The following is a 72,089-nucleotide window of genomic DNA, read 5'->3' as shown; positions in this document are numbered from 1 at the left end:
TGTTCTTCGAAAGCGTTGGCAAAAAGATAGGAGGAACAATTCCCTTAAGTATTCTTATATTACACTTGCAAATGAAATCAAAAGGGAAATTAAAAAGATAAGGAATCAAGCCTGGTCAATAAATTTAGAAAAGATGAATAATGATCGTAGTAACAAAAGAATTTGGAAGTTTGTAAAAATAATGAAGCCTAATGCCACAGCTAGTCTCCCTCTATCTATCGACAGAGTTCCATTATTAACTGACAAAGACAAATGTGAGGCACTAAAAAATAACTTCGAGAAGGCAAACAGGATAACTTTCAACCAAATCAGTAGCCTAGATAGCCATGTTAATTAAACAGTCCAAAAATTCTTAAATTATCACAATAATCACATTAATTGCGTAACACCGCTTTTCACTAAACCCAAACAAATCCAATCGATACTACATAAACTAAAGGCAAAAAAATCCACTGGGCCTGACCTAATCAACAACCGCTCACTAAAACACCTCTCAAAGAAGGCAATAATATACCTGACCTTCATCTTCAACTCTTGTTACAAGCTAAATTATTTCCCAACGATATGGAAACAAGCTAAGGTAATTCCAATCGCCAAACCAAACAAAGCCAACATAACCCATGTAACTACCGCCCAATCAGTTTACTGAGTTGCCTGGGTAAAGTATTTGAAAAGCTGATAGGAAAACTATTATCCAAACATCTTTCCAATCACGAGATTATACCACCTTTTCAGTATGGTTTTCGTCAAGGCATATCAACTACGGACCAACTCAACAGGTTGTCAAATACTATAAAAAAACAACGTCGCCTAAAAAAATCTACCGGATTAGTCCTGCTTGACCTAGAGAAAGCCTTCGACACTGTGTGGCATCACGGTCTTATTTTCAAACTCATCTGCTCGAAGTTCCATCCAAAAGATATCTTATTAATTCATTCCTTCCTATCAAATCGTAGTTGTCAAATTCATTTAAAATCTACCAAATCTGACCCTTATGTTCTACCCGTCGGCTTACCCCAAGGAAGCGTTTTGTCTCCAGCTCTATTCAACATCTTTACATCAGACATTCCTAAATCAAAGTCAACTAAATATTTTGCGTTTGCCGATGACTTTGCGATGAGCTCCTCAGCTAAACTCCCTGGTCCAATCATAAGGAACCTTAATCAAGGCATTAAAAAATATGTTTCCTATTGCAAAAAGTGGAAGCTGAAAATTAACGATGATAAAACCGAGGCTATGTTTTTTACACGCTGTACCAGTTCTACTAGAAAGCCAAACCGATGTATAAAGATAAACTGCTCGAATATTGCATGGAAAAATAATATTACGTACCTAGGAATTACCTTTGACAAAAGACTAACATTCAAAGATCATTTGGACAAAAAAATAATCAGTGGAGAAAAAGCTATCAAGTCCCTTTATTGTTTTGTAAATAGAAACACCAAATTGAACTTAAAAAATCAACTGCTACTCTATAAAACTATAACAAGACCAATTATACTCTATGCCTGCCCGATCTGGGCCAAATGTGCGAAAACCCACATCAAGAGATTACAAATAACACAAAACAAGTGCCTTAAACGAATTTTGAATCTACCACCATGGCACAGTACAATTGATATCCATAGGAAATCTAATATACAATATTTATCGGAATATATTAGAACACTAAGCAAGAAATATACAGCGAAATGCCTCACTCGCAATAATATTAGATAAAATCAGGCATATTTACATGAATTCTAGTACACATATAAGTTCTAGGTAGGATAGAATAGGTTAATTTAAGTAAGGTCTAAATTTTAAGGAAATAAAAAAGTACCAGGGTTTTTGTTATTTTTCCCACCGGTGTAACAAATCGTCATAACAAAAAAATCTGATACACTCTCCCAAAATGCCGTCGTGCAATCTAGCTAGACTAATATTGTGTTAAGGTCTCAATAGTTCGAATACCAGTACCAATGTAATAATCAAATGTCACGTCACATGTAAATGAATTATCAATAAAATAATAACTAACTAACTAACTAATCCAAATAATATTCCCAATCAAAGCATTTTTTTTCTTCTTTTTTCTGGCTCTCCTTCTTTTCTGCTACTTCAAGATGCATTTCTGACTTTCCTTGTCGATTGGGATTTAACACCAGGTCCTTCCGTGGAAGCCACCATTTCACATGTACCACCGAGCCGCAAATCACTAAATAGCATTTTTAATTATTCACACACTTGCTTTTTATTTATTTATCACTCACTTTACGCTTTAATGAATAAAATTGCACAAATAAATCGTCATGTGTACCTACTTTGATTGATTTATTCCTTAGAACTTTTTTGTTTCAGTAGTGTTCAACATTATTCGTGTTGAAAAAATGGCTATGCGTACTTGATAACTCCCGTATGAAAATAAGAAAAGAACTTATAATATTGGTCAGAGGCCACCTAGCGAAACGAAAAGTAGCGGTAAACCTATTCTCATACCTAACGAACGTTCAGTGAAAATTTCATACAAATCGGTTCAGCCGTTAAGAGGAGTTTGCACACTAACACCGCGACACGAGAATTTTATATATACTTATATATAGCGCATACTGTAAAGAACGGCTGTATTAACGCTGGGATTGTCTTCTCGCTCGCCACATTCTTTGTATTTGTATTCCGGACAGCTGGTTTTAACGCTACAATTGAAATTAATAACAAATATCATTGATGCTCAAGTTGGAAAGTTAATTTAACTTGCATGTTACCTTTTAATTGACACGTTTTCAACGTATGTGTCGAAAGATTGTTGTCAAACGATTAGCTTCAAGCTGAATTATATTCCGTTTCAAGCCAAATCATGCCGAGTCCAGAGTAGAGATGTGCAAAGTGAGTAAGAGTGAGATAGTGAGTTGAAACGTTGTAGTGAACGAGTTTCGTTCACTCATCACGATGAGTTTTAGCGACTCTTTTTTCACTTACTCACTCATGAGTGTAAACATGTAGCCGTGGTGAGTCGAGTTGCTAAAAGAGTAAATATGTGAGTTGAAACGAAAATGAGTTGAAACAAAAATGAGTTGAAACAAAAATGAGTTGAAACGAAAATGAGTTGAAACAAAAATGAGTTGAAACAAAAATGAGTTGAAACAAAAGCGAGTTGAAACGAAACGTTTGATACACATGAGTTGAAACGCAATACATGTGTACAATACCCAAACTAGCCAAATTAATATATTTCTCGCTCTGCCTAACTATCAAACATGCATAAGCGAACAAGCGGGCTAGACTGATCGGCATTGACATGAAACGGGATACTTATTCGGATATTTATTATCCTACTCACTCATGAGTATATTCATTTGGCTAGTTTGGGTATGGTACACATGTTTTCCGTTTCAACTCATGTATATCAAACGGTTGGTTTCAACTCATTTTTGTTTCAACTCAATTTTGTTTCAACTCATTTTCGTTTCAACTCATTTTTGTTTCAACTCATTTTCGTTTCAACTCACGTATTTACTCTTTTAGCAACTCGACTCACCATGGCTACATGCTTACACTCATGAGTGAGTAAAATGACCGAACCGGGTTTTTTATGACTCCGAAATGAGTCGATAAACGAGCTGACTCCTTATACCGACTCATTCACTCTGAGTTGACTCACTGAAAAGAGTCGTTATTCTCATCTCTAGTCCAGAGTACGAAAAGTAGGTTACGCAGCCTCCTTATACCTCGATAGACATTTCACTATTATTATTGTTTAATTATCTAGTTTGTCATACGTTTAACAATACGAAATTGCCTTTGGAATTGTTCCTCTCGTTGAAACTTTCTGCTGATGTTTATGCATCTAGGGTAAGTGCGCCAGTTTTCGGCAGGTGTGAAATAAAACCTAAATTATACACAAATGCCTTATAGAATGCGGTCAAACACTATTTTAAAACGTAAATACCAATAGATATTCTTCAAATACAAAGTTTCGCTGCATTTAGCCCAATATTTACTGAGATATCGCAATTTTCATAAAGTGTTAACACATTTTCGTAAAATTTGCTGTCAGTCGATAACTCGGCAGGTACTGGAAATAAAAAACCACTGCATAAAAAAAATGAATGAAGCACTTTTCTGAATGATAAAATGATTCTAAAATTTATGCTATTTAAAAAATATTAAAATTCGATAAATAATTTAATTTTCACTTTAAAGGCTGCCGAAAGTGGGTACATGCCGAAAGATGATGTTTGACTGCACAAAACTGTGTTATTTTGTATGCAATGACGGCGTGGTCTACTAGATTAAGCATGAAAACTGCAAAATCTGACAGCAAAATTGTCGAATCGGGCAGTATAAAATTACATTTTTAACCACTTTGCGGCCACAAAATTAGCAAACTAAGAATAGAAAATTGTTTAAAATTCAATTTTCTAATCATTTCAATCGTTTAACACGTTGTGTGCCATGTCTATCATTTTTGATAGACAGTGAAGTTTCCTGGGGGGCCATGTCTATCATTTTTGATAGACAGTAGTCGTCATTTTCAAACTGTTATTTTTCCGCGGTGGCTGCACTTTTCTACTTACAACCTTCGGCAAATATTAAGATAAGACTTTTATGAAACAAATTACATTGTTGGTTTTCGCAAATCTTCAGTCCATCAATTTATAAAAGTATATTTTTGGGATGCCTTTTTTCGAAAAATCTTAACGTTTTGTTCATATTGTTATCTCTTATGTCGCGCCGTTTGATCGGCTGCAGCGCGAGTGAGACAAATATATGCTTGAACAACAGACGATGGAACGGCGCTTCAGAAGAGATAGCAATATGAACAAAACGTCAGATTTTTCGAAAAAAGGCATCCCAAAAATATACTTTTATAAATTAATTTACTAAGGGTTTCCGAAAACCAACTATATAATTAGGTTCATTAAAGTCTAATCTGCATATTTGCTGAAGGTTTTTTGTAAAAATGTGGTATCTCCGCGGAGAAATAACAGTTTGAAATTTACATTTCCTGGGGGGCCATGTCTATCAAAAATGATAGACAGTCAATTTGTAAACAAAAACGCCGTGGCCTGCTAGGAAACATTACCAAAATAAGCGTGGCGCACAACGTGTTAAAACGTTTAAAGGTCCTTATGTATTTACGCTGCCGAAATTGGGAACACAGCCTGCCGAAAATAGGAACATTTCTGCCGAAAACAGGAACAAAACCAATGTTTACATTTTTATAAATATTGCACATAAAACGCATTAGAACGCATTTCACGAAAATGAAAATGCAGAATGATACTACGAAAGTTTATCAACCGAAATAACATCACTTTCAATCGCAAATATTGCAAATAATAAGTGTTTTTTTTTAGTTTTTTGCAAAACAGCTGCACTAATCTGCCGAAAACTGGAGCACTTACCCTATTGCCGGTATTACAGTTGACACATCGGAAGCCGTCCAGAAGAACATTTACCACGATATTTGGTTGCCATCGCGCCGGTGCTGGTAGTTGATTCCGTTGTCGATATTGCCGGCGATACTAGCTGTTTCCAAAAAGAAAACAATCACATCCAATTAGATGGAACACTTCGCTAATCCAATCACAATGTAACCTTATGTACAATGTATCTCGGTGACACGGCAATGAAGGTGCACTCCGGAACTATTGTTGTTTGGCTGGATCATTCTGGTGCTACGGCATCGTGTAGTATCCGGACAGAGGAAGCCGAAAAGACATGCTCGGCAGCCGCACGTTACATTTTAGCTACCAGTTCGTGCAGAAAACACTTCAATGATGAAAAACAACCAACAATACTTACCTGAAGTAAACACATAAACAACCAAAACAACAAACACTACCACGTTTGCAAACGATAAGTTGCAGTGCATACTGCATTTATTAACTGCACTACAATATTTTTCACTAAAATAAACGACATAAACTACACTTTTCTTGATTAAAATCGCAACCTTAAATGATGCGATGTGGAAGCGACGCAAAAACCAAAACAATCAAAATGGCTGACAGCAGCGATCCTTGACAGCGACAAAGACGAAGAATGAAAAAAACGACGTGTGTGCGATCATGGCCGCACACACGTTCAACCCCACCCGTGGTTCGCCCAACACAATCACTCATGGCACGCATTTGCACCGTCGTCATGTCGCCGGCGACACCTGGTACCAGATCTAATCGGGCGAGATCCCTAAATTCACTCGTAAACTGCTCGAAATGCTTGTTGAGAGATAAGAAATCCTTCAATAACTGGTTGAAAAATTTCATAACTGATTTGTTCGATTCCCTTATTTGATAACGAACCCTGTAATGCATAATTTTTCCCCTGCGTTTGTGCAACGCGCAATGTGCTTCGCTCGCAAACCGAAATGGCCAACAGATGGCATAATAATAAGCTCACAATAGGGCTTTGAATCTTTTTAGCCTCACACATAGATGCCACTGCATAAAATTGCGCTTTTAGTTTTCACTCACAGATGTCGCTGCAACCAAAATTGCTCCCTGTATTTGCTCATAGATGGCGCTACCACTGTTCTAAGCTTGCTTTTTTCGCCTGTAGATGTCGTTGCTGTAACGAAAGGGAAACAATTTCCCAGGTGACATTTTTTGCGGAATTCCAATGCGACCAGTTTCATTAATTTTTAAATGCAGTACTGTGGTAATCAAGAGACTCTTAAGGTTCATTGCATTTTTGGAGTAATTTACACAACTCAATCGCTAGCGAAAAAGAAGAACAATTATAATAAATTTTTCTACACTCAAAGGCTTCATGAATTGAATGTGACCCCGTGCCTACATGCTCAGCAACTGTCGCGTTTGCGAACGCGACAAATGTAGCACAGTTTTCCCAAAAAAATTTGCGACTTCGGCGCTACTTCAAGGTTGTTTAACTTTTCTCATGCAACCCAAGTGGCCAAATTAATAAAATTGCAACCAAAACGCTGCTTGCAGGCTGCTAAACGAAAAAACGAACCTTGCCCGAACCTTGGGGTTGTTTAAACTGCACACGGTACTCGATGGAACTATGGGGCTTGTTATTGGTCGGTTAGTGGTTCGCAATGGAACTACAAGCTTCCACAAGAAGCACACGGTACTCGATGGCATTTTGTTTACAATCCCATCGCTAATCTGTCAAATGTCGGCATCGCAAAACGACGAAGTGGAATTTGATAATACAATGTATTCCCAAAGTATAAAAAATCGGTGGAAATTTAACGTAAACGCGATCAAATGAATCTGCTGTCGTCTTCTGTGCGTTAATGTAAACGTTTCTTGTGTCGTTTATTTTACCTCCAATGATCAGTTTTGCCTTAACTGCTAACTGCTAACAGTTCCTTATGACCTCAAGCGTCCACAGTTTCAACGATGGTAAACGGCATCTTTCGACATCCAAAGAAAATATTGTGATTGTGACTGATGTCTGGAGGATGTACAAATGCAACTCCAAGCTGAAATGAGTCATTTTATCACATTTCATTTAGTTTTTTATAATATAATAATATAAATAATAATAATATTAACATCTTGCTTGAAAATTTAACTTGCATAAAAACTTTCTTTTACGTTTTGACGTTCAGGGTGCTTAAGGGTCGGTTAAAAGTACGGCGAACTTTGAAGCTGTTTATCTACTGCAAAAGTGGTATTAGAGAAGCGATCTTTAGCGTGCTCAAATTAGCTGCTTAAGATAATTTGGCTATTTGGGAAGGTTTGTTTATGTTTTTAATCTGGCCGGTAGCGGGAAATTAATTTTAAATTAAATTCAATTAATTTAAGCAAAGCAAAATATGGTTAAAATGAAAATTATCTTTTAAAATTTTTTTTTATTGTATTTTTTATTTATTTTTTTTATTTATAATTCATGATGACGGCTTTGGCCGTATTGTCAGCCTCTGGAGCTGAAGCAGTACAATGAACATAATTATCACAAGGCATTTCCTCCTTGTCCTTTGCCTTATCCCGGGCATACTCGGTTGTGTTTCTGGGGTTTGTGGATATTGCTGGTTTTGTTACTATTGTTGTTGTGGATTGGTTCGGAGTCCTATTGATTTTTGTGCGTCTTGTTGTTGAATAGATGTGGGTAATTGTCTGTTGTGATGTATGCATAAAGAAAGGCGACCCGTACCAGTCGATGGTTCTAACACAACTGACAACTTTATTTCATATGATCTATAAGTTCAATACATTGTCAAGGTTTCCATAAGTAAGGTGATACTTTGATATATATTTCAACACCCCTGCTCAAAGAATCGTCCTTTACTTCAATCCTATTTTAAGCGCTAATCTTTGAAATTCAGATGCTGACAATCCCTTCGTCATAATGTCTGCCAATTGCGATTTTGAAGGCACATATACTGCCCTTATCTTGCCTTGATGGATTTGCTCTTGAATGTAATTGTATTTAATGTCTATATGTTTCATGCGTTTGCTTTCTATCTTTCCTTCTGTTAGATGTAAGCAAGATTGATTGTCTTCGTATATGGTTACTGTGGAAACATTTATACCAATATCGTTCAATAATCTTCTCATCCATACTGCTTGAGTTGTTGCCGTACAAAATGCTATTAATTCAGCTTCTGTGGATGATAAAGCTACTGTTGACTGTTTTCTAGTCATCCAACAAACAGTTGCCCCATAAACACGCACTATGTATCCACTAATTGATTTCCTATCATTAATGTTGTTTCCCCAATCTGCATCACAAAATATTTCTAATGCATTATTATTATCAGTTGCAGTGAATTCTAATCCTCTATTTACAGTTCCTTTTAAATATCTTAAAATTCTTTTTAAATATTTCCAATGCTCTTCTGTAGGACAACTTTGTAACTGACTAAAGAAATTAATCGCAGCGCATAAATCTGGTCGCGATGTATGAGCCAAATATGCAATACATCCCACTAATTCTCTATACGGCTTGTCCGTTCGTTCTTTCTCTGTACCCTTATATAATTTCAAATTACACTCAATTGGAGTTTGAACCGGTTTGCAGTCTTCCATTCCAAACCTGCATAGTAATTTATGTATATAATCCTTCTGTGTAATTCTCATTGTTCGCTGTTCAATATCTCTTTCCACAAACATTCCTAGAAAGCTCTTTATCTCTCCCATATCTGAAACGGAAAATTCCTTTTTAAGACAATTCTTTAATATTTCAATTTTATCTAATCTGCTTCCAATTATCAATATGTCGTCGACGTAAAGGAGCAAATGAAATAAGTCTCCTTGATCTGTTTTGCTATATAAACAGTGATCGTTCTCGCTTCTTTTGAAATTCAGTTTTGTTATAAATTCATCAAATCTTTTGTTCCAAGCTCTTGATGCCTGCTTTAAACCATATAGCGATTTTTTTAAAATACAGACTTGATTTGTTTCGGATAAATTAAGTCCTTCTGGAGGGTACATATAAATTTCTTCTTCTAAATTTCCATTCAGAAATGCAGTCTTTACGTCTAATTGATGAATTAATAAACCTTCCTTGTTAGCTATGGCTAATAAAGTTCGTATTGTATCCAGTTTTGCAACTGGTGCATAAGTCTCCTCATAATCATAGCCATATTTTTGAGAACAGCCTCTGGCAACCAATCTCGCTTTATATCTATCTGGTTCGTTATCAATTCCTTTCTTGATCTTAAATACCCATTTACAAGTAATAATTCTTTTATTCAAAGGTTTTTTACATAGTTCCCAAGTATGATTATCTTCATGCGATTTAAGTTCACTCTTTATAGCTTCATTCCACATCTTCCAATCTTCACGCAATTTCATTGATTCTAATGAAATTGGATAGTTGTCCACATAATTCATAGCTGATAAAGCCCATGCATTGTAGCTTCCTTCGTAGTCTTTCATCCATACCGGTGGCCGTCGTTCTCTGACGTTCCTCATCTCGTTCTCATCAGTTGTTAGATCTTCATCCCCTGCTGAATTAAATGAATCGTTACCCGAGAAATATTCTGATTCACTAGTGCAAATATCATAGTTCGCTTGCAAAATTTCCTCATCATTTTCTCTCATTGCTGGTGTATGAATTTCTTCAATCTTTTGATTTTCGTCACTTATAAAGTCATGTTTATAATCACTAGGTATATGTTCTAATAAGTCACTTTGTGATGGATTTTCTTCATTGAATTTCACTACACGAGCTATTTGAATTTTATTATTTTTCCAAACCCGATAGCCATTTGGGGCATATCCTACGAAAATCGCACGTTCGTCTTTTTCATCTAACTTCTTTCTTAATTGTTTTGGTTTTTCTATGAAACATTCACTTCCAAATATACGCATATTCGACACGTCAGGTTTTTTACCATGCCATTTCTCATATGGAGTTACATTCTTGTTCAATGCGCGAGTAGGACTTCGATTTATTTGATAAATGGCCGTGTAAACTGCCTCACCCCACATAACTTTAGAAATGTTTTTGTAAATGAGCATTGCACGCACCTTCTCGATGATCTTTCGATTGAGTCGCTCACTAACACCGTTTTGCTCTGGCGTATAAGGTACTGATGGTTGTAAAATTATTCCTTTGTCTTTACAAAACGATTTGAAGTCCCTATTTATATATTCTGTACCATTGTCACAAATAAATTTTTCGATTTTGGTACTGAAATGTGCTGTGCACATTGCTTCATATTCTTTGAAACAGTTTAACACTTCACTTTTTGATTTTATTAGATACGCAGCAGATAGGTGGGTATAATCATCCGTAAAGGTCACAAAATAATTATTTCCATCCCATGTTGAGGGTGTAATAGGACCACAAACATCACTATGAATTACTTCGATGGGTCTATTTGCACGTTTTTCTTCTCGAGACTTAATCGTTTTTCGCGGTTCTTTTCCAAGTATACAGGATTCGCATAATTTGTTTGCACTATCACTATTTGGTTTTGCACTTTTGATGTTTATTCCATTGACCATTTGTTTTGCAATTAATAATTCTAAGTTTTTCTGACCAATGTGCCCATATCTACAGTGCCATAACTCATAGTCTTTTATAACCGTTGTTGCTCGTGCACAATTTGATGGTACATTTAAGTTTACTTTGTACAATTTGTCGATTTTATTACCGGTCATCACTATGTCACCTTTTTTGTTACGCACTTTCAGTTCACCATTTCTAAAAATCACTTCGAGTCCTGATAAGTCCAATTTTTGCAATGACATCAAATTGATAGAAAGTTCTGGAACGTATAGCACATCGTTAATTTCAAACTTCGTGTTTTCACTGTATCCTATTATCGTTCCTTTTTGTCTGGCCATTAAATTAGAACCGAACTTTGCTGTTCCAATAATTATCGGATTGTTCAAATCATAAAGTGCAACAAAAAGGTTTTTGTTCCTTACCATGTGATCCGTAGCCCCACTGTCCATATACCAATCGTCATTGTTATAGCCACTAACAAGCGCTACATTGTTTGCATTTGCTTTGTTTTCCGGTTCCTTAGAACTTTTCTCCTGTAGCAAGCGACAATTTCGCTTTATATGTCCGGGCTTCTTGCAATAGTTGCAATTTATTGGTCTTCTGTTGAATTGAGCTTGTAGTGCTCTGTCCATGTTGCTGTATGTGTCGTCCCGTTCTTTTAGCCTGTTGTGCTCATCCATTATTCTTGTTTTGACCGATTCCAGAGAAATTGAATTTTCTGGAGCACTATCCAGGGCTGTAACCAATCCGTCAAATGATTGAGGTAGGCTTCGCAGAATCATGCAGATTTTAAGCTCCTCATCAAGCTTGGTACCAGAAGCGTCTAGTTTCTCAAAGTATTCTTCGAATTGCTTGATGTGTTCAGCAATGTCGCCGTTAGAAAAATTAGTAGCACATACTTTTTTTAGATATGATACTCGCATCGATCGTGTTGTTTTCTCGTGATGGGCTTTGAGTGTATCATATACCTCTTTGGCATAATGACAATTTTTTATTATAGGTAATTGGTCATCATCCACCAAAAGTATTAGCGTGGCCTTCGCTTTGCTATCGGCCTTAACCCACGCTTCTGTTTTCTTCTCTTTTTCCGGAACAGCATTTTCCACTGCACTCCACAAATCCTCCTTTAGGAGCACCATTTGGGCACGAATTTTCCATGCTAACCAATTATTATTGTTTAGTTTCTTTACACCATATTTTTCTTCCATTTTTTTATGGTATTAACTGCACACGTTTGAAAACGAATTATTGCGAATTGATCTGTTCACTTTCTGTGTTGGGTAACTGGGCCCATAACCTGTTGTGATGTATGCATAAAGAAAGGCGACCCGTACCAGTCGATGGTTCTAACACAACTGACAACTTTATTTCATATGATCTATAAGTTCAATACATTGTCAAGGTTTCCATAAGTAAGGTGATACTTTGATATATATTTCAACATTGTCCATACTGGTTCTATTGTTTGATGGTGGTGCTGCCCGACCAGCAATGTCAGCACTTTTTACAAGCAAACCTTGGGGAAATGCTGCAAAACTCGTGTACAAACACGAATCCTTTGATTGTATGTGTAGGCTGACATCCAGCCATCATTGATAATGACGCAGTTTGTTGTGTGCTAAGTGCGGAGTGGACGTGTTGTGGGAGTTAGAAAGTATTATATTCTTTTGTGCGTGAGTAATGCGCGAAAATTTGCAAATATGCGCGTTGTTTTGTGCAGTGGGATGTTAAAGTGAGTGTTGTGCTTGTCTTTCCGTGCCATAAATGTGTGGTGTTAGTTTTTCTCCTTCACTACGTGCTTGCTTCGGCAAGCACATTGAGTTTGTAGTGAGGATAAAAACTTTCGTTACATGTTGTGGAAATTGCTTCGTTTATTACACACCGATAAATATATGGTGCTGTGTGTTGCGTGTGAAATAGTGATTAATTTTCTTGTTGATCTTGTGTCGTAAAATCAACAAGTCGCAATTAGTTTGTGAATTGATTTTTGTGTTCGTTTATTTATGCATCTTGGGTGCAGACTGCTATCTGCTGCATGTTGAATTTTTTGACACTGCTGTCTGCTGCATGCTGAATTTTTTGACGCATCCTACAAGGTGTCTGTGGGACGTGCTGTTGGATGTCACGTATTGGTGTTGGTGTCCATACAAAAAAAACGGCTGTTTGTTACCCGGGTGGTGAAAATGGTGAGTACACCAATAGCGGTCTTGTCCCTCGTTGCTTGGGGGCTGCACAGGACTGTAAAAAACAAACAACAATTACAATATTGTGGACAGCACAAAACACCCTGTCTGCCTCCCTTTTGCGGCTCTGGTATTTTCCTCGAAGACGACTGTTTCCTCAACGGCTTGGCTAAGGCACTACCAAAAAAAAAACATGTAAGGACGAATACAACACAACGGATAACGAAAGGTATAGGAGGAAGGGGACGGAGGGAAATAGGGATAGGATTCAAAGGAGAAGACCGTTGTCCCTGGCGAAGCGGAAGACAAGCCTCATGTATTCCAAGTCCCTACAAGCCAAAACATCTCTGATCGGTGTATCCGGCTGTCTGCCGATGGCCTCAATTGCGCTTATCAAGCTGGGTCTCGCAGCTTCGAATTCCACGCAGGACCACAGAAGGTGATCCACATCGTGGAATCCAATGCCGCAGCTACAGACTTTCGTCTGAGCCAGATTAATACGCTGTAGATGTGCATCCAGAGCGAAATGATTCGACATGAGTCGAGACATCATCCGAATGAATGCACGATCTACAGAGAGCCCACCGAACCAAGGCCGCAGGGACACTTGCGGAGAGACCGAGAAAAGGAACCGCCCGAGTTCGTCCGCTTCCCACATCGTTCGTCGCTCTGCCAGCGAGACAGGAAAAGTTGCTGTGGGGAACGAATTTTTTTTTATTGTAATTAATTAATTAATAGAATTAATTTTAATTAATTAATAAAAATTAACAATGGCAAACAGATTCAACTTTGTGCCGCTGTCATACGGCGATATTGTCAATGTATACAGCGTCAACCGTTTATTTACGTTTTTAACCAAGCCGGTAGCAAGAACCACCAAAGTTCCGATAACGAAAAAAAAAAGATTTTTTCAACAAATTTAAATCAAAACTATGGACAATAACACCGCTTTTGTGTCTGGCGAACAGGTATCAAGTAAGCGAGAAAGTATGGTGGTAAAGCAATGCGTTGTTAATGCCTGCGTAGATGTAACCCACACGTTACATGTATAGCCAATTTATTTGCGGTATAATGTTTATTGGACTATTTCACACGTATATTCTTTTCTGTTCACTTTGCTTATCGCGTTCCCCGGGTAACAAACAGCCGTTTTTTTTGTATGGACACCAACACCAATACGTGACGTCCAACAGCCCGTTCCACAGACACCTTGTAGGATGCGTCAAAAAATTCAGCATGCAGCAGACAGCAGTGTCAAAAAATTCAGCATGCAGCAGACAGCAGTCTGCACCCAAGATGCATAAATATACGAACATAAAATCAATTCACAAACTAATTGCGACTTGTTGATTTTACGACACAAGATCAACAAGAAAATTAATCACTATTTCACACGCAACACACAGCACCAATTATATTTATCGGTGTGTAATAAACGAAGCAATTTCCACAACATGTAACGAAAGTTTTTATCCTCACTACAAACTCAATGTGCTTGCCGAAGCAAGCACGTAGTGAAGGAGAAAAACTAACACCACACATTTATGGCACGGAAAGACAAGCACAACACTCACTTAAACATCGCACTGCACAAAACAACGCGCATATTTGCAAATTTCGGCGCATTACTCACGCACAAAAGAATATAATATTTTCTAACTCCCACAACACGTCCACTCCGCACTTAGCACACAACAAACTGCGTCATTATCAATGATGGCTGGATGTCAGCCTACACATACAATCAAAGGATTCGTGTTTGTACACGAGTTTTGCAGCATTTCCCCAAGGTTTGCATGTAAAAAGTGCTGACATTGCTGGTCGGGTCGTTCGTTCTGGTGAGCGGGTGATCATCGACTGTGTGTCGTATCCTGACACGGGCACGTGTGTACGGACGTTGCTCAGCGCTGCCAAATTTCCCCGGAACCGAGCATTGTCTGCAGCGCTTCTGGTGAAAACTTGTTGAGCACTATTGTATGGTGTGTCGACTATTGCAGCTAATATTCTGAAGAAATGTTGTGTTGTTGTTGTTGCCTGGTGCCTGTTGTGTTGTGTTTCGCCACACATGTTTACTTTTTTTAGACTATCAGCATGAATCAGGAGGATACCTTGCTATTTATACAAAGTATCCAAAATAACGAATGCCTGTGGAACAGGAGATGTATGGAGTGTAGAAGTAAAGTGGCCCAAGTTGATGCTTAGAGACAGTTGGAGTTAAAATTCTCCCTACCCGCTGAGGAGCTTCGTCAAAAGTGGACGTCGCTCCAAAGCAGTTACAGGCACTACAAAAAAAAATCGAGAGTAGCATGGTCACCGGTCCCGGTAAGTTGTTTAAAAAAATATATGTTGTTTTTTTTTGTTTCTTTAATGCTTAAATTCATTTTTAGGAACGAGACTTGTATGCAGACCGAGCTGGTTTGCTTATGAAGCAATGGGTTTTCTACAATCAGTGACGAATTGTGGAAATACTGTTAACAGGGTATGTTGCAAAGCCATATATGTACATTGTTTTAATTGTTTGCTTGCGATTGTGTGTTTTGCGGTTGTTGTAATTGTTGGTGATATTGTTGTTGTGGGTGATACATGTTCTATTGCTATTATGTGCTTTGGTTTATTCAGATTATTGTTATATTTTTCCGTGTGGGTCCGTGTCCGTGTTCATACTATCAACCCGTTGTTGGTGATAAACTGTTGTAATCAAGTTGATCGGACCTGCACGGGACTGTAATCACAGTCAATATATGTACCACAGTCAATGTATTTGTTATGATTATAAATTGTCATGAACTATTAAATAGTTGGCTAAATGCAAACGGATTTGTAACAGTTGGTTACGCGTTCTCGTTGATGTTCCACGAAGCTCTGTCAGAACATGCGATCTTCTCTCTCCAATATTTATACTCCTAACACCTCGATCGAATGAGAGGACGGACTCGTGTCGACGAAAAAAATTGTGCAAGTACACTGTAGCAAGAACAATTTTGGTCGCAATCGTTGGTTCAAGCTCGATTACCTTTTTCAGCACTCGAAACCTGCTGGTAAGGATTCCGAATGCCATCTCGACAGTTCTTCGACCTCGCGAGTGTCTTTCGTTGAAATTTCGTTCTAACGAACCTGCTTCATTTATACCAGCGAACGGTCGAATACAATATTGGGTGAAAGCGAATGCTTTATCACCCAACAGAAAATAAGGGATTGGCACTGAATGTGGATCCGAAGGCAATACCGCAGCCTCTGGAATATTCAGCAAACTACTTTCCAAAAGGCTAAATAACGGAGTGTGGCGTAAAACACCACCATCCGAAATTCGTCCATTCGCTCCAACGTCAACGAGCATGAAATTGCAATTACTATCAAAAACTGCCAGCAATACAATACTGAAAAATTGTTTGTAGTTATAGTATTCCGTAGTTATTTCTAACCAATCCTCTGTCAATGATGGGAACTGCGAAAAATAATGAAAAGTAGTTAAACGAATAAGAAACATACATTATTTGCTTCGTAGTAAATATGAGTACTAAATTTGTTAATGGATATGTAACGAGTCTTATTTCTTATTTCTTATTTATTCTAGCTGCAAATGGTACAGACACAACCGTCTGCACGTGGAACAACACCACCACCAGGACCGTTCACGCAACGCGATGCTCCAACGGTTTCGGCATGCTTGGTTAGGCTTATACGTCATATTACTCATTAAACTCAGATGCTAACGACACTTTTGTTTTTATTTTAGTCTCAAGTGGTGAACAAGTGGTAAACTTCGTATCACCATCTTCGGGACTATCTAGCGCCCATGCGAATCCCCCACCAGAGCTACCATCGCACTACTAACCTGTGACACATTCGCCTAGACGTTTGCTAACTCCACCGCCACACGTTGATCATCCTCGTCAACAAGCGCGTGTCCTAAAACGTCGTTGTGAAGAAGCCACCTCGCCTACAACGAGCAAGTGTTGAAGGTGTTGGAAAAGGTTTCTTCCGCGACGGAAAGGCTCACCAGCCAGACGGAGGGAGATCGATTTGGGCGATGGGTTGGCGATCTGTTGAACGAAACCGAAAGGTGGTCACCCGACGGATTGCGACGGTAGCTATCCGAAATTTACTGGCGGGGATGGATGCAGCGCAATTGCGGGAAAGCTGCGGCTTGGATGTCACCAATATATTTGACGATAACGATTAATTCGTTTTATGTTTTGCTTGACGATAACGATTAATTCGTTTTATGTTTTTTGACGATTGCATTGTATTGTATTGTAGTAATATTGTAATATTGTATTATTTATGTTCTAGTATTGTGATCAATAAAATGTGCAATATAAAAATGAAATTTACCCTTTTCCTTTCTTTAACGTTATTTTTGTTATACTTAGAACTTTCTTCTTCTTATCTGGCCTGCTCAAGGACGAGCGCGTCGCGTAGACATGGCCTGGTCGCCCATCCGTTTTTTAGTACACCAGGGGCGGCCCGGTGGTGCATGTGATAAACGGCGCCCGTCCACACGGCAGTACCGGGTTCAAATCCCATCCGATCCGTTCCCCCGCAGCAAGGACTGACTTCTCGGCTACGTGGTAAAATAAGTCTAGTAACCCAGAAATGGCCGGCTTGACCTGTAAGGTCGTAAAAGCCAAGAAGAGAGAGAGAGTCTCCGCTGTCATGTTTGGTAAGGGAACTACCTCCGGCCATCTGGTGAATTTGTCGATCATCGTAAGACAATAAACATTGCCTCCCGAAGGAGGTAGAGGTCCGATCAGATTCATGTTTACGTGTTGGAAACGTTCGTGTGGTACGATGATCTGCTCCGGTTTGGTGAAGTTATGCCTCATTACTTTGTTTCTTTGACACTGAATGAAAATAGTGACAAAGTTCTTGCAGTCTTCCCTGATAGATGGCCAAACGTATCGCTTAGTGACTAAATGTGTTGTTCCTCTGATGCCGGGGTGCGAAATGTTACGCATTTTGCTGATGATTTGCTTTCGAAGAGTTTTCGGGACTAAAGGGCGTATTTCAGGGGTTGACACATCGCAATACAATGTGGCTTTTTTCGACGGAAGTACGAAAGGTTTCACGCGGATCGTACTGCCTGCAGGAGGGTATTGAATGAACTCGGTGATATCGGCATCCGTTCGTTGCAATTCAGCCATTTGATCGTAGTCGATAGGCTCGGAAATAATTGTTTCAATCCGGCTTAACATGTCTGCAACGTTGTTACCATCCCCTGCGATATGACGAATATATGTCGTATATTCGCTTATGAAGCATAATCGACGCTGTTGTGTAGGGTTAGCACGTTCGGGTCGTTGAAGGAAAGCTGTTACGAGTGGCTTATGGTCGGTGTAAATGCAAAAAACACGTGCCTCGAGCAGGTCCTTAAAATATCGCAATGACTCGTACATCGCGTATAGCTCGCGATCGTATGTGCTAGCCTTCTGCATCGTTGGTGTCAGCTTCTTCGAAAAAAACGCTAGAGGTTCAAGGCTATGGTTGGTTACCTGCTCCTCCAACTGCAACATTCAAAGCGTCAACATGTATGTGGTATACTGGGTATACCTAGGCGATGGTGTGGGTAACTGGTGCAGTCTTGCGGTAAGCGTAATAAAGAGTAGACGTGTCACAATCGTGTGTAATGGTGTTTCTATGAGATATCACATTGGCGATCCTGCCATGAAAATAGATATGTTTGTGTGACGTAAAAGTGTAAATTCGAGTTGGTAACCGAGTTTAGCTCATGGTCCCGCGATAAAAAAAATAAATATAAAAACATAAATAATAATAATAATCATAATAATAATAATGATAATGAAAAAAAAATAATTCGAGTTGGTAACCGAGTTTAGCTCATGGTCCCTCGAGAAAAGTGTGATTTCGAGTTGGTAACCGAGTTTAGCTCATGGTCCCTCGAAAAAAAAGTGCGAATTCGAGTTGGTAACCGAGTTTAGCTCATGGTCCCCCAAAAAAAAGTGCGAATTCGAGTTGGTAACCGAGTTTAGCTCATGGTCCCTCGATAAAAGTGCGAATTCGAGTTGGTAACCGAGTTTAGCTCATGTTCCCTCGTGAAAAAAAGGAAAAAAGGCACAAAACCAACTGCTGGTTGGTCGCCGAGTGCGGTCCAGGATTCTCAGAAATAAAGGAGTATGATTTGGTAACCAGTTGAGTACGGGCTTCCGAAATAAAGGGAGTGTTTTGGGGAAAGTCCCAAACTGTCACTAACTGGATAAGAAGACAAAGGATCACGGTGGCGTACTCAGTTTCTAACACGGAAATAATAATGACAAATAAGCTGGAATTCATGGGGGCATCCAACACATTGGCGACATAAAGAAATAACGATCACACTGTGAAACTCTATTAGGAATATAGTAGTTTCGTAGAAATGATATCGTAGGAGAATACGGATGTTGTTCGGTTGATCGTGAGCAAACATGTACATCCGTGCTCTCGAAACGTGAGGATCGGCGTTAGAATGTTATAGAACGTCGAGTGAACAACATCGTAGACCGAGTGCTAATTAAGTGTGAAGTGAATTACGAACGCATAAAGCGCATTAAGAACAATTGCTGGCTGGGTTGTAGAAGACAATGTGGAAAGAGAAATGAGGAAGAGCGGTCTTCCAAAACGCGGAAAAACGAATAAGAAAAACAATTTTTTAACCGGCGCATGGCCGATAAAACCATTCAGTGAAGATCTTCCGATACACGAGAGAAAAGCGGAATGGGCGCGTTTCAAAGGGCAGTATGAGAGGATAGTGCAGTGTAAACGTCAAGTGGATGCAAACACTAAACTGAATGGCATACAAGTATTTGGAGGGGGCTATCTTCTAAAAATCATAGAAATGCAAGAAAAACGTGTAGGAGATAGTGAAGAAAACTTATATGTGGAAACAATGAAAGGTGTCGATGAATTTTTCAATGGTGTGTGTGATGAAACTAAGGAAAAAATGAAATTGAGGGAGATGAAAATGGTGCCGGATGAGACGTTTTCGGACTGGATTTTAAGATTGGAAACCCAAACAAAATTCTGTGGACTTTCAGATGGGAACAAAACGGAAGAGTTAGCTTCCGTTAGCACCACCAGGCGGTGGTGCGACGATCGATACCGCAAATCGCGGAAAAGCTTTTCGAAATTTCAGATTTGCTAGGCAACGATTTGGAAAAGCTTATAAAACATGGGAAGCACTTAGATTACGTGAGAATGGAAAAAAGGAAATAGAGGTCAATCGAGCTGTGAATAGCTCGAAAGAATCATCAGAAAATGAGCATTTGGTAGCAGCGGTGGATTCGAGGAAAACGGGAAAGCCATGAAATGAACCGATCATGCAAGGAAGGAACAGTTCACTGCCAACGCAAAGAGGAAATTTCCGCATTTGGCACAATGAGGGTGCTCGGAAATGTCTAAAGTGCGGCAAGATGCATGCGTGGGGCAGATGTAGCTCGGCTAGGACGAAATGCTTCCGTTGTGGTGCCATTGGGCATTTTGCAGTATGCTGCAAAACAAGATTCGGATCAACTTTTTCAAATGATGGAGCGAAAAAGCCAAGAAAGGATATAAACCAGGTGGTTATTGATCCCCCGATCAACGAACGGTATTCAGAGAAAAAAAAATACCTTGACAAGGTATCCCTTCTAACTGAAGGAAGCTTGAACGTAGGCAGTCTTGCTCCAACCTCTGCCCAGTGCGGACGGAATCAGACTATCGGTGCTATATTGGTTCATACAATCAAAGCAAAGTTTCGTGATCGTGTTAGTGCTACACCAAGTGTTAACGAAATAAATCCAACTACGACTGGAGCAAGGAAGCGTTCTCCTTCCCGGTCCGCCGATATGGACCCAGGGAAAAAACGTCGAGGCAGGCCTCCTAAAGCCAACAACAATCTTACCAGTAGCAACATGTCTATTGCTACTAGCAACGCTTATGAGCTACTAAGTGACAACGAAGGATCTTCCCCCCCTCCGACCACCATAAGACAAAGTGCTCCAAGAGCAGAAAAAATACCACCAATCGTCGTTACCGGTACATCAGTTGGCGACGTCCACAAAAAGATTACGGCAGTTAGTGTGGTGAACTACACTACTAACGCAACGGTTAAAGGTATTGTAGTGCGTACTACAAACGCAAAAGATTTCCGTAAAGTAGTGGACGAGTTCCGCAGAACACATACCCACTTTCACACGCACCAGCTAGAAGAGGAGAAAACGACGAAAATAGTGATCATTGGCCTCCCAGACTATCCTGAGGACGAAGTCAAAGAAGCCCTAGAAGAAGTTAAGGTGAAACCGATCGCCATAAAAAAGCTACATGTAAAAAAAAAGAGATTTGACGACCAGATGCTGTATCTCCTGCATTTCGCGAAGGGTTCTATAACGCTCAGCGAACTAAAAAATATCCGAGCTGTTAACCACCACAGAGTATTCTTCGAATACTTTAAAGCATCAAGCGGCCCTATGCAGTGTAAAAACTGCCAACGTTACGGTCACGGTGATGCCAACTGCAATCGACCTACAGTGTGCGTAAAATGTGCTGGATTACACACATCTAAAACGTGTCCACTTAGCCAATCGACCACCGATCCTGACGGGAGAATAGCGCAAGCTAAACTGTGTTGTGCAAACTGCGGCAACCACCACACTGCTAGTTTCCAGGGTTGTCCAACTCGTGTGGGTATTATAAATAGTAAGCAAGCGGTTAAGAAATCTAAAGAATTCCGCCTAAATGAGAATCATTTCCCATCGTTGACCAACACGCCTAAATTGGTAAAACAGCCATTAAATTATGTAAATGCGTTAAACTCAAACCCAACTACTTCCAAGCCAGATTTAAACATAAATTTAGATGAAATAGGACAAATAGTCGAAGACGTATTCACCCAACTAAGCGTATGTCGCAACAAAAAAGATTTAATATCTGTCATTGTGCAGATTACAGCAAAGTATTGTTTCTCAAATGGCAAATGAAGATAGTATAAAAGTATTATATTGGAATGCCAACAGCATTATCGGCAAAAGTTATGAATTTTTCCATTTCATGGATTCTAAAAATATCCACGTAGCAGCAGTTAACGAAACCTTTTTAAAAAATAATACGACATTTTCCCACTGCAACTATGTGATACATAGATTAGACAGAATGAACAACGCAAAAGGAGGAGTAGCTTTAATACTAAAGAAAAACATTTCTCATGAATTACTTCCCTCGTTTAACCTAAAAGTACTAGAAGCCATAGGGGTAAACATTAGAACAGACCGAGGTAAAATAAGTATAATAGCAGTATACAACCCAGGAGCAAACAAGGATCATGAGAGTTTTAAGGCTGACTTGAAGATATTATGCAATATCAAAAATAGTTATTTCCTTTGCGGAGATTTCAATGCAAAGCACAGACTTTGGAACTGCCAGAAAGCAAACAGGATGGGAAAAACCCTTTTTGAATTAGTGCAAAAATGTAATTTTTCCATACATCATCCTGACAATCCTACATATTACCCTAGCGACAGCAATCGAAGCCCTTCCACTATCGATATCATACTTACAAATAGCCTACACGAAATAACTACTCCGCATACAATAACAGAATTTACTTCAGATCACCTTCCAGTAATTTTCAAAATTTCCCTATCCAACCTGAACATACGTAGTGACAAGTGTATTGCAAATTACTCCCTTGCAGACTGGGCCGGATTCCAAAAATACATTACAAATAACATCCATACTCAAAATTTAGACCAGAGCAAAATAATTACAATAGAACAAATAGACACATTAATTGCATACCTTTCAAAACTTATAACTAACGCTCATAATAAATTTATCCCACTTAGTAAGCATGATCAGTACCAACTGTTTATCCCGGCAGCTACTCTTCAAAAAATAAAACACAGAAATCAACTAAGACGTAGATGGCAAAGAAACAGATGGTGTAACAAATTAAAAACAGACTACGCAAAATTAACCTATGAAATTAAACAAGAAATATCTTTAGCAAGGAACAAGGCTTGGTGCAAGAACCTTGAGAGTATGAACACAACAACAGACAACAAAAGGTTATGGAGATTTGTTAAGCTAATGAAAGGAGGCCTTAAAATCTTACCACCATTTAAAACAAACGGGTTAACACTATTAACAAACTCCGAAAAATGTGATGCTCTTAAAAAACATTTTGAAAATGCCAACCTAACTACGGCAACATTTAAAAGCCCTAAAGCCCCCATAGTGAGAAAAACACTAGATAGATTCAACAAATTTCATTTGCAACCTTCTAAACCTGATGTGCAGCTTATCAAGCCAAAACAAATAATCAAAATTCTTAAAAATCTCAAGGCAAAAAAATCAGTCGGCATTGACAACATAAATAACAGAAGTTTAAAAAAGTTACCAAAGCAAGGTATAATTTATCTTGCATTCATCCTAAATGCGTGTCTAAAACTGAATTATTTTCCGGCGGAGTGGAGTAAAGCCAAAATAATTCCAATACCTAAACCTAACAAAGACGCTAGTGACCCAACAAATTACAGACCGATAAGCTTGTTAAGCAATTTAGGAAAAATTTTTGAAAAAATTATCGCGGAAGAGATTAAAAAACATTTAAAAGCTCACAACATCATCCCTAATTTCCAATTTGGTTTCCAAAGCGGACTATCGACTACCCACCAGCTACATAGACTAATAAACACTGTAAAGTCTAAGAGACAAAAGAAACAGTCCACTGGTCTGGTACTGCTAGACCTGGAAAAAGCTTTCGACACAGTTTGGCATGAGGGATTATTATACAAACTCATTTCCTTTAACTTCCCACCTAGCCTCATTCTTCTAATAGCATCCTTTTTAAATCGATCATGCTCTGTATACATAAACAACCTTTCCTCGACTCCGTTCAATCCTCCTGCAGGCCTTCCACAGGGAAGTGTCCTTTCACCAATTTTGTTCAATATATTCACCTCTGATCTTACTAACATGAAAAGTGTTAAAGAATATGCATTTGCTGACGATTTTGCAATTTGTTCATCGGCCAAGTCCCCTAAAACAATTGCCAAAAATTTAAACAATGGATTATCTGAATACTCGAAGTATTGCAAACATTGGAAACTCAAAATCAATGAAAATAAAACCGAAGCAATTTACCTTTCACGTTGCACAAGTAAAAGAAAACTCCCGCGAATCAAACTAAAGATAAATAAACAGCAAATCGAATGGCAAAATGAAGTCAAATATCTAGGTGTTGTTCTAGATAAAAGGTTAACTTTTAAAAAGCATATAGACTATCGAATACAGAACGCCATTAAAGCCTCGAGATCCTTGTATTGCTTCACAAATCGAAAATCGAAACTAAATTTAAAAAATAAGCTCCTACTTTTCACATCCATCCTTAGGCCAATATTGCTTTACGCCTTTCCTGTTTGGGCAAAAAGTGCTAAAACACATCTCAAAAAAATTCAAATATTTCAAAACAAATTTATAAAACAAATTTTAAATTTACCCCTATGGCATAGCACTAATGACATACACATAAAAACCGATATGAAAAGAATTATACCATATGCAGAACATTTGTTAGAAATATATAAGGCAAAGTGTGCAGTCAGCCAATTAAAACTAGTTAAGAGGTTAAAGCATTAAAAAATATGTTGACTTAGTTAGATAGTCTTAGCATTAGTTTGATTAGTTGATAAAATAGCATTAGACCAATTTTTATAGCCTTCTCCCTTTATTGTTAGCCACTGTGACCAGGGTTTTTTCTTGTAAAGTTTTCCCTGCCGTATCAAATTTAAAATGATAAAAGAATATCAGAACATGACATTCGTCTTGAAATAGGAACTCATTGAATTCAAAAATATTGCGTAAAGGACTACAGTAGCCCGAAACCAATAATGTAATCATTTAAATTATTGTATGATACATACTTAAAGAAATATACTATACTACTACTGAACGTATGCAAATGAGTGTACTAATTTATTGTTTTCTTCTCTTTTCATTTGTTTTGTTTTTTTTTTCTTTGGACAGATAATTAATCAATACACGGAAAATTCAGTTGCAACCGATCTGCGGAGAATCATATGCAGTATTGGAACAGTAAACATAAACTTTTTTGATAGATACTGGAGCATCAGTTAACACAATTACATCGGAGGACTGGTGGAATATAAGAGCTCATTCACAGTCTAGTGTGCGAGGTTGGCAAGCTCATCCCGATACAACATTACGGAGTTATGGGGGTGAGGAAGTGTTGGACGTGGAATGTACATTCAAAGCAACGATATCGGCTGGAGTTTGTAATAAGAAAAAAACGATGGCGACATTTTTCGTGGTGAAGGGTGCAGAATTAGCATTGCTAAGCTTCCAAACGGCAGAAGTGTTGGAATTAGTATATATTAGGCCACAACTAGGAAATTAAATATGTTGTGTAGAGGAAGGCTCTAATCCTATCAAGGATTTTCCAAGGTTAGCAATAAATCCGGTGAAATTTAAAATTGACACAACAGTTGCTCCCAGGCAGATCATAAGATACAACATACCCAAGGCTTTTGAGAAGGCAGTCAGTGAAAGGATATCTGAAATGGAACAGAAAGGTATTATTGAACATGTAGACAGCCAGGACGCAGAAATATCCTTTGTATCACCAATGGTCCTTGTACCGAAAGGACCAAAGGTTCTGAAACAAAGATTTCAGAATCGTAATAGATTATAGAGAAGCTAATAAGGCTATAATAAGGGACCCGTATCCAATGCCTTCATTAGAAAGAATTTGGTTTGATATTCCTAACAACAAGGGTAAAATATTGTTTTCCAAAATAGATTTGAAGGACGCCTACTTTCACGTTGAGTTACATGATGATGTTCGTCATATAACTTCATTTATGACGGCAGGAGGATTGATGAGGTTTAGAAGATTGCCATTCGGGTTACCTTGTGCACCAGAAATTTTCCAACGAGAGATGGAAATTTTTTTCAGAAATTGCCGAAATGTTTTGGTTTATCTGGACGACCTTTTGAGCTATGCTAGGTCATTAGAAGAACTTAGGAAATTGGAGAATGAAGTTAGGCAGCTGATTGAACAAAATGGTCTCATAATTAATGAGGTAAAATCTAGTTACGGACAAGAAAGGATAGATTTTCTAGGACTAACACTCGATGGGGAAGGTATATTGCCTATGAGGGAGAAGTTGTCGGCCATCAATAAGTTTGATAGGCCAAGGGATACAGCGGAACTTAGAAGCTTCCTAGGAATGCTAACATTTATCGGCCCATTTATTAGAAATTTCTCCCATAAAATGAAACCATTACGCGATCTGATTGACGGTTTCAAATGGGAAGCTGTACATCAGAAAACATTTGAGGAATTAAAAAGAATTGCTGAGAAAGATTTAATTGGGGAAGGAAATCGTAGTATTGTAATGGAACAGGAGCTTATTTCATCAGGGGGAGGATGTGGTATACTGGGTATACCTAGGCGATGGTGTGGGTAACTGGGTCAGTCTTGCGATAAGCGCAATAAAGAGTAGACGTGTCACAATTAATGGTGTTTCTATTAGATATCACAATGCAGACATAGGTTTGCATGGGGTGATGGGTGTGCCAGGAGTGTCGCATTCGCCAAATCTTTTTTGCAGTTCACAAAGGCTGTTTCGGTGTTTTCGTCCCATTTTAGCGGTGTTTGATCATTCTTGACGTTCCCACGAATCATCTGTTGCAAGAGTTGTTGGTTATTTGCTGCATGAGAAATAAAAATGTATCGTGCCTATGAACGTTTTAAGCTGCTTTGCGACCTTAGGGCGTGGAAAATCGAGGATCACTTGAACTTTCGCTGGATTTGGTTTGATGCCCTGGGTTGTGATCGTGTGACCAAGTAAAAAGACGGAAGATTTACCTATTTGGCACTTGTCTACGTTGATTGTCAAACCGTTTTCTCGCAAACGTTGAAAAACCGTTTGTAGATGTTTTTTTGTGTTCTTCTATATTGGGCGAGGCGATACATAGATCATCAGTATACGGGAAAACAAACGGAAGATCGCGAAAAATGGAATGAAGGTGTCGTTGTAGTGTCTGGCCGGGGTTTCTTAATCCGAACGTCATATAACGAAACTCGAACAAACCGAATGGTGTGGTTATCGCTGTCTTCGGTATATCCTGTTCCGCTACAGGAATCTGATGGTAAGCTCTTTGAAGATCTATGCAGGAAAATACGCTTGTGCCGTGTAATATATTGCCAAAGTCTTGGATATGTGGTATCGGGTATCTATCTGGTTCGGTTACTGCATTCAGGTTTCTGTAATCTCCACACGGTCTCCACCTCCCATTTGATTTCTTGACCATGTGTAACGGACTGGCCCATGAGCTTTTAGAACATGGTTGACAAATACCATGCTCCATCATGTATTTAAATTCCGATTGGGCTGCTTGCATCTTTTCTATCGGTAATCTGCGAGGTTGGCAAAAAATAGGTGGACCTTTCGTTAAGATTTGATGTGTTACGTTAAATTTTGTCGATCGATTCTTCAGATTGAGTACCGTAATATCGCTGAATTCTCTTAGTATTTGTTTGTAAATATCGGAGGTACTACAGAAAGCGATGCTGTGTTTTTTGCGTTCGATATCAGTTTGTCGCGTTTAATGTCTACGAGCAGGTCGAAGTGTTTAAGGAAGTCCGCACCTATTATGTGCGAATCAACATATGCAATAGTGAAAGGCCAGGTGAACTGCTGGTTAAGTCCTATATCAAGGGTGATATTTTTAGTGCCATAAGTGGCGATCTGGCTACCGTTTGCAGCAAAAAGTATTCGTGCCGGTGTGGGATTCATCCTTTCTCTAAAGGATGGTGGTACGGCAGAAATCTCTGCCCCTGTGTCGATAAGAAATCGATTGTAAGTCCTGTTACATCCTGTATCGTTGACATAAATGCGATAGATATTTCCGTTTTGGTTCAGGGTCATATGGTTCAGCTTGATGCTGGTATTCTTCTCATGGTGAGTAGTGCTTGGGTGTGATAGTGAGTTGGTGCTAATAATGGTATCATGGTGCGTATTGTGTGATTCGTGGTTCATTCTGCGTGGCGTTCGATTATAGCTGGCGTGTGAGTTATCGGGTTCATTATCGGCGATGAGATGAGATTCGGGATAGCTAGAAACTCGGAGAGAGAAACGCACTACTTTTTAAAAAAAACCGATAGACGCTCTTCGAAAAAAACGCACTTAGTGGCAGGTTCATTCGGATGCTCTTTCTCACACTTTTCGGCCTTGTTACCATGACGATAGAGAAACCAACAGAGCCATCGGCGCGGTGCTCTCGATGGTGTGCGTGATCGCGATGAACTTGGAGTTCGTTGGTCCCATGGTTGCCTCGATCCGGATCCGTGTCGCTGCCTGGATCGGGATGATGTATGTGTATTTCGATCAGAGAAAGCGCAGCATCGTCCAGCTGATAAAACCTCATCTAAGCGTCGTGAGAGAGCTTCGACACGAGCTTCAAGCGTGTTTATGGATTGCACAAGCAAGGGACGCTTGCATGCTATGATAGCATGCAAGTTTTCCGTCCCTTAAGAGCTAGCGTCATATCCAATTGCCATTGCTTCAGCCGCTTTAGAGCTTCTAAGGGACGGTATTAAGCGGCTCCCTTTTATCGATTTTTTGCTACGGGGTTGTCCCTACTTGTATGCAATATGCATATGGCATAAATGCGTATGGTTGCGGTGAGCCGCCACAAATCTTTTGGTAGCGTTCTGCTTCGATTATCCTAAAAATGTCTGCTCATCGCTTTTAAAGGGCAATTTTACAACATACCTCCCTTTATCGTCACGCTGATGATACTGGGCGAAATGTTCCTCGCAGTCATCTTCTTGTTGTATGAATCGATGCTTTTCTTGCAGTTCTTTGATGGCCCAAAATCGCTTCATGCACTCCGTCAAATTTTCAAACGATTGCTCGACCGTCACCAGGTGACACGTAGCTGTTTGTCTCTTCGGAAAGGACGTTTTGCCTGAAGCTACCCATCCAAACACTGTTTTTATGAAACTTGGGTGATCGTTATTAGCTGGAATCATTTTACATTCAGGATGCAGGATGTTCACAAAATATTCCGCTCCCAGCAACAAATCGATCGATCCTTTCTGGAAAAAAATAGGATCTGTGTTGCAACAAATTGTCAACCCGGTCTACGGGCGAAAAGGGCGAAAGGGGCGAAACAGACAAGAGCGAAGTTGGTAGTCCTGTTTCGCAGCATCACTTGCCACGGCGCAGACGAATTGATCATTGGAAGAGCAGCTATCATACTGGTAGCCTTTTCCTTTGAATCCTGCTCCGCTGGCTTAGCTGGTTCCTCTTTGTGCAGCCCTTTTTTGGCACTTTTCACAACGACTCTTAGAAAAGCATTTAGCAACCCAGTGCCCAACTGCCAAACAATTCAAACATAGCCTTTTTTGATTAACTATTTTAAGTCTATCGTCTATCTTCAGACTACCAAACGATTCCCAATCCTTGCTATGCTATGCTTCTTAGTGCAATGAGCATACTTTATTTCCTCTGTTACAGCCAAGTTAGCAACACGACGGTCAGGCTTCTTTACACTGCCTACAACACACTGATCGGCCGCCATTATATCCAACACCCGGGTTTCTGCTCGAAGAAAATTTAACAAGCTATTTACAGCACATTTGTCATCCCTTTCCAGGAATCGCTCCCAGTTGCGCTGCGTATCGTCGTCCAAATTCGATATCAATAGTTGTATGAACAGCATGCCCCAACAAGCTTGCTCCAACAAGTTTTCTCCAAGCTGATCGAATAATTTAACGTTTCGCTCGAATCCATCGATAATGTTATAAATCTCCTTCGTTCCTCGAACTTTAGTATTCGGCATGCTTAGGAGTTCGTTAACGTATCGCTTCTTCAAAATGTACTCGTTCGCGTACCTTTTATTAGAGCCTTCCACGCCGCATTATACGCCGACCCACAAGTTGGAATGGAATCAACCACACGCAATGCCTCTACTTTTAGCGCACGCTTTAAATACATGATCCTTTCCACATCCGATAAGGCATTATTTTCGTGCACTGCCGATACGTATAAACTGTGAAAGGGTAGTCATTCGTCGTAATTTCCTGAAAATTCAGGAAGCGCTAGCCGTCGAAACCGAACACATTTTTCATTTTAGAACATTTCAGAACATTTTAGCTTTTCCTCGAACTCAATACCACGACACGCTCGTCAATTTCGTCGAACGGCTCTTCGCCTTCCGGCACTACTTCGATCGCACGTATCGCTCAGCTAACTTCTTGGAAATCGCCCCAAATTTGCTTCACCTGATGCAACCTTACTTGCACGTACTTCTCAGCGTAATTTTCCTGGCGCTTCAAGCTACGCACCAACCCATCGCGCTCAGGCACTTTAGCGCTTGGATGCATGTTTGTTGACAATTAGTCTAATTTTTAGCCGTTTGACGAAAATTGTTGTCAAAAAATGCAATGAATCCATAGTTTATTCGATTAGCTATCGAAACCCGATTTAAAACAATGCAATATTTGCGAATCATTTAGCAAAAGTGTTTGTTTTGTTTTGGTACGGCAATGCCTTCAGCTCGAGCTGTCAAATTCGAACGTAGTGGCACACGATTTAACCGTAGTGGCACGCTTCCAAAGGTGATGACATGCGATTTGAACCAGATGGCATGCGGTTCAAGGCAGATGGCACGATATTCGAACGTAGCTGGAAACAGGTGTAACATCGTTGGTATTCGGAATAGACATATCAAAGTTTGTCGATCCCTCTCTCAACTCCAAAAAACGAGCATCCCGACTGATGGTTATCTCTTCTGTTTCGGTGTCCAGGAAACGATAAGCTTTACGATCCAGACAATATCCTACAAAAATAAGCTTATTAGCCTTGTCATCGAAATTGTGCCGTTTCACACGTGGTATGTGAACGTATGCTGGACATCCATACACACGTAAATGGTCAAGGGCAGGTTTGGTCCCAAACCACAATTCAAATGGTGTACGATCAATTGCGCGTGATGGCAATCTGTTTTGGAGATAGTTAGCAGCAACTATTGCCTCGCCCCAATACTTTTTATCCAGCTTCGCATTCAGCAACATACACGTAGTCATTTCTTTCAATGAGCGGTGTTCGCAGCGGCGCGAACAGGGAGTAATTTTTCTGACACGAATACTATTTATGGAAGGAAACAGGCGACACTTTTTTAAGCTGTGCTAAAAACCGTACCGTTTTGTGCTTCTTTTCTATTCGTCTTCATCGCACGCAACGAATACGATCCTTTTATTCTAATTACTCTCTCTCATTCTCTCTCCCATTGTCTCTCCCGTTGCGTAAGTGCGTAACGGATTCCCCGAAGCGCGTATTTGACGTTTTGTCGGACATGTCAACAATAGCGCCGTTATTGTTGACACTCCGCCCCGTGCGACGGCTCCATTGCCGTGGTACTATTTACATGTCCGACGTCTAACACTACTACCTTCACTACTGGTCGTTCTAATCGCGTGCCCTTTGCGGTCTGAATGGTTACCCGCCTAACTGTTCCATCTCGCGATTGCACTACTTCCACCACTCTACCCCGAGGCCAGCAGTTTCTAGGGTGATTTTCGTCCACCACCAGCACAAGGTCTCCGATTGCGACTGGACGGCACGGCTCGAACCATTTCGTTCTCTTCGTGAGTGTTGGCAGGTAGCTCTTCAACCATTTCTTCCACAGCATGTTTGTGTACACTTGTGATGTCCGCCAGGTGTTTAGAAGTGTCGCCGAGGAATCGTCGAACGGAATCAACGGTTTTACACCGGATGACGTTCCTAGAAGAAAATGGTTAGGGGTTAATGGGGCATCTTCATCTCGATCTACGGGAACATGCGTTAAGGGACGTGAGTTGATTATGTTCTCTGTTTCGATCAGCATAGAGTTCAACACGGCATCGGTTGGGAGACGACGGAATGGCATTCTTTCCAGAGTTCTCTTTACCGTACGTATCATCCTCTCCCAGGATCCTCCGAAGTGCGGTGCGGAGGGAGGATTGAAGGTCCATGTCGTGTTGGGACAATCGATCTCTTCTACGAGTCTTTGCGAATCGATATTCTTGGCGGCTTCGATCAGCTCTCTGCTGGCACCTACGAAGTTCGTGCCCTGGTCGCTTAGGATTTCATTAGGGGTTCCTCTCCTGGCAATAAAGTTCCTTAGTGCGAGAATACACGCATCGGTCGATAACGAGGACGCTACTTCGATATGAATCGCGCGAATAGTCATGCAGGTGAAGAGCACACCCCATCGTTTCTCTGATCTTCCGCGACCCATCGAAACAGAGATTGGGCCGAAGTAATCGATGCCGGTGAAGGAGAATGGCTTGAGGTATGCTGCTAAACGTGCTGGAGGAAGCTGGCTCATGACTGGCGTACGAGGTATCGTCTCTCTGATCCGACAGAAGGTACATGCCTTTCGTACACGTCGACAAACGCTGCGTAATGCTGGAACATCGTATTTCGTTCGTACTTCATTGATGACGGTATCGTGGTTCGCGTGTCGAAATCGTTGATGAAAATCGTCCACTATTAGATCCGTCACTACGCTGCATTTCGGAAGAATAATCGGCCTTTTAGCGGTTGGATCGACTAAGACACAGGCGTCGATCCTACCTGTAACTCTTAGGATTCCATCTTGATCCATAAAGGGAGAACGTTTGTACAACTGACTGCTACGCTTAATCCGACTTACGGGCTTCATCTCGTTCGCTGACTGCTTGTCAAGGCTGTAATATTCTTGGGGGTAGGCTTGTCGTTGAACTTCGCGTAGAATCGATCGCTCGGCTTGTTGAAGTTCTTTGGCCGTAAGCGCAGCTCCGCATCGCGTCGAAGGGTTCTTTGCGTTGTTTATGAATCGCCATACGTATCCGATAGCGCGTAGAAGCCTTCTCCATTTGGAAAAACGCTCGAAGGAAAAAATCGGCTCTAAGGCTTGGTGTAGTGTAACCGTTTTCCGCGCTTCTTCTTCGGTTTCCTTAGCGAGGAACTCTACGGGTGGCCAATCTGTGATAGATTCCTTTAGAAATTCTGGTCCGGTGAACCAGCGGCTCGAATTCACGTGTTGTTGCAAATTGCTCCATTTTGTACTTTCGTCCGCTACGTTTAACTTAGTTGGTACCCAACGCCACTCGCTGACGGTCGTATTCTCCAATATCTCACCCACGCGATGTCCAACGAAGATACTATACTTTCTGTGGTCAGAGTGTAACCAACACATAACATCGCGCGAGTCCGTCCATAGAAAGCGTTGGTCAATTCGTTGATCATGCGACTGTTGGATTGTCTGGGCGAGCCTGGATCCTATAACTGCCGCTTGAAGTTCCATTCGTGGAATCGACATATATTTCAGCGGTGACACCTTTGCTTTACCGCCTACCAGGGACACTTCGGTGTGCTCTCCACACTGAAAACGAAGATAGGCTACCGCTGCGTATCCGTCTCGACCGGCGTCTACAAACACGTGTAGCTGGGTTTCGATGCCTTGTAGTTTAATGTGTTGTCGGTAGCAGCGAGGAATGGAGATTCTTTGAACGATGGTTAAGCCGTCTAGCCATTGTTTCCATTTCAGGAATAGCTCGTGTGGTATTTCCTCGTCCCAACCGATATTTGCGCGCCAAACTTCTTGCAGAATAACCTTCAGGTATAACAGAAATCCGGCTAGTAGTCCGAGAGGATCGTATATACTCATGAGCACGCGCAGTATTTGTCGTTTGGTCGGTATACGATGTCCTTCTAAAATATCGTGATCCTGTTTAGGAATCAGCTTGAAGCTAAACGTGTCAGACTGTATGTTCCACCACATCCCTAAAATCTTTTGAGCGCATACCGTATCTGAGTTAAACTCACGCTGCTCTGCCACGTTACCCGAGAGGTTATTCGCTATCTGGTTCGAGTTTGACAACCAATTATGAAGTTGAAAACCGCCTTGTGCATGGATGTCTCGTACCTCGTTAGCTAGTTTTACGGCATCTTCTTCACATTCGGTGCTAGCCAATAAATCATCGACGTAGTGTTGTTCCTTTATGCATCGTACTGCTCGTGGAAGCTTTGCGATAAAGCGATCTGCGTTTAGATTTTTCACGTATTGGGCGCTGCTAGGCGAACACGTGGCGCCGAAGGTCATTCTCGTCATTACAAATTCTTCTGGCTCGCGATGTGCTGGTCTTCTGTACGTATCATTACCTGGTGATACATTTCGCGAATGTCGGCTGCGAATGCATATCGATACTCGCGAAATCGAAAGAGTACTGATGGCAAGGGTGTTAGTAGATCTGGTCCTGTCAGGAGGTTTGTGTTCAGGGAAACGCCTCGTACTGCAGCGGCTGCATCCCAAACCAGTCGTACTTTCCCGGGTTTGTTGGGGTTCCATACGGGGAATATCGGCAAATACCATTTCCTACGGTTGTTACGAGTGGCGATTAGTTCTTCATCGGAGATTTTTCGTACATACCCTTTTATTTGATACTCCTTCAATTTGTTGTTGATGACCTCTGTCAAACCATCGTCCCGTCGCAGACGTTTTTCTAGGCATTCCAGTCTATTCAGAGCCATTCGTCGATTGTCTGGTAGAGTCACCTCATCTGCGCGCCATAGCAGTCCGGTTTCAAAACGGTCCCCTACGAATCTTGTTGTCGATTCTAACAGTTTGAGGGATCGTTCCTCTTCCTTAGAAGGCATCTTTGCGCGGTCGCCGTAGATGTTGTTGTTATCGGCTGCGAAGTACTTGCGAAGGGTTTCGTCCAGCTTCATGTCGACTTCACTACACGTACACAAGTGGATACCTTTTGGCTTTACCGAAGATATCGCACTTGGCTCGTGTGGACCGCAGATGACCCAACCTAAGCGTGTCTTAGTGGCGAATGGTTCTCCTACTGCTCCTTCGATGGTCCTTAGAGGACGCGTAAGGTGGAAATTGTTCATCCCGATCAAAACCTTGGGAGCGACGTGATGGTAGCTCCTAGTTTTTGTTTCCCTTAGGTGAGCGTATTTTGCGGCGAGGTGCGGTACAGATAGCGTTTGAGCGGGCAGCGCTAATTCGGCGACGGTATGTACCTTGGGCATAACGTACGTTTTGCTCATGGCGTCGATTCCTGAAATTCCGATCGCGACTGACTGCGACTGATGCTCATCTCTCTTCTGATCACCGGTCCAGCTAAGGCAAATTGGTTCAGGTTTTCCTTCCAGCTGCAGCTCATTCAATAGGGCGTGATCCATTAAGGTCACTGACGAACCTTCGTCCAGAAGCGCGAAGGTTCGTACCACTTTGCCATTTCCGTGAAGCGCTACTGGCACGTACCGAAGCAGGGTTCCCTGGAATATAGAAGAGTGAGAGAGAACAGTAGTCGAATTCGGATTGCTCGGACGTTCACCATGGAGAGCACTATTATGATAGGCGGAACACCCGTTTACGCCACACGGCGACGAGACGTTACAGCGGCCGGAGTGTCTCAACACACACGTTCTGCACAAGCGATGTTTCCGTACGTAGCCCCAACGTTCGTTGATGGAGGATGAAATAAATTTCTTGCAGTCCGCTCCTGTAGGACAATCGTTTTTCTGGCACATGACGCATGAAGATTCCTTCTTCTTCGTCTCCGTATGCGTGTGCACTCTAGCGCTAGTTTTTGTTACTTCCTGCGAGGGTGGCGGTGTTACAGATATGGCGGCGTTGGTGATGGTACGCATCCAAGCGCCGAAATGTTCAAGAGTTACTTTTTGCAGGGATGTTTCTCGATGGATACCCCACATTAATCTCACGTAGGGCGGAAGCCGTTCAACGAGCTCTGCTAGCAACGATGTATTGTAATTTTGCTCGTGCATTCCCTGCGTTCTAATGGTGGCACAAAGTTCCTCGATGGCGACTCCGAAGTCTATCATCGACTGCATTTTCTCTACTTTCGGCAAAGCGGCTTGGCGAATCTGTTGCAGGATGCCTTCGACTAATACTTCTGGCCGCCCGTACATCTTTTCGAGGTCGGCCATCACTTGCTGCACGTTTTCTGCTTGATTCAAGCGACGCTGAACCATTTTTAGTGCACGCCCCGATAAACACTCTTGCAGCCGCAACACATTTTCATCATCAGTGAAACCGCACATACGGGTAGTAGTATCGAAACGGCTTTTGAAGTTACTCCATTCGTCGGGGTTACCGGAGAACGTCGGAAGTTTCCCGGAGACCACTTTACGCGCGGCTACCTGGCTACGGCTCAACTCGTGCATGTTTTCGAACGTGGAAAAGCGCCTCGTGGAATGAGCTCCGAGGTTCCTAACCTCTAAGGCGTTTCGATCTTGCGATCGTGAATAGTTTTGCTGTCCACATGACAGCCGGCTGATTTCCGCCTCCATCGCTGCTCGCTCTTCTCGATACTGCTTTCTTTGGTTAGCCAGCTCTAACCTTAGGGCGTTGATTTCTTGAGTGATCACACTCATGTCCTCGGTACCTGGCTTCGCTTGTTGCGGTGGAGGGTGGCAGGCGCGACACTGCCAGTCTTCGGCGACTGTATCGACGCTCACATCGACACAGTCAAAATGGAACCACTGCTTGCACGAATCGCATTGCGCCATTTCGTCGTACGGCACACCGTTGCACTCTCCGCATCTATCCTCTTCAGAGGACGGGATCACGCTCGACGGCTCCATAGAAGCGATTAGCAAATTAGTGGTTCTTAGTAGGATTCACTGGTTCTGTTGATACTTAAGCGTCAACGGATAACGTAACCGTGAATTTGTTCCGATTCCACAATCGTTCCGGCGTGGTGTCAATGTACTTTGGTCCAGCAGCGAACACGAGGTTTTTTAACACGCGGCTTTCGCGATGGCGGATAAGCGTCCCGATTCTCGATCCTAAAATTTCGATTTTAGGCCGGCTACGACGCGATCTCAATCACTATCGTACGGTTTTTAGAATGTTCGCAGCGGCGCGAACAGGGAGTAATTTTTCTGACACGAATACTATTTATGGAAGGAAACAGGCGACACTTTTTTAAGCTGTGCTAAAAACCGTACCGTTTTGTGCTTCTTTTCTATTCGTCTTCATCGCACGCAACGAATACGATCCTTTTATTCTAATTACTCTCTCTCATTCTCTCTCCCATTGTCTCTCCCGTTGCGTAAGTGCGTAACGGATTCCCCGAAGCGCGTATTTGACGTTTTGTCGGACATGTCAACAATAGCGCCGTTATTGTTGACAAGCGGTTTTTCCTTTCGGCGACGCCATTCTGTTGTGGGGAATACGCTGCGGTAAACTGAGCCTGAATCCCTTCTGTTTCGTAAAATGTCTTCAACTCGCGATTCATGTATTCTCCGCCTGCGTCTGACCAGATTACAGTTGGGTTTCTGCCAAATTTAGTTCGTACCATTGCCACATACCGCTTGATACAACTGGTTATGTCGGATTTGTGTTTTAACAGAAAGATTTCAGAATAACGGCTATAATCATCCACAATTGTCATAAAATATCTGGATCCAGTTGGATGGAGTTGTATTTAACATTGGCCCACATACGTCTGTATGAACCAAGTCTAGGATGCGTTGAGTCCGATTTTGTGCTGTTTTGGGGAAGGAAATTCTGGTTAATTTTCCTCTCAAACAATACTCACAAACTTCTTTTATTCCGCATTCCTGTATGTTGAGCCCTTTGCTGAGTCCTTGTTGCTTGACACGCTCTAATTTGACATGCCAAATATGCTGACAGTTAGGAAGGTGGTGTGAATCCACACACACTTTCGCAGTTTCAGCCATCTTCAATTTGTATATATCTCCGTACGATTCCGCTATTGCAGCAATTTTCCCATTTGCCGATATACAGCTGTTTCCAGCTACGTTCGAATATCGTGGCATCTGCCTTGAACCGCATGTCGTCTGCTTGAAATCGCATGCCATCACCTTCGGAAGCGTGCCACTACGGTTAAATCTTTTGCCATTACGTTCGAATTTGACAGCTGCTTGGATGCATGATTGTTGTTTGTTGACAATTAGTCTAATTTTTTGCCGTTTGACGAAAATTGTTGTCAAAAAATGCAATGAATCCATAGTTTATTCGTTTAGCTATCGAAAACCGATTAAAAACAATGCAATATTTGCGAATCATTTAGCAAAAGTGTTTGTTTTGTTTTCGTACGGCAATGCCTTCAGCTCGAGCTGTCAAATTCGAACGTAGTGGCGCACGATTTAACCGTAGTGGCACGCTTCCAAAAGTGATGGCACGCGATTTGAAGCAGATGGCATGCGGTTCAAGGCAGATGGCACGATATTCGAACGTAGCTGGAAACAGGTGTAACATCGTTGGTCTTCGGAATAGACATATCAAAGTTTGTCGATCCCTCTCTCAACTCCAAAAAACGAGCATCCCGACTGATGGTTATCTCTTCTGTTTCGGTGTCCAGGAAACGATAAGCTTTACGATCCAGACAATATCCTACAAAAATAAGCTTATTAGCCTTGTCATCGAAATTGTGCCGTTTCACACGTGGTATGTGAACGTATGCTGGACATCCATACACACGTAAATGGTCAAGGGCAGGTTTGGTCCCAAACCACAATTCAAATGGTGTACGATCAATTGCGCGTGATGGCAATCTGTTTTGGAGATAGTTAGCAGCAACTATTGCCTCGCCCCAATACTTTTTATCCAGCTTCGCATTCAGCAACATACACGTAGTCATTTCTTTCAATGAGCGGTTTTTCCTTTCGGCGACGCCATTCTGTTGTGGGGAATACGCTGCGGTAAACTGAGCCTGAATCCCTTCTGTTTCGTAAAATGTCTTCAACTCGCGATTCATGTATTCTCCGCCTGCGTCTGACCAGATTACAGTTGGGTTTCTGCCAAATTTAGTTCGTACCATTGCCACATACCGCTTGATACAACTGGTTATGTCGGATTTGTGTTTTAACAGAAAGATTTCAGAATAACGGCTATAATCATCCACAATTGTCATAAAATATCTGGATCCAGTTGGATGGAGTTGTATTTAACATTGGCCCACATACGTCTGTATGAACCAAGTCTAGGATGCGTTGAGTCCGATTTTGTGCTGTTTTGGGGAAGGAAATTCTGGTTAATTTTCCTCTCAAACAATACTCACAAACTTCTTTTATTCCGCATTCCTGTATGTTGAGCCCTTTGCTGAGTCCTTGTTGCTTGACACGCTCTAATTTGACATGCCAAATATGCTGACAGTTAGGAAGGTGGTGTGAATCCACACACACTTTCGCAGTTTCAGCCATCTTCAATTTGTATATATGTAAAGAATTAAAAAAATAATATGTAAAAGGAAATATCATATTTTGTAAACACCCTGTGCTGGCGTCCTGATGGCAGTTAAAAAGACAATCAGCTGGACGCGAGGCAACAGTGTTAAGCCATCCATCGTGAACTTCGGACCGAATAAAAGTGAACTGTTACTCAAAACCAATTCTTATTCTTCTCATTTGGTGTCAGAAGTGGGATACGATTCCCGGAAGAAACGGTCAGCGCTGTGTGCGCGAATTTGTGCTGTGTGCACTAGAGTAGCTGTGTGCGTTGGGATACTGCGTGTTCCCGGTAAGCGCTGTGTGCGCGAGTTAGTGCTGTGTGCACTAGTGTAGCTGTGTGCGTAGGGATACTGCGTGTTCCCGGTAAGCGCTGTGTGCGCGAGTTAGTGCTGTGTGCACTAGTGTAGCTGTGTGCGTAGGGATACTGCGTGTTCCCGGTAAGCGCTGTGTGCGCGAATTAGTGCTGTGTGCACTAGAGTAACTGTGTGCGTTGGGATACTGCGTGTTCCCGTTCAGCGCGGTGTGCGCGAGTTTGTGCTGTGTGCACAAGAGTAGTCGTGCGCGTCAGAATAGTGCTTGTTCCTAGTAAGAGCTGTGTGCGACATATAGAACAATGGATGTATCGAGCAAGATCGCGGAGTTGGTCGAAAATTTCACGCGAACCGGGTTGGTTAAGAAATGTGAAGAGAAAAACCTTGCTACGGCAGGTACCAAAGAAGAGTTAGCGTCACGAATAGCCAACCTGTGTGAAGCGGAGGAGAGGGGTGCTGAACCCACTCTGCTAAACTCGACCACCATGGGCGAATTCGCGGATGCGCAAGCCATGTCAGACGTGTTCAAGCCTGCTATGATTAACTTCAACGATGTTAAAGACGCACTGCCAACTTTTACAGGTGATGGCAAAGGACTCGATGTTGCTAAATTTATAGCTGAGTTTGAGGAAAACGCGCTATTGTTGGGTTGGACCGATCTACAGAAGTTGGTGTATGGTAAGCGGCTTCTTGCAGGTCCAGCGAAATTGTTTGTTAGTAGCGCCAGTGGTCTGTGTTCGTGGAACAAACTTAAAAATACGCTTGCTGCCGAATTTCGTGAAGAAACCAAGAGTGTGGATGTCCATGAAGCGATGCGCGGCAGAAGGAAGAAAAAAGAAGAATCTTATATCGAGTACGTGTACGCGATGCAGGCGATTGCGAAGAGAGGGAATATGGACGAAGAGTCCATTTGTGAATACATCGTCCAGGGCATCGACGATGACCCTAGAAACAAAGTATGCTTGATGGGTGCCGCAAATCTGGCAGAACTTAAGATACAATTGAAAAAGTATCAAGCAATGAGATTGCAGCTGCCAAATGCACGTGGCGGAAGAGATATTGCAACCATTAAAGATGCCGGTAGAAAGTGCTACAAGTGTGGGCAAATGGGGCATTTGGCCAGCACATGCAATACTAAAAGCATTGTACCGAAATGCTACAATTGCGGTTTGCCAGGGCACGAGGCAAGAATGTGCCGAAACGCGTCGCGTCCCAAATGTTTCAGCTGTGGACAAACTGGGCACAAGGCAAACGAGTGCGTAAATAAAACTAAGGTGGCCAATTCAAATTTGATCGTTGACGATCAGGAACCCACGGTGAGCATACAGATCGGCAATTGTGTATTGTACAGTTTATTTGATAGTGGTTGTTATTTCAATCTAATCACAAAAGCAGCCTTTCTCAAGATCGGAGCTCCACCCGTAAAAAACCTGGTCGTGGAATTGCACGGGTTCGGAGGAAAGCGCACTCGTGCAGAAGGGAGAATTTCGACGGACGTGTTCATAAACTCCCAATTTTACAGAGAAGTGCCTTTTTTCATCGTACCCGATGGTACAATGAAATATGAGGTCGTGGTAGGAAGAGAGTCGCTGCAGCTTGTCAATGCTGAAATTACAAAAGATGGAGTAAAGCTGATCCCGCGCGGTGAGCAGAGAGAGACAAGCGGCGCAGATGGTGTTTTTTTGTCTAATTACTTTGAAATGGACAATGATCCGGAAATAATGGTTCCAGAGAAGTATCGTGAAACCATAAAAACATATATCGACAATTATAAAGTGGTTCGTAGTGATAGTAACGAGGAAAACAGTACCGTGAAATTAGAAATTGTGCCCGACGAGAACATCCAACCATTTAGGCATTCACCCGCTCGCTTGGCATATTCGGAAGAAGAAGCGGTGAATAGGCAAGTGGAAGAATGGTTGCAGGAAGGTGTAGTGCGTCCGTCACGTTCGAATTTCGCTAATCGCGTAGTAGTAGTAATGAAAAAGGATGCAACGAATCGAGTGTGCGTAGACTTCAGACCATATGGGGACTATAAAATGAAAGGTGAAATTTTATACAAGTGTGTTGAAGGACAGGATCTCTTAGTCATTCCACGTGATATGGAAAAACAAATAATATCGGACACTCATAAAGAAGGGTTCCTGTATGCCATCGATAAGGGGGAGCCGTTGCAAACCCTTCATCTCGATCACGTAGGGCCAATGGACGCTACGGGAAAACAATACAAGTACGTTTTGACCATGGTCGATGCATTTTCCAAGTTCGTTTGGTTATACCCTACCAAAACTACTGGAGCCGATGAGACGTTGAGGAAGTTAGAGTGCTGGTCGACAATCTTCGGTTATCCGGCTCGTGTTATAACCGATAGGGGCTCAGCTTTCACAGCGAACGTATTTGGTGAATATACTAACCGTCATGGTATACAGCACGTCGTATGCACAACGGGAGTGCCAAGGGGCAACGGGCAGGCCGAGAGGGTCAACAGGACTATGTTATCGGTGTTGACAAAGCTGGCGTCGGATGATCCTAGTAAGTGGTTTAAGGTAGTACCGTTGGTGCAGCGAGCACTAAATTCGCATGTTCATGTGACAACTAGTAAGTCACCGTTCGAGTTAATGTTTGGTACCAGAATGAGAACTTCGGGCGCGGAAGATTTAGTAAAACTTCTAGAACAGGAAGTGTATGAGAACTTCGATGATGAACGACAAAAAATGCGCAAGAAAGCTATTGATGAAGTTCATAACGCCCAACAAGTCTATAAAAAACATTACGATTCATCGCGAAAACCCGAAAATGTTTATGCCGTAGGAGATTTAGTTGCGATCAAGAGGACACAATTCGTAGCGGGTCGAAAGTTAGCTAGTGAGTTTCTGGGACCGTATGAAATTGTCAAAGTCAACCGTAGCGGACGGTATAAAGTAAAAAGGGCAGCCAATTGCGAAGGGCCAAATATAACAACGACGAGTTGCGACAATATTAAATTGTGGTCATACGCCGTAAACGAAGAATCAGTGTTATCAGGAGATGAGATGGAATCGACCGATTAAGGTTATACGTATATCTTCTTGATTCTTCAGGGACTGAAGAGCGGTCAGGACGGCCGAATGTAAAGAATTCAAAAAATAATATGTAAAAGGAAATATCATATTTTGTAAACACCCTGTGCTGGCGTCCTGATGGCAGTTAAAAAGACAATCAGCTGGACGCGAGGCAACAGTGTTAAGCCATCCATCGTGAACTTCGGACCGAATAAAAGTGAACTGTTACTCAAAACCAATTCTTATTCTTCTCATATATCTCCGTACGATTCCGCTATTGCAGCAATTTTCCCATTTGCCGATATACACCTGTTTCCAGCTACGTTCGAATATCGTGGCATCTGCCTTGAACCGCATGTCGTCTGCTTGAAATCGCATGCCATCACCTTCGGAAGCGTGCCACTACGGTTAAATCTTTTGCCATTACGTTCGAATTTGACAGCTGCTTGGATGCATGATTGTTGTTTGTTGACAATTAGTCTAATTTTTTGCCGTTTGACGAAAATTGTTGTCAAAAAATGCAATGAATCCATAGTTTATTCGTTTAGCTATCGAAAACCGATTAAAAACAATGCAATATTTGCGAATCATTTAGCAAAAGTGTTTGTTTTGTTTTGGTACGGCAATGCCTTCAGCTCGAGCTGTCAAATTCGAACGTAGTGGCACACGATTTAACCGCAGTGGCACGCTTCCGAAGGTGATGGCACGCGATTTCAAGCAGATGGCATGCGGTTCAAGGCACTTTTTTTCTTGCGGTTCAAGGCTTCTTTTTCTTTGTGATCGCGTTTCAACTCAAAACAGTACTGTTTCGCTTCTTTTTCTTTGTGATCGCGTTTCAACTCAAAACAGTACTGTTTTGAGTTGAAACGCGATCACAAAGAAAAAGAAGCGAAACAAAAAAGCGTAGAAGCTCGGCAGACAAAAGAACAATGCTTCACAACGTGTGTTAGAGCCATGAGCGGATCTCGTAATTCATGGTGTGTGGATAGCGGCAGTTCGAGCCACATGACAAACGATCGCTTATTTTTTAGTAAGCTGGATGTGAGTGTGCATGTTAAAATATGACTCGCGAATGGTTCGACAATAACGTCAGCCGGAATCGGTGAAGGTATCCTGGAATGCTATGACGGTGACGGGAATTTGAATACCATTCCTGTGAAGAATGTTCTGTTCAATATAATTGCACATATCGTTCTTCTTGTATGGTTTTCTAGCGTGGCTATACATGGCTTTCTCAGAACTGGTGTTCTCTCCTTTTCTATCTTTCAATCTGATGCTTTCATCCATTATGCGTAGTTTTGCGGTTTCGATTGTTAGCTCACCAGGAACATTATCCACAGCTGTTACTAAGCCGTCCAATTGGATAGGCAAACATCTAAGAAGCATACACACTTTAGTTTCCTCGTCCAGCTTTGTACCTGCAGCGTCGAGTTTTTAAAACAAATTTTGGAAAACCTCCAAATGCCCTTGTACATCGCCATTTTCGGCCAGGTTTGTTGAACACAGTTTCTTAAGTAAAGAAACACGCACCGATCTTGTCGCCTGCTCGTGGTGTCTGACCAAGGCTTGGAAAACATCCCGCGCATGCTCGCACCCCTTAATATTGGGCAGCTGATTATCTTCAATAAGGAGAACCATTGTTGCTCTGGCCTTGCCATCCGTCTTTTGCCAGTTGACCGTTATTTTGTCTTCGTCAGGCAGTTCTGTGAAGACAGCATCCTATAAGTCCTCACGGACAAGTAGCATTTCCATGCGGACCTTCCACTGCACCCAATTGGCGTTACTTAGTTAGGCGTTGGTGAACCGGTGGTCAGCCATTTTCGTTTTGTCTATACACACGCTTGGCGAATTATACTTTTACACTCACACACGCTTAGCGAATTATTGTATTTTATGTCCTTTTTGTACTGTACACACGCTTGGCGAATTTTTGTTCATACACACGATTAGCGAATTACTGTGCATGTCCTCGCTCTTACTATACCGCGTTCAATGTTAAACTATACCGCGTGGGCTGGGCCCATAACCTGTTGGAAGCCCCCGAAATTAAAGAAGGGAAGACACAAGCGTTCTGTTTCGCGTTCTAGCCAAGACTAACTAGGTTTATTATAGAGCACACAGTTTTATACATACACATATAAGAAAATTGGAAACCCAACACCCCCGCTCAATTTCCGGAAATTTGCATCCCTAGAGCCATTCGGTGTTGAAGGTAAGGCTTGGCTGGTAAACCCTTTGTCATTATATCTGCTAGTTGCTGGGTGGTAGAAACATATCGTATCTCGATAAGCCCCCGTTGAACGAGATCTTGCACAAAACGGAATTTTATATTGATATGTTTGAGTCGATTTGATTCTTTTTCTTCTTCCACGACGCGTATAGCTGCTTGGTTGTCTTCGTAGTAGATAACCGGATCAGCAATTTTCACACCGAGATCTTCCAGTAATCGTACTAGCCAAATTCCATGACATGCAGTCGTACATAACGCCATCAAGTTCTGCTTCTGTGGAAGATAGAGAGACCGTCGATTGTTTCTTTGATGACCAACTCACTGTACTTCCTTAAACTTTAAAAATAAAACCAGTTATCGATCGCCTATTTATCGCATCATTTCCCCAATCAGCATCTGAATATGCTTCAATTATTGGAGCACTATCGTTCGCTTCAAACTTCAGACCCAGATCCAATGTACCACGAATATATCGCAAAATACGTTTAAGATGCACCCAGTGTTCTTCTGTTGGACAGCTTTGGAGTTGACTGAAATGTGGGGTAGTAATCGGCTTGCAGTCTTGCATACCAAAGCGATGCAGTAATTTCTCTAAGAACACTCGTTGACTCACACGAAGGATTCTTTGATCAACATTCCTCTCAATGTTCATACCGAGGAAACACTTTATCTCACCGATATCCTTCATTTCGAATTCACTCGAAAGTTTCTGCTTCACTGATTGAATTAAATTCAACTTTTGTCCTACCAGTAGCACATCGTCAACGTAAATTAACAATACTAATTTATTTTCTCCAGAATCTAGTACATAAAGGAACTTGTCACTTAAACTCCTTTTAAACCCGAATTTTTCAATGAACACATGGAATCGTTGATTCCAAACGCGCGATGCCTGCTTCAGCCCGTATAGGGATCTATTTAACCGACACACTAATCCGTTGCCTTTTTCAAATCCCTCCGGTTGTGTCATATATATTTCCTCATCAATTGTCCCGTTTAAAAACGCACTTTTAACGTCCATTTGATGAATCAACAACCTTTCCTTATTTGCCACCGATAGGATCGTTCGCAAAGTGTCAAGCCTTGCAGTCGGCGAATATGTTTCGAAATAATCGAAACCGTGCCGTTGGGTAAATCCTCTGGCCACTAATCGCGCGTTATAGTGGTTTTCTAAACCATTTTCTGTTTGTTTCACCCTGAAGACCCATTTACACGAAATAGGTGTTCGACCTTTCGGAAGCTTCACTAAATCCCATGTTCGATTTCTCGTTAAAGCATCCATTTCGTCGTTTACTGCAACATTCCACTTTGGCCAGTCTTCTCGTTTACGCATTTCTGCTATGGTAAATGGCAGATTATCTACGAAGCTTGAGGCATTTAACGCAAATTGTTTGATCTAAACAGCTTTCAAACGATTCTTCTGCGATATCACGAACACTTTCACTATCATAATTTTCTTCTTGGTTACTCGTTTCCATATCATTTTGCATCTCGACAATAGAATTATGATTATTGTCCATTACATCGTTGCTATGTACGTTCCGAGATTGATCAGCAATATTCTCCGTCTCAACAAAAATTACATCTCTAGCAACAACAATACGCCTCCTCTTCGAATCCCAAATACGGTAGCCATTCGGAGCGTATCCTACGAATATTCCTTCCCACGATTTGTAGTCGAGCTTCAATCGATTTTCTTTTGGAATATGCACGTGTACTTTCACTCCAAAAATGCGTAGTTTATCGACGTTTGGCTTTCGCTTGTTCCAAATTTCACTTGGTGTTAAATTTGAGTTTACAGCTTTCGCGGGACATCTGTTTGTTATATATGCCGCTGTCTGCATTGCAGGCCCCCAAAACTTCTTGTCTAAATTGGCATCCTTTATCATAGCACGTGCCATTTCAACGAGCGTTCTATTCTTACGTTCACTAACGCCGTTTTGCTCCGGGGTGTACACGACCGTGAATTCAATCTGTATGCCCTGCTTTTTACAGAAGTTTAGAAACTGTTCATTTTTGTATTCCGTTCCGTTATCACACCGCAAACGAGCTATTTTTGATTGAAATTTCGCTTACACCATGGCCACATACTCACGAAATTTACTAAATGCCTCATTCTTACTTTCTAGCAAATATATTATTACAAATTTCCTCCAGTCATCTATAAACGTGATGAAATATTTTTCACCACAGAGACCAACAGGGGTAATTGGACCGCAAATGTAAGTATGAATAAGCTCTAAAACACGGCTAGAATTTTTGCCCTCGCTTGCACTAAACTGCTTTCGACTGAGTTTACCCGCAACGCAAGATTCACACAGAAACTCTTCATTATTTTGACGCACTTTCGGCATACCAATAACCATATCGTTACGCATTAATTGTTGTAGTCCCTTTGCACTTAGATGACCGAGACGACGGTGCCATACCTCTAAGCTTCTAGGTATCCGACCACAAGAATAAAGACGCGAATCGTTAAACGTTACTGAAAGTCCAGAAAATTCCATTTTTCGCACTGACAAAAGATTAACACGTGCTTCTGGTATGTAAAGCAATCTTTCAGGTAAATAGGAATGCACTTACAATTAACTGAAGAAAATAGCTTCACGTCACCACTATGTTTGGCGACAATGGATTCACCTTCCTTTGCAACTGCTATCGTCATTGGTTGTTTCATCGGAACCAGCTTGTCCAGCAAATCGCGATCATTCGTCAGATTTTCAGATGATCCGAAGTCGACAATCCACGTTACTGTCTGATTCTTAAGAAACGAGCTTCCACTAACAAAGCATACGCCACCACTTGCATCATCGTTGTATTCGCCGGCGTAGTGTACGTTCGGTGTCTTGTGTTGAAACGTTTTCTTTTGTTCTGTTCGGTTGGGACATTCCGTTACCTTGTGGCATGTCTTTTTGCAACGGTAACATCTGATGATCTTCTTTGTTCCAACGAATGCTGCTTGCTCGCTCTTACCAGAAGAACTTATACCTTTCTGCTTGGTCTCTTCATCGAGGAGCCGACACTTTGCAAATTCCAAGGAAAGCATTTCCTCCGCCATCGTCTCGATTGCTGTCACAACAGCAGAATACGAAGAATCCAGCGTCAACAAAAGGTGGCATACGATGTCGAGTTCGTCTAGTTCTGCGCCCGTTGCACGGTATTCACGCATCGCTTGTCTTGAACGTACTCGAGCTGTGAGTCATGAATTCGCGACACCAAAAGTGACTTACACTTTCTGTCCTGCTTTAACCGCTCTTCTCGTGCCACTGTTTTCTTGCGCAACACTTCTGGCGTATCATCCGGCGCTTCGTTAAGCTCATCCATCTCGCTGGCGTTGGTTTGAACACACTCCACGAGCTCGTGCTCCTCCAGCAGGATCATCATCCTGAACTTCCAAGCATAATAATTGGTGCCGTCGAAAAGAGGAAAATATATCTTTTCTGTTTTGTCTTGCAACATTTTGTTCGTGTAATATCGTATCACTTTCAGATTCCCAGAATCACGCTACTGCCAATACAGTTCACCGACGCCTTTGTTGTTATCACTCTCTCTCTCTCTTTCACCGAGTTTCTTTTCACCTTTTTTCTTTTTATCGTTCTATTTTCGCCCAATTCTTTGATAAACTGGTATTTCATGTCAATATGTTTGGATCTTCTACTTATGCGTTCAGTTTTGATGAAGTTTATGCATCCTTGATTATCTTCATTTATGATGGTCGGACATTTTTGATGTTCTCCGAAATCTGTGAGAAGCTGCCTTATCCAGATTGTTTCCTGACAACATTCGCTTAATGCAATATATTCACTTTCCATAGAGGACAGTGATACACATTGTTGGCGTCTACTAGCCCACATTATTGTTCCACCACCGTATTGAAACAACATTCCAGTAGTTGATCTGCTTGTTTCTATATCACCACTCCAATCTGCATCAGAGTAACCGACCAGTTTGTGTTTGGAATTATTACCTAGTTCGAGGTGGTAATCTATTGTCCCTTTTAAATATCTCAATATGCGTTTTGCAGCTATCCAATCCTGTTCACTTGGATTACTAAACTTTCGCCCTAAAATTGCTACACTAGTGGCTATGTCTGGTCGAGCCACTACTGCGAGATAAATAAGTCCGCCAATTAAGCTTCGGTATTTTGTAGCATCTATGAAGCTCTTTGTTGCGTGCCCAACGCACGCATAAACGGTTCGTTGCAAAAAAGCTCAAACGTAGCGTTTTTTGGTAACACACGACGTGCGCATGAACGGCGTAAGCCACCTTTCATGTAGGTTGCTTACAAAACATTCGTAACGCCACAGAAGCGCTGACGCTTTCCAAAACATTCTACACCGCGGAAGCGCTAGCCGTCGGCGTACGCGAGGCATGGCCGTTCTAGTACGTCGTCGTAAGTAGGTTAGGGTTCCTACGTTCAGGTGCAGTTACGTTTATAGGAAGTAAATAACAAATAGGAAGTAAGTAACAAATAGGAAGTAAGTAAGTAAAATAATAATAAGTTAAGTTAAGCTTGTAAACCAATTCTTGAGTATATAAGGAGTGCTCGCACTCGAAATAAATTAATTGCAAACCAGAACTAGAGAGTCTTCCTTCAGCTTTCAAGCTTCCAGGTTTCAGTTCACCCAGGGACGGCTCGAAGTGTTGGCAACCCAACTCCCCCCTCTTGGGGCATAGGTTCTCGATCGCGAAGAACAACTAGCGGAGAGGTTTGTCATTTCGACTTGGGAGACGGGATCATCAACAGCGTTCGAGTTCGCTCTCCATCGGTTGACGGTTGGGGCTAAGGTTCAGAGTGGCCATTTCCTTCGCTTGGTCGAACCTGTAGTCCGCCGCGCAACACTCTTTCCTTCAACTTTGAGTAAGCTACATCCATAGGAGTGGATATTTGTTTACAGTCAGTCATTCCGAAATCTTCAAGTAGTTTTACTATGTAGTTCTTCAAATTAAGGAGAAAGGTATTATTTTTCCTTATTATTTCTACACCTAGGAAATTCCGAACTGCTCCTAAATCAGTGATATTAAATTCTTCTTTTAGTTTACTTATTGTTTCCTTCATTTCTTTGTTGTTGTTTGAGGCCAAACGTATATCATCTACATAAACCATTAGAAATGATTTTTGATTTTCAGTCTGTTTTGAATAGAGACAAGGGTCTGCTTTTGCTGCAACGTATCCAATCGGTAGTAAGACTTGGCTTAATTTCTTATACCAACATTTTGCTGATTGTCGCAATCCGTAAATACTCCTATTTAATTTGCATACCAGATGTTCTTTTCCTGGTTCTTCATAGCCGGGAGGTTGTTTCATGTAAACCTCTTCATCCAAATTTCCATACAAATATGCAGTTTTTACATCAATATGATTTACTTTCATGCCTTTCATTGCAGCGATCGTTAAGAAAATACGGAACGTAGTTTGTTTCGTTACAGGGGCATATACATCATTTATGTCTATTCCAGATTCTTGAGCAAATCCTTGAGCTGCGAGTCTAGCTTTAAATTTTGCGATTTTATTATCTGAGTTTCTTTTAATTTTGTATACCCATTTTGACCCTTTTATTTTGTGTCCGTCTGGCAATTCTGATAAATTCCATGTTCCGTGTTTTTCATGAGCGTTTAGCTCCTCTTCCATAGCTTTTCTCCAATTGTTGTCATCCATAGCTTGGATGTAATTTGTTGGCTCATTTTTGTCGATACTTATCTCCGCTAAATAGGAAAGATTGTAGTCTTATAAATAATTTGGATTTTTTCCTTTGTTCGTACGATTTGATCTTCTAATGTTTATATTTTGTTATTCACTCTTTATCGAAGTATTACTCTCATTAGCTTCTTTTTCAGTTAGTACTTCATTCTCAATCGGAGTATTAATTTCATTAGCCTCTTTTTCAATTTGTTTTTCTATGGTTATTTCAAGTTCTTTATCTGGTTGTTCTTCGATATCATTTTTATCTTTTATTTCATGAATGAATCGAGCATCTCCGCTTATAGTTACTTTATTTGTAACAGTATTAAGAAACCTATATGCTTTATGGTTAGCAGCATACCCTACAAAAATTAGTTTTTCCGCCTTTTTATCTAATTTTTACGGTTCTGTTGAGGTATGTGTACGTATGCTACGCATCCAAACATTTTCATATGGCTAACATTCGGGTTTCTCTTGTTCCATTTTTCAAAAGGAGTGCATTTTATCGGAGCTGTGTAAGTTCTATTTTGTATGTAATTAGCTGTAAGTACAGCTTCTCCCCAAAACCTTTTGTCCAGTTTCGCATCAAAAAGTAAACATTTTGCCATTTCTATTAGTGATCTGTTCTTCCTTTCCGCTACTCCGTTAGACTGTGGCGAATAGGGTGTCGTAAATTGAGGCTCGATTCCTTCTTTTCGATAAAATTCTAGCAGCTCTATGTTATTAAATTCTCCCCCTCCATCAGATCTTATATATGTACTTGGGGTTGCTGCCAAACAAATTTCTCACCCATGACACGTATTCCATTATTTTATGTACATCCGATTTGTTATTAAGCAGAAAAATTACTGAATAACGGCTATAATCATCGATCAGCGTCATTATATATCTGTTGCCATTTGGTGTTTGGATCTCTATTGGACCACATACGTCTGTATGTCTCTCTTCTCTCTCTTCTTGGCTTTATCGACCTTACAAGGTCAGGCCGGCCATTTCTGGCTTACTAGACTTATTTTTACCACGTAGACGGATAGTCAGTCTTTGCTACGGGGGGACGGTCCGGATGGGATTTGAACCCGGTCCTGCCTTGTGGGCTGGCGCCGTTTATCACATGCACCACCGGGCCGCCCCTGCTACTTGTAGTTGGGTTACTAAAATAACCGCGATAGGCTAACTAGCTATCCTATTATTTGTTTCTTTTAATTTTTGCTAAACCGCTATATCCACCCTTTTCGGTCTGTCTTTTACCGTTCGCATTTACCAGATGTTCCTTTTGTCTGACATCCAATGACGCGACTTTCACTACTGGTCTCTTTAATACTCCGTTTAAACTTCGAACTTCCACTAATCGATTCGTCCTTTCAGCCACTTTCCCGGAGTCGCATTGTCATCAGTCAGGACCACCATGTTATCTTCCTTCAGTGGCTCCACCTTGTTCGTCCACTTGTCGCGCTTCAGTAAAGTGGGCAGGTATTCTCGCTTCCATTTGTCCCAGAATATTTTCGAGTGGTGTTGCACCTGTTTGTACTGATTGTTATCGATGCTCGAAGTCGTAAGTGCCAAGGGGGGTACATCACTACCGCTTCGACCTACGAGAAAATGAAACGGAATGAGGATTTCCTCCTCGTCGTTAGACACCGGGATGTGAGTCAGTGGCCGTGAGTTCAAAATGAACTCTATTTCTATCAACGTGGCCACTAACGTTTCCGGCGACGGTTTCCTCAGTCTCCATTCGTCCATCATTTGTCGTAGTCCTTTCTTAATCGTCTGAATTTGGCGCTCCCAAATACCGCCAAAATGTGGTGCTGACAGCGGATTGAAGTGCCATTCTATATTATAATGTAGCGCAGCTTCCTTTCCCATTCGGTGCTTGATGTCGGCAACCAGATGGCTTAATTCCTTATCTGAAGTAGTCAACGCCAGTATGCAGGAATGGCGGTGTTGAGAAAAGCGAAACTTTCTCAATCGACTTTAGCAAGAATTTTCGAACTTCCCTTATGGTTTTTTACTGAACAATTTTATTTTGCGTTTTGTGGGCGAGGTTCAAAAATTGGTCTTGCTCTGACCGTCTCTCAATTGCTACTGCCCTATGCTTGACTTATTGACACACATAATCCGTGCGCATAAACGTTTTTGCCTTATTTGGGCATACTAATTTTGGTTGTTCGCTGAAGGTAGAACGATGACCCTAACGAACCTTTTCCCGAACCTAATCCGCGCATTTAGCGCCATCTAGTGTGCGGTCCGTCAACCCAAGTGAACATTCAGCAACTCTAGATGTCAATTAGTTCGAGCCGATTCGAATGTCACGTTGGTTTGTTTACGATCACCTGTTACATGCGGTCTGTAATTACGCGTATTACAGGACAGTGAATCGTGCCAACAGGCGGTGTGTATGGGTTGGCTCTTGATTGCGGTAAAGGAGCCAACATTGGTGCTACTGGCTTGCTGGCGTGTAAGATACACCATTGACAGCATCTTTTGACGTTATTCAGGACTGCACGCACGTTGATCACCCAGAACTCCTGACACAGATTGCCAATTACAACGTTGTCGGCTTGATGCAAAGATTTTTCGTGATAATCTCGAACTATCAGCTTCGTGACCCTGTGTTTCTGCGGTAAGATGATTGGGCATCGCGTACCAGGTGGCAACATTCCTAAGTTCTCCAGTCGGCCCTTTGAACGCATGATTCCTTTGTCGTCAAGAAATGGTAGCAACTTGTTCAGCATGTTTTGTTTGCTTGCTGAGTTTTCATCTAGCAGTGCCTGTTGAGTGAACGCTCTCGGTCCATAGTTATAAACGCTAACACTCAATTCCTAGAGCGTGTGACGGTTAAGAGCTAACGGGCTCAAGGGTTAATGAGAATAAAGAGTTCAGTGTTACACGAAACGATTCGAAGAACATGCGGTTTCAATCCGTTGTTAAAAACTTACAATTTTTGAGAAACCAGTGTTCTACACTACAGTGCCAAATACTCCACCGGAAAGCACTCACGTTGTGCCCTGATGTACAGAATTGTTTTAATAGCCTCCACGTCCGACGTTTTGGTAGTCGTTGAAAGAAGCTTGCCGTGTCTTTTAGAAAGTGGACAAACTTTCTTAAAATTACTCAATGGCGCACTAGCTTTCTCCAGTCAGAGTAATAGTTCTCGTGCAGTAGCTTGCATCCTTCAGCATGCTGCATAACGCATTCTTCTTCCGCTGTAGATTTTATGTGTGATTTATGTGTCTCTTTGGTGGGCACCCACCGCCACTGGTCCATGGCGGAGGTCTCGAGGATTTCACTGACTCGATGAGCGACGAACTGATGGTATTTTCTCTTCCGGTTAACAATCCACCCCAGTACCGTTTGTGCATCACTCCAGAATGTAACCTTATCAATCGTCAATCGTAACTCCTGTTTTACTAGATGTGTAAGTCGCACTCCTAGCACGGCCGCCTGTAACTCGAGGCGCGAGATGGACCGGTTTTTGAGAGGGATTACTCGTGCTTTTGCGGCCAGCAGGTGTGTCGTTTACTTCTGAGATAGACGCATGTCGCAAATGCTTCTTCCGATGCATCTACAAACGTATGCAGCTCAATTGATTTCAGGTTTATTGGTAGCACGCATCGTGGTACTTCAAATCGATTTGCTTCCTTGACTAGATTTAGCCATTCGCACCACTTGATTCCAAGGTCTTCAGGTATTTTCTCACTCCAATCGGTCATTGCTCTGTGGATCGATCGTAGCAGTATTCTTCCTTGGATTGTGATGTAACTTAGTAGGCCTAGAGGATCGTGTATAATCATTACGAAACTTAAGACATCTCTTTTCGTCGGGTTCTTCTTCGAGGACAAGATAATATTTAATGTTGTACCTTAAACAGTCGGATACAATGTTCCAGTACAAGGATCTTATCATATGCGCTGTGTCTCTCTTCGAAAAAGACAATTGATTCTCCACATTGTCGTCTTTCAGCAGAGATCGCTTTCAGAAAACTTTCCGAGTAGCTGATAAAATTACGTATGAAGAAGCTAGCCTTGTCGTGGACTGCGATAACTTGCTCGGTAGTTTCTTTAGCTTCACTTTTGGTGGAAAAACTATCGATGTAATCGTCCACGTAATGTTGGTTCAGTACTGCGTCGTAAGCCATCGGGTAGGATTGTTTGTGGCGTAGAGCATTTTCGTTCTTTACTGCTTGGGCGCAGGCTGGTGAGCAGGTGGCGCCGAAGGTCATTACCATCGAAAACGATTCTGGGTTTCGGTTTAGGTTTATTCCTGTTCGCTGTTTGGGAACTGTATGCTTTCAGATTTCCAAAGAAGACCGATTTCATATCTTCCGTCTTCGTACTTCATTTTTTCCCTAATAGTGCTCTGCGCCTTCTCGTCATCATCACTACTTACTTATTTGGCAGTTAGTTTCACGCCAAAATGTTCTGTTGAAAAGTATTTTTGCAACATTTCATCCATGCATTCTTCTTCTCTCATTATAAATAGCCTTTCTATATCATTGCGGATAGTTTCTTCGTTGCCCAAAATCTTCCATCCAAGCTTGGTCTCGAGTGCTATTGGCTGATTGCATAGCCCTTCCTTTTTATTTAATGGAACGATCAAGTGGCTGTGTTTTAACCCGATCAGCATTGTTGATCGAACGTTAGTGTAGCTATTTACTGGTACGTTTTTCAGATGAGGGTATTCATGTTTCATTGTTTCAACGTTGATGGTTTGTATGGGCAGGTTGAGGTTTTGCACCGTTCTTACTTCTTCGATAAGGTGCTCCATTTTGTTAGCCCCCATCACGCTAAGCTTCACTCTGCGGCTTGTCATATCGCACGCTTGAATATCTCCCGTCCACTTCATTCTCAGTGGATCAGACACTCCCTCTAGCTTTAACAACCCAGCTACTTCTTCATCTAGGAGTGTGAGAGATGAGCCAGGATCTATAAAGGCGTACGTTTTGACGGATAAAGGCCCATTGCGTAAGGTCACTGGTGTGATTTGATAATATATCCTTTTCTTTTCGTTTGTCGTGTCATGATGTTGTACATGATGACTTTTATGGCTCGGTTCGTCTTCCGTTTTATGCGGTAACGGATGATGTCTCTTCGTGCACCCATTTACGCCACAATCCTTCCACAACTTACAATTCTGATTCTGGTGATTCGAAAAACGCAGACTCCAGTGGCACAACTTAGCTGTTTTCACTGCATCCCATTTAACCAATAATCTTGTGTTTGAACGAAGTACATTGCATGAAAGAGTGATTGTTTCCTAAATCCGGACAGTTAGAACCTTTCTTAATGTTTATTTGTCGCTCGGAATGTTGTGGTTACCGTTTAAACTCGGCTTCGTGTAGCATCATATGTTCTCCTTCTGTCCCTTTGACTGTTCATCGCATTTTACGAGCCATTTCCTTAAACCAATCGTTAAAGTCGTTGATCGTAACGTGATCTACGGCTCGTAGCTCTGTGTAGTCGATGTATTCAAGTTGGTAAAATAAAGGCATCTTCATCATAATGTCATCGAGTAATCTCGGATCATTCAGGTAGTTCGTATAGTTCAACGCTGTCAGCTGTAGCTCGGGGAATTTTGATGAACCATCTAATCGTACCTTGAGAACATCTTTTACCAGTTCACGGTGGACTACTTCGGGTTTTCCGAATAATTCTTCAAGCTTATAAATAATGGCTGGTACATTCAGGGCATGAGTGCCCTGACGTTCTTCTCCGCTTTCCCTCGTGAATCCCGTTCAATTCGGTGAAGGTTTTCGAGCTGTGTGAACCTCCCTTGTTTCGTGGTTTCTAGCAAGGTCTTCTTAAACCTTGGCCAATCTTTTGGCTTACCGTTGTGGTAAACAACGTATTTGGTTCGGATTGACGCTACGGCGCGAGTTCGATTACGACGGTTTACTTCGCGGAACGATCGGTGCGCGGCACTTACTGAAAAGTGCTGACTCGTACTTTACACGGTGACTCATTGGAAAAAAGGCGGACTTAAACGATCGGTGCCGGATCGAGCCTTACCTCCATTAAGGGAACACTGATGGGTGGAAATAAAATTCTAGACATGAATTACTTCACTGATGTCAGAATCTCGAGTTGCATCAGCAACATGCTTCGTCCACGATCTGTAACTCGGCACTGTCTACCTTTGCTTCTCGAACGGGTTTTATTTAACGCTTTCTCTCGATGGTTAGCCAACATTTGTCCATCATGTGTTTGGCAAATGTGTGGCTGCTGGGTTTTCCGGGTTTGAGATATTTTATGTTTTACAAATGTGATTTCCTTATTTACCGAGTGCAGCCCTTCGGTATCTTTTCTGTGTGTGGTCTTGATGTCAACAAATGTTGCGTTGTGTTTAAATGTTTTCCTATCGTGGTGCTGCGTTATTGCATCCGTCAGGTTGCATGGGTTTTTTGGGTAACTCTTGTTTATGACCTATTTAATGCATGTGTGCATTGTCGCATCGGCATGCGGTAGTTTATGTTACTTTCTATTTCCTTAAATGGTTCTAGTCCTTTTCCTGATTCGCACAGCGGGTATGGAATGATGTAACATGCTGTTAGCAGATGTGCGTTAGCAGATATGCGGCACTTCAACACTCTCGTTACCTCCTTCGCCAGCAGTCCTTCATCGCTGCTCACCAACCCTTGTTCCTTTCCCTTCGACGTTGACGGCGTCGAGATGCTCACACAGGGACGTAACGAGCATTTCACGCATAAAAACGGTTGCTCAGCCGTTGGGAGTTTGGTGAGCTTCGCACATTTCAGATGGAACCATCGGTCACAGTCATCGCACTGCACCATATAGTCATCGGCATCGTCAGGCTCTGTGCATAGCCTTTTTTTTCGAGGAGAGAACCTTCATAGGGACCCACCTTTCAGAAGGAAAGACCTGACTAGGAAGCACCATTCTTTGGGTACTTTCTTTTTTCCCCGGCCCGCGCGTTGCATCAGGCGTTGCATCCTCACGACACTACACTAACAGTTTGTCAGGCTAATGAGACCCTCTCAACTATCAGTGCTGGTCCAAACGGTGATGGATAAGGATTCCAAATACGGTAGTAGGATCACCCAATGGCATCCACAACAGCTGGACGATGGTGTTGACGACGCTGGTGTTCATCACTATACACAATGTTGCGATTGTGTTCGGCATTGCTGGCTGGATCTGATAAAAAAACGACATCAATGTTCCTCTCCTTGACAGCTTGCCACATCAGTTGTTGTGACGCGGCGCAGTGGTTTCGGTTATTGTTGTAAACAAGCGGTGTTTACACCTACCGCTGCAGTTACTGTCGGACATTATGTCGAACTTCGTATTTACGAAGTTGTCGGAAGAAAGCTTCGCGATCGGGATAACCGCGGTGAGTGAAGGACCAAGACGAAAAAATGTTCATAAATTCAAGACTTTTTTGCGTTTTCTACATTGGTCCTGGGTCCTAACTACATCGATCACGCGTCCCTGCGGCCAACTGTTCCGCGGCGAACAATTGTCAACGATGACTACTAAGTCCCCCACCTGAATCGGCCGCACCGACTCTAACCACTTCGATCGACGGGTCAGCGTGGGGAGATATTCCGATACCCATCTCCTCCAGAATACGTCAGCGTTGCGTTGGGTGGCTCTCCACCCTGATTTAATGGCAGTACTACTGTCGTCAAATACGGCGGGCGGCTTGCACCCGTTGGAGCTTCCGCGTAGTAGATGGTTTGGTGTGATCGGTGTGTCCATCTCGTCGTCCAATGGCATGTAGGTAAGAGGTCTCGAGTTGATGATGAACTCGATTTCCGTTAGCGTCGACATCAGCACCTCGTTCGTCGGTTTTCGTGGCAGCTCAAATCGACTCAGCAATTTCTTCACAGACTGGACTAGTCTCTCCCAGCATCCGCCGAAATGTGGTGCTGCTGGCGGATTAAAGCTCCAGTTCATCTCGGATCCAACGAATTCGTCCATCATCGCGTCAACGTCTACTGCCTGTAAGGCTTCCTCCAGCTCCCGCCGACGCGACGAAATTGGTTCTCCTATCGCTGATCATCTCTAACGGTTTTCCGCGCCTAGCGATGAAGCGCCGAATCGCCAAAATGCAGCTCGTTGCCCGACCGCAACTCGTTGACATGGAACGTTTCCCATCGAGGGAGGTTCCGGATTGGCGCCATCTATTTTGCATCGCTGGTAGGACTTACGTACACGGTTGTACTCACCCAGGACTTGGGGTATATAAAACCGAGCTCACAGCTCACTAACAACCGTGCGGTGGTTACAGTGCTTGTATCGTTCGTGGTGGCTGAGTATCAGCAACTCTGTTCCACGATGCTTCCGAGGGAGAAGGATCGGTTGCTGCAGTGTTTCGCTGACCGACAACGTCCCAGCCAGGCGCCCTCGCATCCTCACTATTCCGTGTTCGTCAAGTACCGGCGATAGTTTGTAAAGAGGACTGCTCTTCTCCACCCAGCTCTTCCACTGCTGCATCTGAGATGGTTCCTTCTTCAAAAAGCGTATTTCAGACGCATACACGTCCGCCTGTATTTGAGTGAAGATGGTCTTCTCGGCCCATGCCAGCTCTTCTTGTGTCAGCGGTTCACCTAAAATGACAACTCTCCTGATGACACGACGTACATTAGTGATAAATTTCACCACGTACGCAACTGTCCGCAGAAGCCTTCTCCATTTCGAGAAACGATGAAAATTAATGATAGGCTCCTGTACCATATGAGGGTAGTTCTTCAGGGGTGTCTGTATGTTAGATGGTGATTCGACGGCGGGCCAGAGTGATTCAGAGCCCCATAGGAAGCTCGGACCGTTGAACCAGCGACTAGTAGGCGCTAGATCCGGCGTTTTCGTCCACTTCGTCCCGTCATCGGCTACGTTCAATTTCGTTGGGATCCAACGCCATTGCTCAACCTCCGTTGTTTCGAGCAGCTCTCCGACCCGAAATGCTACAAATTGATTGTAGCATCGATGATCAGAACGCAACCAACTCAACACGTTCCGCGAGTCTGTCCAAAACACCGTGCGCGAGATGTTTAATCGATGTGAGTTGACAATCGTAGCCGCTAATCGGGCACCAATCACCGCCGCTTGTAGCTCTAGTCGCGGGATCGAGATGAAACGCATTGAAGCCACTCGAGTTTTCGATCCAATGAGAGAGTATTCTACAACTCCATCTTCTTCGAACCTCCAATAAGCGATTGCGGCCATGCCACTCTCACTTGCGTCGCAAAACACATACAGCTCTACTCCGGCGCGAATCGACGTGGCCGCTCGATAACATCTTCTGACTCTCACCTTATGGACATCAGGGAGCACTCGTTGCCAAATTAACCACTTTTCCGCCAGTTGGTCAGGCAGCTCCTGATCCCATCCTATTCCGGAGCGCCATATCTCTTGCAGGAGAACTTTCAGATACATCAGAAACAGCCCAAGCAAACCCTTGGGATCGTAGATGCTCATCAGGATCCGAAGTAGGTTTTGCTTCGTTGTGCATGACTTGCCCGCCTGCAGTTTTTCAGTAAACTGGATTGAGAGCCTTAAAGTAAACGTACCGGAAGCCGTGTCCCACCACATATCGAGGACCTTTTCAGTTGCCAGTTGACAGTTGCCTCACCACTTCTAACGAGTTAGATATCCAATTCCGGATTTCGAATCCTCCTTTGTCGTGAACCTCCCGAACTTCTTTCGCTAGGCATACAGCTTCTGCCTCCGTTTCCACACTCACGAGCATATCGTCCACGTAGTGCTCGTCTTTGATGCATTTTGCCGCCAAACGTCATCACGGTGACCACGTACACGGCTGGATCGCTGTGTGAATTGTCTCCATCCCAAAGGATCATCTGGCTTCGTTGGTCTTCCCTTCGCATCATCACCTGATGGAGCATTTATGAATCTATCATCCACACCTGGTGTTGTATCGCTGACTGACTGACCCTCCGATTCGGCCGTTTCCAGATCAATATGATAGTCAGATACTTCATCCAGAAATCACACAACAGAAAGTTATGTTACAATAACTTAACCATTTTGAGAGCTCAAAGTAACGTGACGCCTCGGACACAGGTTGCTACCAGTGGCATAACAAGACGTCGCGCTCCCCCTGCAATCCAAACAAGCCACTGGATTACGGCACTCTTGCCGTTTGTGGCCCTCCTGACCGCACTTCATACAGAGGTTACTACGGTCTTCTCCAGTGCATGTTAGCTAGTGTGCCCCGTCCGCCAGCATTTAAAACATTTTTTTATCTCCTTCACTTCGCGAAGGTGGCAAATGCTCCAGCCTACCCGTAGCTTCACCTGGTTCATCTTTTGAGAATCAGAGTACGGCACTTTGAAAACTGCCCTCTGTGCGCCCTTTGTTTTTCCAGGTTTGACTCGAATCTCACATGATTGCATTTTTAACCCAAATTGTTCATGCAGGGCCTGCGCAACATCCTCCGACGTTACAACCTCATACAGATCACGGACTTCTATTGAAGTAGTCGTTGCGAGGCAGACAACCGATGCTTTCCCTTCCAGAGCCTTAGTAAGTGTTCCGGCAATCGAGGAACCCACGCTACCTCAATGAGCAACTGCCCACCTTGCGCCCTTCATATTTTTGAGACATTCTCTCCAACTTCCTGAAGAGACTTCAGGAGCGTCCGATCAAGCCAGTTAGAATTGCAGCGTACGATTGATTTTCGCTACTTTTTCTGAAATTATTCACGGAGCTGTACGAAGCACAACCGTACCATTTGAGCTCACGCACACCTCTCCTCTGTGCATAGCCTGTACGATCCTTTGTCGTTGTCCAGGAAAAACTTCTTCTTTGTCGATCACTGATTGACCAATAATTGTCAACCTTCTTGCTCTTGCTTCCGAGCTTTGTACGCTGAGTCTGCCGGAATCAAGGATGCCGCACGCTGGTGTGGTCGCACTGTCCGTGCTCAACCAGCTCCGAAAGCAATGTCGTACACCGTCCGTGCACACTTCCGCGTCTCGTCTCCTCTTAGTTAGCGGTACGTATCCGCGCGCCTAGTGTTCACTAAGCGTCGTGGAACCTAACGTCTGCTAGGTTCCTATCTAGAGCCACCACTGTTGTTTGGCCTCCGCCGTGCACCGACCAGCTGCGAAGGTAGCTGGTCTCCCGGTGCCGGCAGACTCTGAGCAACAAGAATGCTCTCCGATTGTCGGCGCTCTGCGGCGTCTTCATCGACAGGATTCGCGGCTTACAGCGACTGCCTTCCAGCTAGTTGCCGCAAGCTTGCGGGGACCTATGCGGACAGAAGGGGAACCCGGGGGACGAGCACCTTGGTTGCGAAGGATTATGAGCGTTAGTTATAAGTTTTGAAAGGTATGCAATCAATCTGTCTATTTGTTCTATGGTAATTATTTTACTCAGGTCTAAATTTGGCAGAGGTCGATTGCAGTTGGCATCACTGTTACTTCGGAAGAGGGCAATACTAAATGAACACTATTTTTGGTTTGGTTCTTCACTTTATTTCAGCACAGTACGCTGCGCTAATAAAATTGTGATCTACCTGTGCTCGTTGTCAGTCTACTACTCGACCTCACGCCTCATGACTTCCCTTTTTTTCCACGTCTTTACCGGACCCTACCTATGCGTTTCTTGTCTACGCGTTTTCATTAACGCAGTCGTTTCAACTGGACTACGCACCCAGGAGACAATTCTGTCGCAACAATCACCGTGACCGTAACGTTGGCAGTTTTTACACTGCATCGGGCCGCTTGATGCTTTGAAGTATTCGAAGAACACTCTGTGGTGCTTAACAGCTCGGATGTTTTTGAGTTCGCTGAGCGTTAAAGAACCCTTCTTGAAATGCAGGAGATACAGCTTCTGGTCGTCAAATCTCTTTTTTATATGTAGCTTTTTTATGGCGATCAGTTTCACTTTCAATTCTTCTAGTGCTACTTTTACTACGTCCTCAGGATAGTCTGGGAGGCTAAAGATAACTGTTTTTGTCGTTTTTTCCTCTTTTAGCTGGTGCGTGTGGGCATGCGTTCTGCGAAACTCGTCCATTACTTTATGGAAATCTTTTGGAAAAAAACGCAAAGTCACTTTATTTTTGGACAAAGCAGTATATAGCCAGTGGCCGCCTATTTGTTTTCTTTTTGTACGGTATTCTGACCCTACAAGTCGCTTATATAAGTCGAATATAAGTCGAATAAGCCAGAAATGGCCGGAATAACCTCAGAGGTCGATACGCCAAGAAGAAGAAAAAAAAGAGGGTACGATGACAAGGAATCGCAAATCAACCTGATCAACCAGAATCGCTGGATTCTCATTGAAGCGCGAAACATTGGATGACAAGATGTTTTCTACAACTCTGTTACTGGCATGTAGTTTGAGTTTGAGACACGCCAGCTAGCTTTAGTTTTTGTTGTGTTTTGTTTTTTTATCTGATTATGTTATGTGTTATGATTTTTTGCTTGTTTGTCGGACATTCGCTGGACTAGTGATGGGAACTCCGGAGTGGATTCATGAATTTCACTCCGACTCCGACGTATGAAAACCGAAATATTCCGGAGTAATCTCCGATATTAACTCCAGATTCGGAGTATTCCGGAGTAAACTTCGGAGTTACTAACTACATAACATATGTGACCATGATATTTGCGTTTAAATTAGTAAAAGGACTGTTACCAAACTATCTGACTGAGCGTGTACTAAGAGGGACTGACTTTCATACAACACTCGTAGTGCTAGTATGCCTAGAGTTCCAAGTGTCACGTCTGCAGCATGTGCAAAATCTTTGTAAAAGATGTAAGAGATGAAAGGACTATTTCAGCGTTTAAGCAATTGTCCGCTAGGTACATAAGGAATAGTTAAAGGTAAAGGTGTTAATGACGATGTATTTATTTATTTATTTATTATTTATTATTTTTCTCATCTATTTATGTTATTGTTTATTTTTAGTATTTATATTTAAATGTTAGGTTATTTAAATAATGTCTTACTTTTAGATTAACTAGTATAAATGAATTTATCTATTAGTGTGTAAAATGTTTTGTAACATGTAAAGAAGACTGTGAAATGCGTTATAATGATATTTATGTTAATAGAAAATAATATGTCTGAATTTTGAATGTAACCCTCCTGCAAATACCCTGATAACCCTCCTTGCAAATCATTGCAAATCGAACGTCAACACCAGTAAGGTGATGATGATGAAAAGAAAAAAAGAAAAGGTAAAATAAATAGACTGCATAGCTTCATAAAACGCGCACGTAAAATGGGCTTTGGTTAGGTTTACCTTAGTAAGAGTCAGCAGGAATAATTCTGCCTGTCACAATTACTTTAAAGCCAGTGGTAGACATGGCGCGGTCCGGTGGTGAGGAGACAGCGGCGCCGGTCTACATTCGACAGGACCGACGTTCAAATCCCATCCGGACCGTTCCCCCGTAATGAGGGCTGATTACGCCACTACGTCATATCTTTCGATGACATGATATGGTATGAGTGCGGAAAGTACTCTTGTCTGCCTCACTGTTTCCTACAGAGACGTAGACAGTAAATAGCATTTCTAGACCAGGCTCTGCCAACCATAGTTATAAAAAAGCTAACAAACACCCACTCGAAAATAGGAACTAGACAATATACACTCAAATATCTCAAAGATAGTTTCGTCCTTCGTGATCCTATGGAGGAGTCGAGGTGGAATCATCATCATAATCATACCAAAGTCGGTAATCATTAGTTGACGGTTAAATAAAAATAATTAAATGTAAAAAAGAATAATAATGCATAGACTTGTTCTCCAAAAATCTTCAAGAAGTGTTTCATTCGTTTCGTTCGCCAGGAAGCGTAATACCCTCATTTGCACGTATAAATTAAACCATACCGCCCTTGGTCGAAAAAGCTGTGAAAGGGATCGAGGAGTGCTGCATGATGACAAGTTGAGCTTCCACGAGCAGCTGGAGCACGACGTCACTAAGGGCAATCAGCTAGTTGGCATGTAAAACATGTAAACAAGCGCTTCTGTGGTTCCCATACGGTTCGTTAAATTTAATTAAATCACTATCAAATAATGCATGTTGACTTTTTCCAACCGAAGATCAATACTTCTTCAGGCGGAGCTGATCGGCAGAAATCGCCTGGGATGACGAGGAGACTTATCCCGGACATTATGTCCTGTGGGACAGGACATCGGCTTCTCCGGATCTGCTTCGTAGAGAAAGGCATCTTAGAGGGTGGAATTGTGTGCCAACAGTAGCACATGGCAAACAGTGCGAACTGCATCTCGGGCCATCTTCAGAAACCTCCAAAAGAGGTGCAACGAGTAAAGTCCACCAACGGCAAGAAGAAGACGACGACGACTAAGACGGCGGAACACGGAACAAGCGAGGCAGCAATGACAACCGCTGCAACCGCAACGAAGGATAATGCCAACGGAAGCAGCAGCAACAGCGACATGTAACCAGTTCAGCTAAAGGAGCTAAGACCCTCCAAGAAGTAGCGGTTACGGATGGGCGGATTGGAGCAGCAGCAGTATAATGAAGGTTGGTTGGTTAAAACATTAATGAGACTTTGAAACCCTTTAGTTTCTTTCGTCTCTGGGAAAAAAATAATAACAATAATAATGATAATTGTAGGCACGCGGAGCGCAATAAAAAATGCGGTTTTCGTAGTTTTCGCTATATTTAACAAATTAAAAAAAAAGGTCCGCCTTGGCTCTATTCGCTCCCGTGTCCCTAGCTGTACCGCACGCATACTTAGTGATGGGTTCTCGGAATCGCACCCACGGCTCCCAACCGCTTCCGAGCATTGCAACTCCGGCTCCGATTCCGGCTAGGTTAAAACCACGATTCCGCCCGGAACCGCCCGGAGCCGCCCGGGACCGTCCGGAGCCGCCCGGAGCCGCCTAGTCGGCAGCCGAAGCCGTCGGAATCGTCGGAGCCGTCCGGAACCGTCCGGAGCCGTTCGGAGCCGCCTAGTCGGCAGCCCTAGCCGTCGGAATCGTCGGAGCCGTTCGGAGCCGTCCGGAGCCGCCTAGTCGGCAGCCGGAGCCGTCGGAATCGTCGGAGCTGTCCTACGTGGAAGCTACGTTAATATTTTGTTCTGCTAACTTAACAATTATTGAAAAAAAATATTTCTTTTGTCACTTTTCTGGTCGAACCCTATGAACACTGGATGCTTCCAGTTTTTAAACAAGCCACGTGCCATAACGACTTGCAAATAGTTCGTCGAAACTGGGTACACATTGTCGATCCCGACTAAATTTAAAACATCGTCCAGAATTCCTGCTTTTATGTTTAACTGCTGAGTGTATCTTTTTGATGGTAGAGGGTACTGTAAATCTGTTCCCAGATAGTTATAAGCTTTCTTGCTGAAATACCGCAAAGTCAATGGTGAACTTAGCTCTAGTTTTGTCCAATTCACACGTTGCTTTTGTTTTAAAATTAAATATATTTGATTTTCTGAAAAGCTTCCTTTCAGATATAATTTCATTTGAGATACTAATTGATCAAAATCAACGTTGCTGTCGTTTTTCTTATCTAACTGTTCTTTAAGTCTAGCTATTTCCGTCCTAAATGTTATGTTTTCACTATTTAATTGTCTTAACCTATTTCTTAAACTATTATTCACATGTTTTAAATTATTAATTTCTACTCTAAGCTGTTCTAATTCTATGTTTAATGTGATGTCGCCAATATGCTGATCCATAGGTTCGGTATAAGGTAAATCTTCTTCGTACAACTGCTCCATTCTTTGTGAAATAGTATCATTCACTTGCTGCTGTTTGTTAGCTAAAGTTGTAGCGCTTTTTGTTTCAATTGTTGGAATTGCTAAAAGAAATTAAACATTATAATAATTCAATGTAGCGGACTTTTTTCATACCTGTTGGATTAAGCTGCCGTAATCTATTGTTGATGCAAATTATTGGTGATATTTGTAGTTGAAAGTCTTCATTTTTAAAATGCATAGAACATAGGGTGTGGAAATTTTTGGGTCCCCAGTTTTCCACTCTCTGGCAAAATTGAATCCACTCCTTTTGAGTTTGGCTGCTGCTGGGAAATTTGTGAAACGTAACATATATGCCACGTTTCTTGGCATTCGCACGATTGTTTTTGCAAAATTTAGCTGCACAAGATCTCCCAGTCATGTTGGTTCCTAAAATAAATGCATATACAAATGTTATCTTTCAAAGTGCAGTGATTGATTGATTTGTAAGTGGTGTGTAATATGAGCAAAAATAGCAATAAATACAAGCCTATAAATACAACAATCGCCTAACACGAAGTAAGAACACATAGTATTACTACTTTAAGGGTTTCATAATGCTTTAAAGTTTACAAAACATTTTATCTCTTGGCTAAAAATTTGATTTTTTAGACTTATTTTTACCACGTAGCCGGATAATCAGTCCTTACTGCGGGGGACGATCCGGAAGAGATTTGATACCCGTTCCTATCATCGTGGTACCGACGCCGTGTATCACATAACCATGGGGTCGCAAAAAAACACAACATAATATATAAAACAATAAGCTAAGTTATTCATTGTTAGTTTAAGTTAGATATTTAGCAGCATATTTGTGACCAAGGGTTAATTATGGTACAGGCATGTTAAAGTATCCGGAAGGATAATTGCTTTCGTTTGAGTTCAATATGTCACTCACCGTAGTTGTATAATATTCGGTTTATAATAACTTGAAAATTCTGTATTCAATTTCTGGTTCTAATTTCGTGGCCGTGGATTCGGGAAAAAGAACACATAAGATCTGGAAAATGTAAACAACACAGATTTACTGATATTTCATACACCACACAGTTTTTCATTTAACTCACCGTAATTGTACTGTACACTTTTCGAAACAATTTGAATAATATTGTTTTCAATTAAAAATCGTACCATGAAACGTGCACTCAAGGAAAAACTTATTTGGCGGATAACAAAAACACCATTGAACACCACCACTCGCAAAGCACACTCGACCCACAAACGTCAAATTTTAATTCATTTTTCTACAGCGCAGATGTAAAATCGTTAGGGATAAGCCCACCTAGTCTCTTTACCCACTTTGGGCAGGTTTTTGAACTTATGACACGCGGTTAATCCATGGCCTGTGGCATGACACAACAAACAGCTTCCTTCCGACACTAATAACGTTGTGTCGCTATCCTATTCCACTTGCGTGTTTACAAAACCCCTCTTCCCCTTAAGGGTTCCACGTATTGATGGAGAGTCTATTGTCGTTAACCTAGCAGCATCTTCGGCCAGTTGTATCATATAATCGCTGAACATCACCAGATCGACCGCCTCCTCATCCACTCCTCGAATGTGGACAATAACAATTCAACAGATTGTAAGGCACTGGATGAACAGTTTATGAAGGAAGTTGAAATGTTGAAAAGTAATATGGAACACACTCGGCAGTGTAAGGAAGTGGATGACAGTATCGGCATTCTTAGTAAGAGGCATAAATGATTTAAATGACAATAACAATAAGCAAATAAAAAAATGGAGCCTTATCATCAAACGGAAATATTTGTTGAGCAGTGATATACGCACAATATGTATAACAGAGTAAGAACAAATTGAACTTGTTTTACTAAAGGACTAAACGTTGATTTTATTATCGCACGTGAACTGTAGCCAAATCAAAACGCGAATGAATCGAATACTTGACGTGCAAGTCATCTGTCAAAACCCAAGTAGAAATTGTCAAGCGAAATATAGGCCCGAGGGGGTGTGAAGGGTAAAAATTTGCTCGAATCGTGAAATGGAAGAAAGAAAAGACCAGGACGGCGATAAAAGCTTATGATGGTGTTGGTAAATGTAACCATCCTATGGCTCCATTTTCATAACAAAACATAGCGTCTCCCGCGATTGAATGTATTTTGCCATTTCCTTCGGTGATTCGAGTGTATTTTCAGCCTCAAGCTAGTAGAAAACAGTGCAAAATGGATGTTTCTAAACAAATGAAGAAAAATGGAGAGTCCCGGAAACGTGCAAGAGCGGTTTGGGAGTATTACGAAAAGGAATGGGAAGCAGAGAACCAGCCTGGACCTAACAGTTCTCGTTCTGGTCCAGACGAACAAGGTGAGTTGTAAATGTTTTATTCCATCAAAGACACGTTGTAATTGAACTTACGATGCGATACGATAAATTTCAGCTATTGAACAGTCCGATTCGGAATACCCGGATGTTTCTCACGCAGAAGCTGCATCACTGGATTTCATATTCGAGGACGAGGAAGATTGTTATGATGACACGGACTGTGCGGTGATAGAGGACGATTGGGATGAAGACGCATCAGAAGATGAGAATGGGCGCATTGATGCTGATAGTGCCCCCGAAACCAATGAATATGCCTTTTTCATACCCTTCAGGCTGTTCCATATATATTTCTTCAGTTAAATCACCATTTAGGAACGCTGTTTTTACATCCATCTGATGGATATGTAACCTTTCTTCATTTGCTAATGCTAGAACTGTTCTCAATGTGTCTAGGTTAGCCACAGGGGCATACGTTTCAGTATAATCAATACCTGGTTTTTGAGAAAAACCTCTGGCAACTAATCTTGCTTTATAAACGTCCTTGTTTTCCACATGTTTAATTTTAAAAACCCACTTACATGTGATTATTTTTCTTCCTTTAGGAGGTACCACAAGTGTCCAACTATTATTCTTTTTCATCGACTGCATTTCCTTATCCATTGCAGATTTCCATTCTTTCCAATCATTTCTTTGGGTTAATTCGGAAGTGGAGCATGGAATGTCATCCACAAAACTTAATGCGTTTAAAGCATACCCAGCATAATTCATCTCGTAATCTTTATGCCAGATTGGCGTTTTCTTTTCACGTTGATTGGTTCCTACTTCATCTAACGTTTCTTCAAAATCGCTGAACGATTTGTCTCCTGCACTATCGAAACTTGTTTCAGCGGATTCATATTTTTCTTCCAATTGTGGAATTTGTTGTTCTTCTACATATTCTGTTTCTTGTAAATGATTTGAACTAACTTCCTTAGGGACAACTACTGTGTTGTTTTTGATAACACTAACGTTTTCTTCATGACTAAAAATCACATCACGAAAGGCGCAAATGCAATTTTTCTTTGGATTCCAAATCCGATACCCGTTTGCAGTGTATCCAACAAACACCCCTTTCCGGGATTTTACATCAAATTTACCTCTAAACTGTTTCGGGATGTGCACAAAAACATTGGTTCCAAAAACCTTTAGGCTCCCCACGTTTGGTTTCCGCCCATTCCATACCTCATATGGAGTTTTTCCAAGAGCAGCAGCTGGACTCCTGTTCACCAAGTAAGCCGCAGTTTCTATAGCAGGACCCCACAGCTTTCTGTCTACGCCTTTGTCTTCCAGCATGCAGCGTGCTTTCTCCACAAGCGTTCTGTTCATCCGCTCACTTGTCCCGTTTTGTTCTGGTGTATATGCATTAGTCCATTCGATTTGTATGCCTCTTTATTGGCAATACTTTTGAAACTCGGTGTTTTTAAATTCACCACCGTTGTCGCATCTAAGTTTAGAAATGCACCTGCCAAACTTAGCACACACCACCGCTTCGTATTCACAAAACTTTCGAAGAACCTCGGCCTTTGTTTTTATTAAGAATACTACGGTACACTTGCTCCAGTCGTCGATGAAGGAAACGAAATATTTTTCACCGTTCACTCCAATGTTCTGCATCGGACCACATACGTCCGAGTGTATAATTTCCAGAACTCGCGTGGATTGTTTCCCTTTCTGTGTAGAATACGACGCCCTGGTTTGTTTGCCTGTGACACATGTTTCACACACTTTGTCCGTTTTACCAGAAACAGCACTAATCGGTAGTCCCAATACCAGATTATTCTTTATCAGTATTTGAAGATTTGTTGAACTTAGGTGCCCAAACCTTCTATGCCACAAATGTTCTTTTGCCGTTTTTCCACTGAATAACAATTCTGTTCCTGTTTCCAATTGTTCACGGAAACTCAACTGTATCACCGGCTAACAACAGTTCTGAATTTTTGAATACCTTCACTTTTCCATGGACAAAGGTCACTTTTAAACCAGCCTTTTCCATTTTTCGAACAGACAAGAGATTTATTCTTGCATCCGGGATATACAACCAACGGGGTGCGCTGTGACCAACGGGTCATATGAATCGGGTACACTAAGAAAAAGTTGCGAAATTACATCCGCCTCTGATACATTTGCACCAGCCGTCCGGAGCTGCCGAACTATGTCTTCGAACGCGTTGATGTGAGCACGCATGGAATCACCTTCGTCCTTCTTGAGTTGCGCTAGTTGCTTTCTCAAAATTGTACGACTTGTTACACATTTGTTCGCGTACTTCGTTTAAGCAATTCCACATTTGTTTCGCGGTTGACGCGTCACGCACTGTTTCTAAGTATTGATCTGCTAGAAACCCCACTAACAGGCACTTGGCTTTTCGATCCGCAAGATCGAATTTCTCTCTGAGTTTTGTGTCCTCAGGAATGTCATCCGTGAGTGTATGCAACACACTTTCCGCATCCAGTACCATTTTTATTCGGAAACTCCAATTGTTGAAGTTTCCATCACCGTCAAAACGCGGAATACCGAGAATCACTTTCTCCATGGTGCCTTGGCCCATAACCTGTTGTAGTCTATTCATTGCTACTAAACGAAGACCAACTGAGAAGAAAGCTAGCAGACAACTAAACTGTTTATTCAATATAACCAAATATATATACATAGTTACTTATAGATTAGTTCGCGGGTACACGTATTATTCCGTTGCAGTAAATTGTCTTAGGATCGAATACTTGAATTGATTCCTTTTTTTTTTTTTTTTTTTTTTTTTTTGTTAACGGGGAGGGAACCTTCAAAAGGTACCCACCTCGAAGGGCGGCTTGCGGCTACAAACCAATCCCTCCGAGATGGGTTATGTGGGATTCATCGTGACGCTGGACCCGAGAAGCGGACCCGGCAGCCGATGGGACCCTAACTAAACCACTCCTCGACCTGATCCGAACCCTGCCGATGCGCTTGATGTGCGTAGTACTCCATGCAGGAACGTTTGTGCGATGCACCCATCCTGTTGACGCGCTGCTGCTTTCCAATGCTGCTACTGCGTCATCCGTCCTAGTTGTCTCAGCTGCTGCTGCTGCTTCGTGCCTTCCTTCCGCTGCTGCTGCTTAATTCCGCCCGTCCGTAGCCGCTACTTCCGGTGGGGTCTAGCTCCTGCTGCTGCTCTGGTTACTCGTTGCTGCTGCTGCTGCTTCCGTTGTCGTCATCCTTTGGTGCGGTTACGGCGGTAGCTGTTGCTGTCCCGTTTGTTCCGTGTTCCGCCGGCGTTGTTGTCGTCTCCGTCTGGCCGTAGGTGGACTTTCCTCATTCCATCTCACTTGGAGGTTTCTGAAGATGGTCCTTGCGGCGGTCCGGACTGCTTCCCATGTGTTGCTGTTGGCACACATTTCCGCTGCAAGATTTTCTATCGTCAAGCGGGTGCGGCTCTGCTGCTGCATCTCGTGTTGGGTTCGAGCAAACCGTGGACAGTGGAACAT

General features: G+C 42.1%; 3 protein-coding genes across 4 annotated transcripts; 1 reads left to right on the top strand and 2 right to left on the bottom strand.

Moving 5' to 3' along the window:
* Positions 1 to 30,757: 30,757 nt before the first annotated feature.
* Positions 30,758 to 36,874, bottom strand: LOC125774850 (uncharacterized). 2 transcript variants are annotated; one of them, XM_049445184.1, is made up of 2 exons: positions 32,046 to 36,874; positions 30,758 to 31,879 (listed from the first exon to the last, which is right to left on the bottom strand). In XM_049445184.1, the coding sequence occupies exon 1, from the start codon at positions 36,737 to 36,739 to the stop codon at positions 34,232 to 34,234; it is 2,508 nt and encodes an 835-aa protein (XP_049301141.1). In that variant the 5' UTR covers positions 36,740 to 36,874; the 3' UTR covers positions 30,758 to 31,879; positions 32,046 to 34,231. The 2 variants fall into 2 exon arrangements, with proteins under 2 accessions (XP_049301141.1, XP_049301152.1); XM_049445195.1 differs by having other exon boundaries at positions 31,939 to 34,229.
* A 21,956-nt stretch (positions 36,875 to 58,830) lies between these two features.
* On the bottom strand, positions 58,831 to 60,165 carry LOC125763242 (uncharacterized). The gene has a single exon (XM_049426130.1). The coding sequence runs from the start codon at positions 60,163 to 60,165 to the stop codon at positions 58,831 to 58,833; it is 1,335 nt and encodes a 444-aa protein (XP_049282087.1).
* Positions 60,166 to 66,705: 6,540 nt separating this feature from the next.
* On the top strand, positions 66,706 to 71,276 carry LOC125760427 (uncharacterized). The gene is made up of 2 exons (XM_049420568.1): positions 66,706 to 68,634; positions 68,708 to 71,276. Exons 1-2 carry the CDS (start codon positions 68,496 to 68,498, stop codon positions 68,950 to 68,952), a joined length of 384 nt encoding a protein of 127 aa, XP_049276525.1. The 5' UTR covers positions 66,706 to 68,495; the 3' UTR covers positions 68,953 to 71,276.
* Positions 71,277 to 72,089: the final 813 nt, after the last annotated feature.

Source organism: Anopheles funestus, chromosome X (assembly GCF_943734845.2).
Source record: "Anopheles funestus chromosome X, idAnoFuneDA-416_04, whole genome shotgun sequence".
NCBI lineage: Eukaryota > Metazoa > Arthropoda > Insecta > Diptera > Culicidae > Anopheles > Anopheles funestus.
The sequence above is the reverse complement of the archived record's forward strand: the minus strand, read 5'-3'. Positions and strand labels throughout refer to the sequence as shown.

Bases quoted from the DNA above. Each gene is read 5' to 3' on its own strand.
- LOC125774850 (XM_049445184.1), bottom strand. From the start codon at position 36,739: ATGGAGCCGTCGAGCGTGATCCCGTCCTCTGAAGAGGATAGATGCGGA.
- LOC125763242 (XM_049426130.1), bottom strand. From the start codon at position 60,165: ATGTGGTGGGACACGGCTTCCGGTACGTTTACTTTAAGGCTCTCAATC.
- LOC125760427 (XM_049420568.1), top strand. From the start codon at position 68,496: ATGGATGTTTCTAAACAAATGAAGAAAAATGGAGAGTCCCGGAAACGT. The intron at 68,635-68,707 runs GTGAGTTGTAAA...GATAAATTTCAG, and splicing joins TTCTGGTCCAGACGAACAAG to CTATTGAACAGTCCGATTCG.